The 72,089-nt window shown below is 35.8% G+C and overlaps 1 pseudogene; it reads left to right on the plus strand.

Annotated features, from left to right (window-relative positions):
* Positions 1–2,093: 2,093 nt before the first annotated feature.
* Positions 2,094–40,341, plus strand: LOC116754549 (annotated as a pseudogene).
* Positions 40,342–72,089: the final 31,748 nt, after the last annotated feature.

Here is a 72,089-nt window from a genome sequence, read left to right on the forward strand (position 1 = left end):
GAGAACAGTATGGAGGTTCCTTAAAAAACTAAAAATAGAATTACCATATGATCCAGCAATCCCACTACTGGGCATATACCCAGAGAAAACCATAATTCAAAAAGAGTCATGTACCACAATGTTCATTGCGGTACTGTTTACAATAGCCAGGACATGGAAGCAACCTAAATGTCCATCGACAGATAAATGGATAAAGAAGATGTGGCACATATATACAATGGTAAATTACTCAGCCATAAAAAGAGACAAAATTGAGCTATTTGTAGTGAGGTGGATGCACCTAGAGTCTGTCATACAGAGTGAAGTAAGTCAGAAAGAGAAAAACAAATACCATATGCTAACACATGTATATGGAATCTAAAAAAAATGGTTCTGATGAACCTAGTTGCAGGACAGGAATAAAGATGCAGATGTAGAGAATGGACTTGAGGACATAGGAGTAGGGGGAAGGGGAAGCTGGGATGAAGTGAGAGGGTGGCATGGACATATATACACTACCAAATGTAAAATAGTTAGCTAGTGGGAAGCAGCTGCATAGCACATCTAGGTGCTTTGTGACCACCTAGAGGGGTGGGATAAGGAGGGTGGGAGGGAGGCTCAAGAGGGAGGGGATATGGGGATATATGTATACATTCACTTTAGTATACAGCAGAAACTAACACAACATTGTAAAGCAATTATACTCCAATAAAGATGTAAAAATCAATCAATAAATAAAATAAATTGCTCTAGGGCTTTCTAACCCATAAAAAAAATCAATGTTTGAATTTGTTCATAATTTCTTTCATTTTAATTTGAGTCTTTACAGGTTTCAAGTATATGCTTTTATTTTCCCATTTGAAAATATAATTTAAATTATTCTGCTTTAAAAATGTTAAAAACAATGTGTTAACATAAAAAATAAAATAATTAATACTATATAAATATAATCATGACAAATTTTGCAATTAAGTTTATTTATTTTTAATAATTTTGTGGAATTAATTTCTACCACTTTCACATACTTCAATTATGAAAAATGTATGTGTGAAATAAGGTTTTAAAAATATTCTATAATTTTCTTTTAAATCTAAAATTTTTGAACCTCTTCCAAATGAGGCCAAAAACTGACCTTCAGAAATAATGTAGAAAACAGTTATTTTAAATGAAAGATATGCCTACAAACTCACTCATTTCTGACCATTAAAAGGTTTTGATCACTTCTCTCCTTAGGTTTGATGATGAAGGTGAAATACAGTAATTAGGCTTTTAACTGTTACTTGCTTAATCTTTTTCTTATCTGGATTTCTAGGGAATGCGTTTGACCTAAAGATGTGATTTAGAATAAATTTCAGTGAGTACAAGATGGAATTTTAAAAAGGTAATGAATTTAACTTCTGATAAATTAGATATTTTATATAATTTCTTATAATATAAATTTGGGATATTCAAAGAATTATGTCAAGGTAATATACATATATATATATGAAATAGCAATTTCCATAAAATTTCCATATGAATTTCATAATTTAAATAGTCACTAATTCCAATAATGAAACGATACAAAATATTTAAAACATCTGAAATAAAAAACTATTTAGAAACATTTCATTTGAAGCATTTTTGCTCTGCAACGTTTAACTACGAACTATTAAAATTTATAAAATATTTCACAATTAGAGAAAATAAGAGAATCTCAATTTTCTTGAGCTTTATTTTAATAAATATTATGATAAAAGTTTGTATTTTCCACAAGGGGGATATGAAATATTTTTAAAAGCTTTTTGGACTTTTTTATTAAAAAGGTTCTAATAGATCTTTTATCCAATTGAAAAATTTCAAGTGTCTTAGATCCAAAAAAAAGAAGAGGAGGTGGGAGAAATGGGTGAAGCAGGTATTTTTTTAAAAATCTAATTCACTAGAGATTAACAACCCCATCAAATATTAATAAACATCAATAAATAATTCTAGGAACAATGAAAAAGTTTTAAATCACAGCAAAACACAATTGTAGGAGCTGGTATATTAGCCAGGGTTCTCCACAGAACAAAAAGGAGATACGTATATACAGAGAGACAGAGAGGAATTTATTATAGAAATTGACTCATGCAATTATGGAGGCTGAGACCTTCCATGATTTACCACCTGCAAACTGTAGAACCAGGAAAGCCAGTGCTGTAATTCAGCCCAAGTCAGAAGGCCTGAGAATCAGGAGTGCCAATGTTCAAGGTCAGGACAAGATGGATGCCCAGTTCAACCAGAGAGAAAATCTGCCCTTATTCCATCTTTTTGTTCTCTTCAGGCCCTAGAAAAAATGGATGATGTTAACCTGCATTGGTAAGGGTGTTATTGTTTACTCAGGCTACCAACTCAAATGCTAATCTCTTCTGGAAACATCTTCACAGACATACCCAGAAATAATGGGTTTTTTTCATTTTCTGGGTAGTATTCTACATATTGATTTCTCTTTTTTTTTTTCAGAAATAATGTTTTACCCACTACCTGGGCATCCCTTAGCCCAGTCAAGTTAACATGAAATTAACTATCATACCCAGTGCATAATCTCAACCCTTAAACTGCGTGTTTTAGAATTCACAGAGGCTGAGAGAAGAATGACTTTTAACCAATATGTAAGTATTACTTAAAAAATATAATTTGAAGAGAAATTCAAGACACCTAAAACATTATACCAATTTATTTGCCATAGTACACAATACTGGGCCTGACTTGCATCTCTATAATGCAAAAATGAAACTTTAAATTACTGAGAGTCTCATGAAAACAGCTCTTGAAACTTAATACTCCAGGGTCAATAAAAGAAAAACTGGGGGTTTCCCTAGTGGTGCAGTGGTTAAGAATCCGCCTGCCAATGTAGGGAACACAGGTTCGAGCCCTGGTCCGGGAAGATCCCACATGCCGTGGAGCAACTAAGCCCGTGCGCCACAACTACTGAGGCTGTGCTCTAGAGCCCGCGAGCCACAACTACTGAAGCGTGCACACCTAGAGCCCGTGCTCCGCAACAAAACCACAATGAGAAGCCCGCGCACCGCAACAAAGAGTAGCCCCTGCTTGTTGCAACTAAAGAAAGCCTGCAGCAACAAAGACCCAACACAGCCAAAAATAAATAAATTAATTAACTAATTAATTAATTTAAAAAAAAGAAAAGAAAAACTGGGTCTTTACTAGGGAAAGAAAGAATTTACTAACTAGTAATTTTTTTCATTTGATATTATTATTTATAATAAATTAATAATTTAGCATTCTAATTTTAATATGACTTTCACAAAAATTACTTTACCAAGGCAGCAGAATTATGGAAGTAGTACTAGATATGAATTTAAAAGAACTATTCTTAGAGTCTTTTCTTCCATTTTACAGGTCTGTGGCGTTGGGCAAGACACTTAAGCTCTCTGATCTTTAGTTTCTTCACATGTAAAATGGGGATAAGAAAATAACATATATTTCATAAGGTTAATTTAGGTAGATTTACTTAGGCCAGGAAATAGATATTTGTTAAGTGAGAATTCTGTAAACTCTGAATATATTAAAACTGAAAAACGTAAAAACCACTGGATTAACAAGATTCCACACATATAAAAGATAAAAGCAGGATGGTCTGCTGTTAGATATATTACTCTAATTCCTACTGAATTAATATGAAGTATACATAACATAGAAATATAATCATTTTATTTACTCAATCAATCTACATATGCCATAAATTAATTATTATATTATAGCTGATTCAACCTTTAAATCTAGTTGAGGACATGACCACAGTCATTACCACAGTGGCCATTAAGTACAGTTCTCTATCAAAATGGGAAAAAGTATTTTGGTTTAAATTGGTAAATATCTGAACACTTCTAGGACTGACTGAGCAAAATTTCATAATCATGCACTATATCACTTAAATGATGCACTAGAGTCCTTAATTTAACGCAGATATTTCTTTGTTTTTCACCCCAACCAGTGCATTCTATTGTCTGTATAATCTAGATATGAGAAGTGAAGAGAAGCTGAAATATTGATTCCTGAGCTAAGAAGCCCAATGTAAAACTAGTGAAAAATTTTAAAACATTTTTTTCATGTATAGTTTTGTGTATAGTGACCAATAAATTATACTGTATATCTAATTAAACTGCAAACTATGAACAAATTAAAATATACATGTTTGTGATGAAGAATTACTTTTGTTCTTCACACAGTTTATGACTTTAATGTTAATATACAAGACTTGTAAACTTTCATTCATGTTCATGGCCAAGATATTAAAATATATATAAAGTTATGGATTTCAATACTTTAGTCATATATTCGCAGCCCCAAAGACCTAGATGTATATGAAACAAAACAGCAGGAAACAGGTTGAAAGCATTTGTTTTTAAAATACTCTACACTAAAAGATATATATTTATGGAGACTCATTATGATACAATCTAATGATCTAATTTCCAAGGAAATTTCCTTTTAAGGAAGGCATATTTTGTTATGAATTTCTTTAGCAATTTAGTAAGCAAATTTCCTTGACTATTGCCCAATGATATTATTTTATATTAAATTTCTTTACATGTCAAAATAGTTTATTGAAAGTTTCTGATTTGTAAATATATTTAAATGTGCATATATTAACACAGATTTAGGCATATGATGGGCTTCTAAATTATTATGTGGGGTTATATAAAGATCAAATATTCAATATTTTATATTAAATATAACATAATTATGTTCAGTATTTTACATAGACTAGGCTAAAAGTAAATATGAAATTCAGCATTGCATTATGTATCTTAAAAACTATACTGGAACCATGTTTGCATTCTCAAGAAAAGTCCATTTTAAGTGTTGGGAATTTATAATATATTCTCTCTCTTCCCTGTTTCATAGTAATTTTAGTACTTCCATAGTTGATTCAGTAGTCAACATGAGCTTATCAAAAACAAGTTTCACCAAATTGCATTCACTTTGTTTTCAGATGGGGTTTCTAGTTTATAATCAGAAGGAAGTCTTTTCTATAGTAGATCTTGTTTTCTAGAAATAAAATACAAACTGGCTAGCTATTTGTCAGAATTCTGTAGGGATTCTGGGAGTAGATAGAAAAGTTGATTGATTCCTCTCTGTGGCCTCTTTCAACTCATAATATCTGATCACATTTTTTCTGCTCTATACACTAGTATTATTCGGTTCTAGGACAAGAGCTGCAGTGGCTGTGTCACTTGTTCAGTGATATGACTTCAACTTAAGTGCCTAGCACTATAGCTCTGTTTTTCCACTAATGTCCTAATATGGTTTTGTATCTCACTTGTTTACTTGACACAGATTAATAATATGCACTAAACTTTGAGCTTAACTCTAGAATCAAGCCAACATAAACTTGTCATATATAGAGAGTAACAAAATATGTGATAAAATCTTTACTGGGGGCACAGCTGACACTTCCTATCCTGTCTTGCCCTTGGTCCTCAGTATTCTGTATACTGTCTTCTCCAAACATACATAGGGTGTTCAATTATTGCCACGGTCTATAAAATATTTATCTTCTGTCTAAATCTTATTAAACATCTATTGTCATGTTCCCATGTACATTTATGGGTCACTTTACCTTCAAAACTTATGTTCCTTATGACAGCAGAAGTCACTGTTCATTAAGGTATAAACTTTGGGATTGTTGTCTCCACGCTCTTAACTCCTAACACAGTTATTAATTTCTATCAATTTTACCTCCCAAATTTCTCCCAATGATATTTAATTTTCTCAGTGTCTGTTGTTGCTGTCTTACTCTGGCCACCATCTCACCTATCTTACAGAAACAACCTCAAATTGGTCTCCCTAGACTTGGTAGTTATGTTAAACCCACCATTCAATCCATCCTTCACCCAGTCGCCAAACTTGTTTTACCAATCTCTTACTTAAACCCTTTAATTATTCTGATTTAACGCCAAACTTCTTGCTTTACAAGTTGCTTATAGTCAAGGACCAGTTTTGGATGGAATTAAGGAGGGATGAAGGGGCAGTAGGAAGCGAGGGAAGGAGGAAGGGGGGAAAAAAGAATGACTAAAGTAAAAAGAAAATAAGAAAGTAACATTTTAATCAAATAAGAAGTGCTTAGCTGAGTTATCAACCTATGCTTCATTTGTAAGAATTAGTTCACTTCTAGTAACAATAGTATTACATTTAATAAAAAAACATATTTTCATCTTCCTTAATATTACATGCTAGGAATGACCACCAGTGACATTTTTCAATATGTGAAAGTTATAGTCAGGTTTTTTTTTTGTTTGTTTGTTTGTTTTTTTGTTGTTGTTTTTTTTTTTTTTTTTTTTTTTATGCTGTACGCGGGCCTCTCACTGCTGCGGCCTCTCCCGCTGCGGAGCACAGGCTCCGGACGCGCAGGCCCAGCGGCCATGGCTCACGGGCCCAGCCGCTCCGCGGCATATGGGATCCTCCCCGACCGGGGCACGAACCCGCGTCCCCTGCATCGGCAGGCGGACTCGCAACCACTGCGCCACCAGGGAAGCCCTATAGTCAGGTTTTTACTTTTTCTTCTTTTCTATTTTTAGTTCTTAAAATCATGATGTGCTACTCATTGGGAGAAAAAAAATACCCCAGGTGACAAAATTACAATTGTAATAAAAAACAGAAAAACAAGCTACTTGATATTTTTTTCTTAGTAACACTACAACTTTTAACATTTTTTACTAACTCAATGAGATTCATATGCAGGCTACAAATTTACTGCATGATTCATTATTTCAGAACACTATTTAATTTGAAAATCAGAGATAAGGTGTTGATAGTCTGTATAAACACATAAGTCAAATTATGTTGCTAATATGAAATTCAGAAGTTAGACTCAGAACATAAGACACAAAGTATGGAAAAGCTAGTTAGAAAATATTCAGAAAGGCTGTGATTTACAAAAGGAGAGAGAGAAAAATTCCTGCAATATCCTTATTTCAACTTGTTTTCAAATGCAGATCCCAGGTCAGTATTTGAGGTGAATAATCTTTTATTCACACGATAAATATTGAATCAGTATTTGATATCAGAGCTTAGTAATTCTTTGTGACAAAACTGTGAATTTAATTTGAAAAAAAATAGTATATCAATCGCTTAGCAATAAAGATGTTAGCTAAATGGTCATTTAAAAGTCATCATGGGCACTGTAGGAATATCAATATAAATTCCAGAAAGATGAGATGCAATTGTGAAAACTTTTTTATTGAACTACAAGTGGGATAACACTAATTTGATATGTTCTTAAGCAAAAAGGGAATTTCACAAAACCGTCTCCCCCCTTCTTCTCTCCTTTTCTCCCCCCGACTTCTTCCATCATTCGGTTCACCTTTCTCTCCTGCATCCCTCGCCCCCTTCCCCATCCCCTTTTACTCTTACTACTCTCCTTTGTCTGTCATTTCTAGACGTTCCTTCTTTTTATGCAGACTAGCTTCATCAACATGGCACAAAACAGGACTATCAAAAACTAGCTCCTCATATCACTGCTACCAGGAAGGGAGTACAGGTCACTATCCTGGGAAACGGTGTTGATTTGCCCAGTTTGAGTCAGATGTCCAGGCCTGGGCTAAGCAACTGTGCTTGGGGGTGGGAATAATGACTACCTTAGCTTCCAAGCTTTACTTAAGTCCAAGACAGCAGAGAATTCTATGGTAAAATCTGCCATCTAAATGACATGTTTGAGAGAATTTTCCAGATTCAGAGGGTGATATTTTTGTCACAAAAACTATAGATGAACTTTTACAAGCTGTTCTGGATTATATGGGAACTGAAGGAGGTGAAGATAGACTGATGACATTTTTTCTGAGGGATATTTTCTAAAGGTATACAACAATGTCAATATATCAAGGGAAGAACCAAGGCTATTTCTCTGTGAAGGGATTGAAAATCAACTAGAATTAGTCAATACATCCATTTAAAGCTTTTTATAAAAGCTACTTCCTTCTTGTTCTCTTTGTACTGTCCTGACAGCAAACTATTATACTTTGGCAAATTTACTTTCTGGCATTCATAGGGGAGTTACACACAATCGAAGAGCAGAAGGCCATGTTCATCCCTGTTCTAGGGAGAGTGAAAGCAAATAAACAGGCTTTCCAGGGCATAATGCCTCACAAACCCATTTCTGGTCTGGGAGTAAGCCCAGAGTAGAGGAATGGATAGCTGGGCTGCCGTTTTGTCCACTTCCATCTCAAAAGTTTGCTTACTCTTCATGATTCATGATATCAATATTCTCATGGTGCCTTAATTTTAGATCCAAAGACTCACTTCCTTTTTTTATTTCCATTGAATTATCTAGTATTATCAATACCGAAAACATCCTGAGCTTCTATAATTTTCTAGATATTATGCTTAAATTTTCTCATTAAAGTTTTCTTAATCATGACAATGGATCTGTTAGTCAGCTCTTTTTATTCTCATTTTTGAAGTAAGAAAACAAGGAAGACAGGTTGAAGAAACTCTCCAGGGTCACATAACCAGGAAACGTGTGTGAGTTTCAGCCACAGCTATGACTGACACTGCTGTCCATCATTCTTTTTTATTTTTTTAATAGATCTTTATTGGAGTATAATTGCTTCACAATACTGTGTTAGTTTCTGTTGTACAAGGTGAATCAGTCATATGCATACATGTATCCCCATATCTACTCCCCCTTGAGCCTCCCTCCCACCCTCCCTATCCCACCCCTCTAGGTGGTCACAAAGCACCGAGCTGATCTCCCTGTGCTATGCAGCTGCTTCCCACTAGCTATCTATTTTACATTCGGTAGTGTATATATGTCCATGCTACTCGCACTTCGCCCCAGCTTCCCCCTCCCCGCCATGTCCTCAAGTCCATTCTCTATGTCTACGTCTTTATTCCTGCCTTGCCACTAGGTTCATCAGTACCATCATTTTTTTTTTTAGATTCCATATGTATGTGTTAGCATATGGTATTTGTTTTTCTTTTTCTGACTTCATTCTGTATGACAGCCTCTAGGTGCATCCACCTCACTACAAATAACTTAGTTTCGTTTCTTTTTATAGCTGAGTAATATTCCATTGTATATACGTGCCACATCTTCCTTATCCATTCATCTGTCGATGGACACTTAGGTTGCTTCCATGTCCTGGCTATTGCAAATAGAGCTGCAATGAACACTGTGGTATTGACTCTTTCTGAATTATGGTTTTCTCAGGGTATATGCACAGTAGTGGCATTGCTGGGTTGCATGGTAGTTCTATTCTTAGTTTTTTAAGGAACCTCCATACTGCTCTCCATAGTGGTTGTATCAGTTTACATTCCCACCAACAGTGCAGGAGCATTCACACCCTCTCCAGCATTTATTGTTCCTAGATTTTTTGATGATGGCCATTCTGACCAGTGTGAAGTGATACCTCATTATAGATATGATCTGCATTTCTCTAATAATTAGTGATGTTGAGTATCTTTTCATGTGCCTCTTGGCCATCTGTATGTCTTCCTTGGTGAAATGTCTATTTAGGTCTTCCACCCATTTTTTGATTGAATTATTTTTTTGGATATTGAGCTCCATGAGGTGTTCGTATATTTTGGAGATTAATCCTTTGTCAGTTGTTTCATTTGCAAATACCTTCTCCCATTCTGAGGGTTGTCTTTTTGTCCTGTTTATGGTTTCCCTTGCTGGGCAAAAGCTTTGAAGTTTAATTAGGTCCCATTTGTTTATTTTTGTTTTTATTTCCATTATTCTAGAAGGTGGGTCAAAAAAGATCTTGCTGTGGTTTATGTCAAAGAGTGTTTTTCCTATGTTTTCCTCTAAGAGTTTTATAGTGTCTGATCTTACATTTAGGTCTTTAATCCATTTGGAGTTTATTTTTGTGTATGGTGTTAGGGAGTGTTCTAATTTCATTCTTTTACATGCAGCTGTCCAGTTTTCCCAGCACCACTTATTGTCATCTACTACAGCATTCAAATACTTCTCAAATACATTGCTATTGTCCACTGTACTAATTCCAGTTTTATTACCTGATGCTTAGATATTCCCAGTAGTCTTCCCCAGGTCTCTCCTTACTTCAGTCTTTCCTTTAGATCCCTGCCATATCAGTGTTCTTCCACATCATTGCAAAATGGCACTCATCCTCAAAAACCTTCAGGACCAAATGATATAACTTACATACCATTTTCTTACACATTCCTGATGAAAGCTAAGTATCCAATGTAATCTTTAATAGAATGAATACTGGTTATCAACTGCAACACAATCTAATCCAAATAACCCCCAATTCTACTCTATCTTTAGCTAAATGAGCACTTATTTATGGCCCCCATTGAATATCAATCAACATCTTGTGCTGCCTGATCTGTGTCAGTCAGAAATCATTGGCTGTACTTTTCAGCTCATATCAACTCACTTGACACTCCAGGTGCCATCTAAGAGTTTTATATTTATCCTTTCTATGACTGTTTGGCCATGTACTTGAGACTTGAGGTTAGGTACTGTCTTCAACTTTTTGTATACCAAAGAACATCTAACAATTGCCTTGGCTATAGATTGTCAAAAACAAAAAACTTACTTTCTCTTAGTTGCTTGTGATCTTATTTAATTAATTATAGGTAATGTCATAGTGGGATTAAAATATTCTCAAGTAATCATTTTAGTTTCTAGCTAAGGTTTTACCACCTACCTGCTGATTTTTTTTTAATTGTAAGGAATGTGAGAGATGAATTCAACTTGGGGAAGGAGAAGGCTATGATGACATAGAGGTTGTCTCCACCAGATGTAAAGGAAAAGTAAAATAGAGCATGACTGTCCCTAGAAGGACAGAAAGAGAATGGGGGGATAGTTGTAGGGAATTCATATTATCAGGCAAATATGTTCCTGTTCCTATCCTCCATGACAAAATCCTAGAAAGTGAGATGTTACATAATTTGGAATAGAAAGCTAAGAGACTGTACCCTTATTAACTTCTGGAATTTTGTATGAGTTGTCCACTAAGCAAGCATTCCCAAATTAAGCAAGAAGGTCTAAAACAAACTAAAAATGATGGCATGACATGGCAGGCTGAGAGAGAACCATAGTACTCCAGAAGTTTTTACAAGTTCTATTCATCAGGAAAATGAACCACAAATTTCCAGCATACCTCAAGGCTGAGTTGAGATCCATAGGTGTGTCATGAAAGGAAGAGATGTCCTTACCCTAAAGGGTGATAATCAATGGACATCCTAACACAGGTCCCAGGTGGGGGACCTGGCTGAAACTCAAGAAGAGTCTGCCAAATCTGTGTGATTAAAACTGGGTTTGGCAGGGAAAAGCACTGGGCACTCACCCAACAAGAGAATGGAAAATTTCATCAGTGGTCATCTTGACAGATACAAGTACAAGCAATTTGGAGACCACTCAAGCCAACAATCTTGCAGCTGAGTCCAACTAAAGGTCAAAGAAAAAAGTTCTATATCATGTTACGGAGTCTCCTCCTCCATCCAGGGGTTACAGAAATTTTCACACTCAAATGCCTTCTGGAATAGGGAGAAGGAGGTGGCTATAGAGAGTGGTTAAAATAGAGAAAAACTGCTTCAAATAATAACAGATCAGGATACCTTAACCAGAAAGTTTAAGAATCCCTTCACTCCAACAATGAAGGAGAGGGATTCTTGAGAGGTTTAGAAAATAACAAATAATAAGTAATTTTTTCCTTCCCATTTAAGTAAAGAGTATCAAATTTTGGATCTTGATGCAGTTTAAATCATGCCTATAAGGGATAAGTATTTAAGCATTTTTGTCAAATTTTCTAAGCCACAATTGGAGGAAAAAATGTGAATAGACTCTTTGGCAGAGACTGGTGAATTCTACCCCAATATCTACTCTCTCCTACTTCTTTAGAAATAAAAACCTGTAAGTATTTTAGCTAAGCACATAGTCATTCAAAATGAATACTGTAATTCTTGGTAACCACCTTACCAGCAGATATGATTAAATTCTGGACAGTGAAATATGTGAATTGTTGAGTGACATCTTCTGGAAAATAATCCTTTACCCTCAGTGAAAACCCCTAACCCTCAGTATACCAGGAAACACATAACCAGTTACCACCTGACTCCAAAGGTCCTTTTGAATTTTAAAAAAATTTTATCAACAATGTAGATTAATAATGAAGGGATAGTAAAAGAAGAAGTAAAGCTGTCACTATTTGCAGATGACATGATACTATACATAGAGAATCCTAAAGATGCTACCAGAAAACTACTAGAGCTAATCAATGAATTTGGTAAAGTAGCAGGATACAAAATTAATGCACAGAAATCTCTGGCATTCCTATATACTAATGATGAAAAATCTGAAAGTGAAATCAAGAAAACACTCCCATTTACCATTGCAACAAAAATAATAAAATATCTAGGAATAAACCTACCTAAGGAGACAAAAGACCTGTATGCAGAAAATTATAAAACACTGATGAAAGAAATTAAAGATGATACAAATAGATGGAGAGATATACCATGCTTTTGGATTGGAAGAATCAACATTATGAAAATGACTCTACTACCCAAAGCACTCTATAGATTCAATGCAATCCCTATCAAACTACCACTGGCATTTTTTACAGAACTAGAACAAAAAATTTCACAATTTGTATGGAAACACAAAAGACCCCGAATAGCGAAAGCACTCTTGAGAATGAAAAACGGAGCTGGAGGACTCAGACTCCCTGACTTCAGACTATACTACAAAGCTACAGTAATCAAGACAGTATGGTACTGGCACAAAAACAGAAAGATAGATCAATGGAACAGGATAGAAAGCCCAGAGATAAACCCAGGCACATATGGACACCTTATCTTTGATAAAGGTGGCAGGAATGTACAGTGGAGAAAGGACAGCCTCTTCAATAAGTGGTGCTGGGAAAACTGGACAGATACATGTAAAAGTATGAGATTAGATCACTCCCTAACACCATACACAAAAATAAGCTCAAAATGGATTAAAGACCTAAATGTAAGGCCAGAAACTATCAAACTCTTAGAGGAAAACATAGGCAGAATATTCTATGACATAAATCACAGCAAGATCCTTTCTGATCCACCTCCTAGAGAAATGGAAATAAAAACAAAAATAAACAAATGGGACCTAATGAAACTTCAAAGCTTTTGCACAGCAAAGGAAACCATAAACAAGATGAAAAGACAACCCTCAGAATGGGAGAAAATATTTGCAAATGAAGCAACTGACAAAGGATTAATCTCCAAAATTTACAAGCAGCTCAATAACAAAAAAAACAAACAACCCAATCCAAAAATGGGCAGAAGACCTAAATAGACATTTCTCCAAAGAAGATATACAGACTGCCAACAAACACATGAAGGAATGCTCAACATCATTAATCATTAGAGAAATGCAAATCAAAACTACAATGAGATATCATCTCACACCAGTCAGAATGGCCATCATCAAAAAATCTAGAAACAATAAATGCTGGAGAGGGTGTGGAGAAAAGGGAACCCTCTTGCACTGCTGGTGGGAATGTGAATTGGTTCAGCCACTATGGAGAACAGTAGGGAGGTTCCTTAAAAAACTACAAATAGAACTACCATATGACCCAGCAATCCCACTACTGGGCATATAACCTGAGCAAAGCAAAATTCAAAAAGAGTCATGTACCAAAATGTTCATTGCAGCTCTATTTACAATAGCCCAGAGATGGAAACAACCTAAGTGCCCATCATCGGATGAATGGATAAAGAAGATGTGGCACATATATACAATGGAATATTACTCAGCCATAAAAAGAAATGAAATTGAGCTATTTGTAATGAGGTGGAGAGACCTAGAGTCTGTCATACATAGTGAAATAAGTCAGAAAGAAAAAGACAAATACCATATGCTAACACATATATATGGAATTTAAGGAAAAAAATGTTATGAAGAACCTAGGGGTAAGACAGGAATAAAGACACAGACCTACTGGAGAACGGACTTGAGGATATGGGGAGGGGGAAGGGTGAGGTGTGACAGGGCGAGAGAGAGTCATGGACATATATAGACTAACAAACATAAGGTAGATAGCTAGTGGGAAGCAGCCGCATGGCACAGGGATATTGGCTCGGTGCTTTGTGACCGCCTGGAGGGGTGGGATAGGGAGGGTGGGAGGGAGGGAGACATAAGAGGGAAGAGATATGGGAACATATGTATATGTATAACTGATTCACTTTGTTATAAAGCAGAAACTAGCACACCATTGTAAAGCAATTATACCCCAATAAAGATGTTAAAAAAATTCTTTATTAGAAATTTTAATAAAAAAATAAGTATAATACACAACACTGTAAATCAACTATACTTGAATAAAATAAATTTTTTAAAACTTAAAAAAAATAAGTATAGTAAACCTCTTTGTATCAGGTATATTTTGGAGCACAAATGTCATAAAAGCTGAAAGGACACTGCCATTATTCCTTGCAGCAAAAGAGGATGGTCCAATTCTTTTAGAAATGTATGATGAAGTCCTTTCTGCTGAATGACTACCTAGATGAGGCTATCATACATATTTTATTTACTAAGAAATATATATTTTATGAATTGATTTTTGAGTTTGAGGAAATTTAACTAGGACATTGTAGTCTGAAAACTCATAGTCTGAGACTGCATTTATAGGGTCAATTTCACTGTCATTGTTAGAGTCTAGGACAGTGCTGTCTAATAAAATCATGTGAGCCAAATGTCTGATTTTAAAATTTCTTAGAGTCACATTGAAAATGTAAAAAAAAATGGGTGAAACTTATTTTTAAATTAATTTTTATTGGAGTATAGTTGGTTTCCAATGTTGTGTTAGTTTCTGCTGTACAGCAAAGTGAATCAGTTATACATATACATATATCCACTCTTTTTAGAGTCTTTTCCTATATAGGTCATTACAGAGTATTGAGTAGAGTTCCCTGTGCTTATTAGTTATCTATTTTATACATAGTAGTGTGTATATGTCAATCCCAATCTTCCAATTTATCCCTCCCCCCAAAGCTATTTTTAATAACATATTTTATTTAATACATCCAAAATATTATTATCATTCCAACATGAAATAAATATAAAGTATGAGATATTTTGCTTTCTGTTTTCTCATACAAAGTTTTCAAAACATAGTGTGTAGTTTATGCTTAATAAACATTCTAATTTGAGCACGTTTCAGGGGCTCACTAGCTACATGTGGCTATTAGTGGCTACCATACTGGACAGTATAGTTCTAGACAATTTATATGTCTTCTTGTATTTATATTCTAATAGTTACAAAACATCTAACCTCACCAGTTTTCTTCTCTTTGCCATTATGGGCGGAAAATGAGAAACTCTGAATTCTCAGTTGTGCTCAATGAAAGCTAAAAGCAGACTATCAATTAGTTTCCTTTGCACCGTCTTGAAATAATAATGCAATATCTGGAGCAACTGAATAACCTGGTGACATTAGCATCTCCTCATATGAGTATTTTTTTAGCATGGTTTAGAATAACTGATGAGTGATGAAATAATTTCTAAGATGATAACAGAAAAAGGTTTCAAGACATCAAAAAATAATTTAAGAACCCATAATGTATTTGAGATTTATAAGAGGATCCAATCAACCCATAAAGTAATTGTAAGATACAATGAATTTTATTTTAATACTAAAAAGAAAAGAAAATTTTAAGATATTTTTCTCTGGTCTTCAGAAGACTCCTGAGAAAATCATAACATATTAAACATGAAAAATAATTAGACATGTTCAAAAATAGAAACAAAACCTAAAATTGAGTACACTACTGAGGGTTAGAGACATATGGTGGACCAACTTGCCACTTTGTCTTCGTCCATCCCTCTATTCAGCTTCCTAGAATGTGATGTAATTTCAGACAATACAGCAGTCATCTTGGCCCAGAAGCACAAAGTACTCACACTCAGAAATATCACAGTTGTTAGATGAAAGAATCTGGTTACTAAACCAGGAGCTACCTCCTGACTTTTTAACATGAGAGATGTATTTGGCAGTTGCCCTCAATATGGCCTTCTCACAGCACTGTGTACCAATAGGATTACACCCGTGTTAATACTATCCCACCACTCAAAGAGACTTTCGCATAGCATAATAATAAAGTCAATCCTGAATCAGACTGAAAAAAACCTCTTATTTATTAAAAATATCCTTCACCCAAGTTCAATTTTCTTCTCCTTTCCTCCCCTCCTCCCCGTGTTTGTTTAATGAATCCAGATGATTCAAACACCAATCAAGGTTTTGTTCATTTTTAAGGCTACACTGCTGTTGAAATGATGAGAACTGGTGAATAATAATTATCATATAAAGCACAATTTATTGTAAAAATATGGACGGATTTTTGAATAGGTGAAATTTCTGACAGTATGTTCACTGCCATCTCCAAAATAGTGCTAGCTTATTCAAATAGGACTATTGTTGTTACAATATGATGTTTACCCTTTGATTTTTTTATGCTTTCTTAAGTCTGGGCACTGTACGATCTATATTTGTTTCACAGTTGAGTATGAATAAAACATCAGAAACTAAGTTATACGTTTAGGTAATATAAAATTGGCTTGACATCTTTGTACATATCATCAAATCTAGCAGAAAAATACATTTTCTTCATTTCCAAACTAGAAGGTGGTTTCTTTTGAAATGAATAGGTCAAGAAGCAAATTGTATGCATTTTAAAATATGGATATAGGAAACTACAAAGAAGAAAGAGAGCATGTAGGTCAGGTTAATGATCCTTTGCTTATCACAACCTGACCAAAATCTATAAATGTTAAAATATTTTTATGTTATTTCCTAAAGTATTTCAAGTATTTGAAAGCTTGGCACAGAAATGCTATTTTATACTACTTTTTTCTAAACACTCTGCCTTATTTTCCTTTTGGTGTTAACACACCTAAGGAAATATGTAAACATTGGGTTTAAGACTGCAGGGGCTTATAGGAAAAGAATTATGAACACTAAGTCCAGAAAAAAAAAAGATTTTTGGGGTGAAATGAAAGATGAAATGAATTTTTCTTAAAGATAAACAATAACCAGAAGGATCGTGCTTTTTTTTTAATCAAACACATTTTGTCTTAGTAACTTTTTAGCACTAAATGAGATTAAAGGTGAAATTCATAAATAAGTTAGGATTTTGAGTTTTCATGTTGTGATTATTCATTTCTAGTACCTGAAAAATATGTGAACCAATACCTTTCATCTTAAAACTAGATCTACTTCTGAACAGATTCTACATTTTGAATTAATTTATTGGAAATTAAGAGGCATAGCAACAAACACAGGAGACAACAACTGCATCCTGAGTTCTACTCTGACCTTTATCTTTCAAAACAGTAACTCTCCAAAATGTCTGAAAGGTTAACTAATCTCTTAAAAGGTCACCTGTCTTTAAACTAGCTACAGTATATAAATGCTTTTCTGCTATCCTGGAGCAATTCATCAATAACTCATTAAAATAGCACTGCTTCTTTCTTGAAGTTTTTACTTTCTTGCAAGGCTATTTCCTCTTGGCCAATATAACATTTAATGTATGTCACAATTTATGAAAATATGATTATATAAGACTATTACAGTGCTGTTCAATTAATTAAAACTATTTATTGAGTACCTAGTATATGCCAGGCAGAGATCTAGGTGCTAAGGAAAGAAAAAGTCATAAATCAAAAGAAGCGTTTGTTATAATGTGTGTTTATGTATAGTAAGTATGGTTATATCAGCATGTGGTATTTAAGGCAATATGGTGGCTCAAAAACCCTTTGAAAGATAATATACTTACTTTAACACTGATAAAACTGATGTAAACATTTGCAAAACTATTTTTTCTAACTCATTTGGGAGTCTATCCTTAATGTTAAATATCAATTTATGCAAAATTTTGCCCTTGGAGGTACAATTGGGTATTTTAATGTGATCAAAAGGCATTAAAAGTATAATAGGTTGTATAAGGTACCTATGATGGATAAAAAGGGTTCCTATTTGCAGACAAGGATAGGATTCCAAAGTAATGACACAGAATTTCCTTCTATATTCTGCAAATTGATCCAAAAGATATTTTGTTGTTGTTGATATTCTGAAGAGAAAAATAAATAGTTTTTGTAGAATCTTTGTTTATTGTTTAAAAATGAATCTCACTAAATCCCACTAATATGTATTACCCACTCATTAATTAAGGCCCCAAATGTCATTCTACTCAAAAGGGCAATGATACGCTTTATGAAGAAAGATTTTTCTTCCAAAGAAACAGCAATTAGCCCATCCTTTGGATGAACAATTGTAGTTGATAATAAAAGTGCAAAAGCAATTTAATACCCATCTTGCTTAACAGTATTCTGGTTTCTGGCATTTATTAAATTCATGTTTTTCAAACTGTGGATTTGACATATATTACCTAGCTTTTCCTAAGCATAAAAGGTTATAAAACAGAAAATGCATCAATAAATACCAGATGTATAAATCACATGTAGTGCAGCCAAGAAGTGCTATATGAAACTTGTGTTTTGATTATGTTTCTTTATGTGTCTCTATGTAGTCATAGGCACTAGGCTGCAATGTAAATTTCATTTCTTATAAAGTTTTTGTTTCGAAAGACACTAAATTAGAACATTATGTGAAACAGTCTGAAAGTATCAATAAGAAATAATGGCTGATTTTCATAAATGTATTTTAATTTCACGTCTCTTACTTTTCCTGAAAATAAGCTGAAAGCTTTAGCATTCACTAAATTGGATATATAAGAGTTCATGTTGATTTGAAAAGAGAACTCAGAGTTGTGATTGAAGTTGTAGGAATAAGAGAAAGACAAATGAAAGTTATTTAAAGTCACTTACCTGTATGGGATTCAAAACGTAAAAGTTCATTCATTCCAACACACAACTTAGATACATTACTATGAGATTAACTTAAGTAAACAGTATACTCAGAATATCATTTACAATTACAGCTATGTTAGCTATCTAACAAGAATGTTTTAAATGAAATTTTACATATCAAATCTATGCTTTTAAAATATTATATGCACTTGGACTTCCAATTCAGTGCGGGAAATTGAGGCAATAGTCTTTTTGCTATTATTGCCTTTTAACTACCTAAATGAAATCCTGTGATGTTTACTTAATTCCTTAAATTTGAATCCTCATTCTTGCTGAGTGTACCCTTGTGTCTCTATTGAAAGTTAAACGGGTTCTACTCTACTCGTACCTTAGTGCACATTTGTTGAAAAGTCAGAGTCCATTCGTTTCTCCCAACACCTGCCACATGCTGAATTGCAGTCCGAGAGCAAGGATGTACTTATGTATATAAAGTATTCAGACAGGTTAAAGGACTGTAATAAAATAAATATCTTTGTTTCCCCCATAGAGGTTAAGTGAAGATTTTTTCAGAATTGCCCTCCCTTACCAGCAACAAACGAGAGGTAATAACTAATGTGAATGTTGGGTTAATTAGCTTCTCCCTTTACAGAAAAATGAGTCATGTATGCTCTCCAATCCAGATGAGGTTCCATTATGATTATATTTAGCTTTACATAAATGGAAACATTCTGCGTAAAGTCTAGTATTGTCAATCACAATATATATATACACTATTGTGTATACAGTAGATGATATGATTTCCTGTCCAAATATCTACTTTGTTTTTCTGTGTTTTTGTTTGTTTGTTCTGTTTTGTTTTGCGGTACGCGGGCCTCTCACTGTTGTGGCCTCTCCCGTTGCAGAGCACAGGCTCCGGATGCACAGGCTCAGTGGCCATGGCTCACGGGCCCAGCCGCTCCGCGGCATGTGGGATCTTCCCGGACCGGAGCACAAACCCGTGTCCCCTGCATCGGCAGGCGGGCTCTCAACCACTGCGCCACCAGGGAAGCCCTGTTTTTCTGTTTTTATTAATTAATTTATTTTATTTATTTATTTTTGGCTGCATTGGGTCTTTGTTGCTGCGCACGGGCTTTCTCTAGTTGCGGCGAGCAGGGGCTACTCTTCGTTGCCGTGCGCGGGCTTCGCATTGAGGTGGCTTCTCTTGCTGTGGAGCATGGGCTCTACGCATGCAGGCTTCAGTAGTTGTGGCACACGGACTTAGCTGCTCCGCAGCATGTGGGATCTTCCCAGACTAGGGATCGAATCTGTGTCCCCTGCATTGGCACATGGATTCTTAACCACTGTGCCACCAGGGAAGCCCCCAAATACTCTACTTTGATGGCACATTTATTTCTCTGTTGCTATTAGTTTTGACTACTAACAGTCAACAGCCCCTCCCATCCTTTCCCACTTCTCTAAAGAATCTTTCTTGTCGTGATAACAAAATCAGTGACTGGAAGGACATGCTCCCCTCCCTTTGCAGTGACCGCAGATTATGACTGACAGAAAGGACACAAAGCTGGCCTACTTATATGTAAATAGGAGGAAACACTGCAATGTGATTTATGCTCCAGAGCCCTAACCCTGTAGATCAGGCCAAGATTATGCCTCATCTAAGACTACAACTTTGTTCAACATTTCACTGCTACATTTATTCCCTTAAAGTCGATTTTTTTCCCAGATACATAGTCCATGAAAAAGTCACTTTTACCCAAATCCGTGTCTCACATTCCACTTCATGGGAACCTAACCAAAAGCAGTTAGGATCAGAAAGATCCCAGGAGACTTGTCCTCCAGCCAAGATGGAGTAACAAGAAATAGATCTACTCTCCTACCTGAAATGGCTAAAAACTTGACAAAATATATGAAACATCAGTGTGACATTAGATATTAGGCAATGAATGACATTAATCCCTGAGAGATGAGAAACAAGACGAACTCTACAATTGTCCTTGCAATTGTATTTTGAAGGCCATGGTAGGAGAGGTATCCAGGTGAAGCCCCGTAGTCTTCCTGAGAAAAGTAGATGAAGCTGGGAATCCAGACAGACCAAGGAGGCTAAAGTCCACAGGAAGAAAGAGTATCAGAGAAGAGAGAATGAGGAGCTTTTATATCTGCAGAGGGAAGCTCTTAAGTCTACAGATGAGTCCTCTTTAGCACATGCCTTTGAGGAAAATCCCCAAGGTGGGGTCAAAGATTAATGGAAACATTACCTGTGTATTACATAGGGCTGAGAATAGTTCCTATTCTTACCAGCCTCTTGAAGACATAGCAACAGAAATTACCAAAAATGAAAAACAAAGGAAAAACAAAGAAACAAATGAACAGATAATCAATAAGGGTCAGGATATCTTCAAGTGACCTAATATCCATATAATGGCATTCCCCAGTGGGGAGGAGAAAGAGGTGGGAGAGAAAAATGTTTGAAGAAATCATGGCCAAAATTTTCCAAATTAGACTAAAACTAGACAGCTACAGATCCAAGGAACTCAGTACACTCCAAAATGAAACACAAAGGAACCTACACCAAGGCACATCAAAATCAAACTGCTTAAAAACGGTTATAAAGAGCAAATCTTCAAATCAACCAAAGGGAAAAAAAGCTACATTTCTCTCAGAGAAAACTATAAGAATGATAGCATATTTTTTGTCAGAAACAAGGCATGCTAGAAGATAGGGAGTTGTAAGTTTAAAAGTCAAAAGGGCAAAAAGTATTTATCAAACATTCAAAGGCTGAAAGAATAGATCGGCAAAGACCACCATAACTTCTTCAAGAAATGTTAATAGAAGTCCTCTGGGTAGAAGATAAATCAGACCATAGATTTCTCACATTTCTGTCCCTCCTGTGAATGAGGTGCTGGCACTGTCTGCCCAGTGTCCTTAATCATCTTTTCAAAGATGTTATATAGTGAACAACTTTGGAAGATAGAGTTCGTATTTCTTTTTTGAGTGAAACCCTAGAAGATAAAGATGATGTCTCCCTCTGGAGCAAATGACAGGCATGTTTGCTGCCCAATATAATAAAAACTGGATCCCTCTGGAGCAAAGGGAAGCATGCTTACTGCCTATTGTAAATGATTCACGTACCTAAGCTCAGGCTTCCTTCTGCTATAATGCAACTCAGTTTTTGGATGGCCCTCTTCACATTAACCTGTAGGAATGAGGGCCTGAGGAACTCATACAAACAGCTATTGCTGTTAGTAATCAACTGTCTTCTGTCTCTGACCCAAGACTCTGTCAGCAACCCTGAAACTGGCAGGCTAACATCTTAGCTTGAAAATAGGGCAAAATCAGACTCTTCACAGTTCTTGATGATTATACACATGCATTGGTCATTTTTTAGTTCCTTAATATATAATGAGAATGTGTATACTTAGCAGTTGACCAAACATTCTCATTGGTTCCTTGACCTGTAGAGTAAGAGCTATTGTAGTGGAAATGACCAATTGGAGGTCCATAAACAGAGCATCTCCCACCCTGGCCACAATGATAAACCCCGGCCTTCTAAATACATCCCATATATGATCATCTGTCAATATTTCCACTAATAATATCGTGATCCAGCCATGCTCACAAGCCTAGATTCCTATAACAGAATCCTAATGCTGGTGTCACTGATTCTACTCTTGTCCCCCAAATCCGGTAAGAGTAAGTTCAGAAAACAAAACTACTGTAATCATTTTAAGGAGGAAAGAATTTAATATGATGAACTGTTTGGTTACATATTATTATTGGAAAGGCAGAAGGGGCAGGTTATGCCTCTCATATACACTCACAAAATGGTACAAAACCTTCCCGTGACTGGAGCTACTATCGTTGAGGTCATGAGTGTAGCTATGCTTTTCAAGGTCTGAAATTATTACTGCCTTGTGGAAATCTCTGACACCAGCGAACTGGGGAACAGGAGCTGAAGCTTGGATTCAGGGATTTGGTGTCAGATCAAGAAATTTTCTCTCTTGCTATTTTTCTTTAAACCCAGAGGACCTCAGGATTAGAGCTCTTTTCAAAAATCCCACAACTTTGTTGGATCTACCAAATCCAGTAACCATAGGAACTGGTGTCCACAACACTTCCTCCTTCCACATAAAGTGTTTAATTGACAGAACCTTCTTTATATCCAGAACCTTACTTAAAAAAGAGTCTGTAAAAAATAAACTTAGCTTTCCAACCCTGGCACATAGACAGCAGATATAGCACAGTTTTGAGAGAGTCCTTTCCAATTCCTACTACAATGCCCCTACAATACTCCTTCTACCCAGCCACCTGAGTGATATCATTCCACCAAATAATACCCAAAGCCTTACCATTGCTTGCAAATTAAAACCCAAAATTCTTATTGTGGTTTAAAGTTTGCTTCATGATCTGGTCCCATTCTTCCCTCTTCTCCTACTTCCTCCCTTTTCTACATTACACTTCACCCATACTGACCTTCTTTCTTCTCTGTCCACTCTAGATTCTTTCTCCTTATGCTTGAATCTCCTTGGAATTTTCCACTCCATTTTTTGTGTACTGAATGAATTAAATTGGGTTTTAGCTCCAATGACACCCCCTATAAGAAGCTTTTCTTTTACACTCCAATCTAAAGTACTATCCCCTTTTGCCATCCAGTCACTATTCAGAATGTCATTCTGTATTATTTTCATGATAGCAATTTTGTCATAGGAATGACAGCACTTGATTGTAGAAAACTAACAAAAACAATGAAAGAAGTTACCTTAATATAAAGACTTTTAAAAAACTTTCTGTACAAAAGAAGCTATTCAGGCAGAGCAGAGAACAGATCAGTACATTCCATCTGGATAACCTTCCTAAACGCTTAATCTCCAGCACATTCTATGAGTGTTTACCTTCACTCACTTGGAAATGAAGGCAATTTAACTGGAGGAGAAGAAATAAGCTTCAGGCATGCTTGAAGTTCTTTCCTGCAATCCACATCACCATCACCTTTGAGTCAATATTTTTACAGTACCACCTTGCCAGTTTTATCATTGTTTATCTTTCTAAAATGTTACTTATATTTTGTATACCTATCTCTTCTACTAGGATAAATTATGTGTGCTACTCAGGAAGGAGCAGGTATTATATTTAATTAAACAAATCTAAATATTCCACATTTCTTTGGGAATTGAAGGATCTATCTCTCTCCTTTTTCCTACAGTCAATTGACTCACACAGGTTGGTGTGTGTTTATTGTAGCCATCCTCATAGTACTTGTACTGCTTCAGCATTATTATGGCCCTAAGGCCAATCACAAACTCATCTCTGTTTATTGTGCTGTTCTTCTGTCCCTACTTTCAGTGCCAGTGGTAACCCTTTCAGCTAGACCTGTTTCACCAACTTCTGATACACACACGTAAGAAATTTGCAATTTCTTGTGAAAATAAAGCAATCCAGATATGTTTGGTTCTCTTGGCCAAAAATAGAATTAGCTAATAACCAAGAACATATATATGTATATATATATATATATATATATATATATATATATATAAAATAGTTTTTATATATACATATATACATGTGTATATATACATATACGCATATATATTAATATAGTATGTTATATATATGTTCAGGATTTAGGGCTATAAACAAAGAGTTCTTTAACTTAACACAAAAAGCACTAGCCATAACAGCAAAAATTGCAAAATTTGACCTCAAGAAAACTAGGAAAAAAAGTGAGTTAAAGATTGGGAGAAAATATTTGCAAACCACATATTTGACAAAAGACTTGTATCTAGACCGTAGAAAGGACTCTCAAAACTCAACAGTAAAAGCAAACAAAAAAAAGTCAATTAGAAAATGGGCAGAAGACATGAGGAGAAATTTCACTGAAGAGGATATACGGATGCCAAAAAGTGCATGAAAAAAATATTCGCTTTCATTAGGTGTTAAGAAAATGGAAATTACAACCACAAGGATGTATCACTACACATCTATTAGAATGGCTAAAATTTTTAATATATGATAATAACGACTGCCAGCATGGATACAATGAAACTGTGTCAATCATACTTTGCTGCTTGGAATATAAAATGACATAGACATTCTGAAAAAGAGTTTGCCAGTTTCTTTAAAAAACTTAAAATACAACTACCATACAGCCCAGAAATTATACTCTTGGGAATTTTAGCCTAGAAAAAAAATAAAAATTTGTGCTCACATAAAAACCTGTACATGAATGTTTATAGCAACTGTATTCACATTGTCAGAAAACAGACAACCCAGATGCTCTCCAATGGGTGAATAGCTAAACAAACTGTGGTACTTCCATACCATAGAACAGCACTCAGAAATAATCAAAAAAGGAACTATTGATACATACAACTATTGATACATCTCCAGAGAATGATTCTGGGTGAAAAAAAGCCAGGCCCCAAAGGCTGCATACTGTATGAATCTGTTTGTATAACACTCTTGAAATGACAAAACTATAGAAATGGAGAACATTTCCTATAAATAAGTAAGAAAATATCAGTCACATCCAAAAAGGAGGTACAGACTTGAAGAAAATTAAAATCAGACAGTTTGCAAACGAAAGATCTTTAAAAATCTCTAACTTTGTGTTAGGTAAAACAAAGCATAAAGCATTTTGTTGGTATACAGCAATTATGAACAATTTGTGTCAATCAGTATAATTTGGATTGATAGTAATAATAATCAAAGTATTAGTATTAAGAGATAAGATTTTCCCCCTGTTGTATAATACATAAAAATGTTGATTACATAAAATGTTATACAATAAAGGAAGCACATTTTTCCTGCAGTATTAGTGAAGCAGTATCTGAAAATTTATTTTCCCACTGAAGTACTTTCTAAGCAAATAGAATATTATCAAAATGAAATTATCTTAACACCATGTTATATTAGAAAACCTAAGATATGCTAGTAAATTAGTTTCATAAAGTAGTCTGTTCATTCGGAAACTTAGATCACTGCCTAGTAAAAATAGTTACTTCAGAAGGCACATTTACTTATGCAAGTTACTACCACATGTAATGAAGCTCACTGTAACAGTAATATGCTAAATGGCACCCATTAATGTCTCATTATGTAGAAGCTTATTTTAGAAGAGCTTCTAATCTCTTTTAGCACTCAGGAATAGGACACAGAAAATTTCATTTTCAGTACTGACCTAAAGTTGCCCAACTTAAGATAAGTCCTCATTATCAGCACAATCAATTTTTTAAAAGAAATGAACTAATTGTCAGCTTTGGGACCAAATTTAACAAACTATTAAATATTTTTACATACTCAGCAGTAACCTATAGACCCTCAAATAGAATTCATTCCTCACTACTGCCATTAATTACTCCAAAATTTAAAAAATTTACATAAAATACATTTGAAGAGTGCTATAAATCAAATATTGAATTAAATGACAGCATTTATATTCACTTTTCAAAAGAAAAGGCACAGGTAATGACTATTATGAAAAGGCACAGGTAATGACCTATTATGAAGGACATTAGATAGTCTTTTTTTTTTCCAAGTCAAGGATTGAATTGGAACATGGAATCATCTTCCATTATCTCCATCATATAATATTTCTTGAATACTCAACTTCAATACAGTAGAAGAAGTAACAATTTCCCAGAGGTAATTTAAAAAATGGATTTATTTAGTATATTCAGTATTCATTTGAAGGAAAGTTATTAAGTATCTCTGTATTAATCAGGATTCATTTGGTTGAAAATAATAGAACATCATCACAAATTAATCATTATGAAAAGATTATTTACCTCACCTGGACTCTAAAATTCAAATAAATAAAATCAAATTTCTTTCTCTCTCATTTGTTTACCTTTGCTTGTCTTTGGTTTTCTTCAACTCTTGGTTTAATTTTTTTCTTCTGCAAATAGGCTGCTTCGATTTTCTGTTAGACTTTCAGCAGCTCCAGTCTTAACACCCTTATGATATGAAATCCAAAAAGAAGAGAAAAATATTACCTACTAACAGTTCAGAAAATTCTGAGCAATGGGACACTTTTCCTACTTTTGGACCAAAAGCCTGTATCCCAGGTTTAGGTTCAATGAATGATAATCTGACCAGAACCACAGGTAGTGGGAGAGAAGTTCTCTAAAGGAGATGCGGTAGTGTTTTTTAGAAGAAAAGGTATGGAAAAACATGCTAAGCAGAAAAAACAAACAAACAAATAAATAACAAAGTTAACTGCTCATTATCAGCACAATCAATTCTTTTAAAAGAAATGAACTAATTGTCAGCCTTGGGACCAAATCTTAACAGAGACAAACTATTAAATACTTTTATGTACTCGGAAGTGACCTTTTATAAACGCTCAAACAGAAATTCGTTCCTCACTACTGCCATTAATTATTCTAAAAATTTTTAAATTTACATAAAATACATTTGAAGAGTGCTATAAATCAAATATTGAATCAAATGACAGAGTTTATATTCACTCTTCAAAAGAAACAACAATTTTGTCACTCCGTAAAATTAGTTCGGTTGTCTATGTAGAGTTGCATTTGGTTAGATACATCATTTATATTTGTGTATTTGTTTGCATATAGCAGAGGTTTTCAAGCAAAATTGTTGTCAGCATGAGCTGAGCACTTTCAATAGGAGAGGCACTCCAGATCCGGAAATCAAGAATATCAAAAGGATACCATATATTTTAGAGTATGAACATCAAAGTGTCTTCTCTAGGATTTATGGAAACCTTTTCCAAAATTTAAATTTCACGAGAGTGTTCTGCACACTAAAAACAGCATGAATAAGACTGAGAATTTCTGCTCACACAGTGCTTATCTATACTGTTGGTTGGATACAGAGACCAAGCAGGTAAACAAAATAAATAAGATGGGTTTTGGCTGTGATGTATTATGAACAAAAATTTTTAAAGAAATGATCTAGAAAGGAACTTGTGAATAGTATGTTAGAATTTTAGTGAAGTAAAGACAGGCCTCCCAGAGGTGAATTTTTAACTAAGACTTGATTGAGAAAAAGAAGTCAGTCATGGAAGGACTCGTGGAAAGAGCAGAGGGGGCAGCAAGGGAAACCTTGAGGTTTTAAAAGCTACTGTAGTTGGTGCTCTGTGAATGAGAGGAGAGTGTTAGAAAATGCAGTCAGAGAGGAGGTAAACAAAGGCTATATTATATAGACACTTTATACTATTTAACAAACTGATTTTAATTTGGATGCAAGGAGAAACCAATGGAAGTTTTAAGTGGGGCTAGAAAAAAGGAGGTTTGGAAGGTAGTGATATGGTTCTAATTAAATTTCTAGAAGGTTAGTCTAGTGGCTGTATGAGGGTTATATTTAGTGAACAACAATGGAAGTAGGAGAAAAGTTAGTAGACTACTGTAGAAGTCTAGGAGTGAGTTAGGGTGGCAAAGAAGTGAACCAAAAGAATATACTTTGAATATAGAGCTGATAGATTGACTGTTGTATTGGATTTGAGATATGAAGAAAAATTAATAAGGAATGACTTACAGGTATTTAACCTGGGAAACTGTGTGGACAATCGTTTCATTAACTGAGATGAGAAAGACTAAGATAGCAATAGGGGTTGGGAAAAATTTTCAAGACCTTGGTTTTGGACATATAAATTTGACCTGCATATTAAACAACTGAGTGCAAATTCTGAGTAGGAAGCTTGATAGACAAATCTGTAGGGAAACTTGGAGGGGTGTATTATCTCTGCTGTGCATCTACAACCTAACAGTGCCCGACCTGTTGTATATACTCAATGAATATTTGCTGCGTAAATAAATGAATGAAGAATCTACTGCCCTTACTCTTACTTTTTACTCTTCATGTAGTCTTCTAATTAGTTCATCATTTTTTCAGTATCTCCCAAGCTTATTCCACATGAGGAGGAATGATGACATAAATAGGAAATCTGAACATTTCGCATACTGAAAAGAAAACTCCTTAAATAGATTCTTAAATTGAAATATTTCATATAATTTGAAATAGCACTAATTCTTACCTACAATATGAAAATCTCTGGAATGACTAAGAAAATTTAAGTTCCTAATACTACACCTGATACATCTTTGATAGCTATTTATCATGATAGGCTCTGCCTATGAAGAACATATGTATTCTTTTTGTGTTCATTCATTTATTCATTGATTTTTGAAAAATACTTATTGCATCTTTACCCTGCTGCATGCACTTTACTAGGCATTCAAGGGATTCCATGGGAGGATAATGCCTCTGCCTGTGCTGGGGTCTAGCCATACTACAGAAATCACAACCAGCGCTTCACCTTCAATGAAGTCGCAATCATACAAAGTTTAATGGAAACATGAGGTAGGATGTTCTAGAGCCTTCCTGGTTTGTTATATTTTACATGAAAGTAGTAACAGAGACTGAAAAAGCATAGTCCAGGCAAAAGAAACAGTGTACTATCTAATTGGCATATTATAGAAAAAACTGTGGCAATACTTAAAGATATACTGAAAAGGTCAGCAGCAAGGATAAGAGAAGAGGGTAAGAAATTAAGACAGAGAAAAGGATAAAGAAGTCATTTGAATAATCTAAGTGAACTCCCTGATCTAAGGCAGTGACACTTTGAATAAAGAGGGGCTTCCAAATTTCAGACTTTGACATTTGGGGACAGATAACACCATTCACCTGGATGTGCTGAGGGAAAAATGGAAGAGAGATTGGGACATCCACACGGGATATCTAGTAGGATGGGCAGATCTGGAGAAAGGTTGAAATTTAACCCATAGAGCACAGCTATATCAATGATAGTTTAAGATATGAATGTAGCTATGAAAAGCCAGCAAGAGTAAAGAGAGACTAACAGCAGAGGCAGAACCCAAGAAAAGAAAGTATACAGATAGAAGAGGAAGAGTATATATAAGAAACTGAGTGGTCATAGATGGGGATACACATATGGAAGTAACGGGATGCAGTGTCATGAAAGCCAAGAGAGAAGAGTATTTTGAGGAGACGCAGATCAATAATGCCAGATGACACAACTGTAAGTTAAAAAGCATAACATTTAAATACATTTTGATATAGTGATGCAAGATGAAGGAAAAGAATCCAGCAATTCTTCTGCCATCATGAACAATGGTCAGGATTTTGCCAGGAGAGTGTGCAGATTTTTGAACAATGTAATTCGAGAGAAAGCTCTTTGGGGAAGGTTTTAACGATAGTCAAAATAATTGAAAATTTGACACAGCAACAGAAGATTAGATAAATTAGAGATCTTCAGTCTATAGAAAAGATGATTTAATACAGTTCTCCATGCCATCCTTACTTATATGAAGGACGCTGACATGTCTCCTCTGAAACACACCACTGGGAGGTAAGACCAGAATAATATTTCACTGGGAAATGCTGTATTCTAATTTGGAAGAATAGAACAAGTCTGTGACTAATGAAGAGAAACACATATTTGAATTTATTTGAAATGGGAAGGGGTAGGGAGAAGTTATAAAGATACACATTATGGTACTGAAGGGAATGGCAATGTCTAACTGAGGAAAATAATGCCTTACTGAAGTATTCTGGAGGTTTCATAGTCAGAAAAATAAATATGCATGATTTTGTTTGCAGACTACCTGACTATATCTTTTTATGGAGACTAAACAGGTCTTGCTTCTAGTTAAAAGAGAGTAATACTATGTTACTGTTATATTTCCTCTAAATTTCAATTGTTGATGCAGTTTTGTGCTTCTAGAATGAGATGGTAAGCACAGTAAAACCTTGCTTTTCATCTTCCATTGCTTCTGAACCTGGAACTAAGCATTAGAATAATTATTTAATATTTATTAGGTACTTTGACTTATATACTCTGGGAACATATGAAGATTGAAACTATAGCTGAGTAACAAAAGGAAGTATAAGCCTGCTGAATTACTTTTTTTAATCCAGGAAAATAACATAAATCTAAATTATCCTCATAATTCCAAGCTTTATTATGCAATTTTGGGGGGGACCCCATTAGTATGAAAATGGCAAAAAATAGTCTGCTTGGCTGTGTATAAAAACTATCTAGACCTTAAGTGGTAGAATAGAATATTTTAGGAATATGATTGACCTTTCATGACTAATGGTTTGTGATTTATTATTTTACCTCCCTTCCATAAAAATGGAATTTAGGAGAGTGACAGATAGTTAAAAGGAATTGAGGGTCTTTTTCCTGGCCAGATTTATGATGGACTTTACTATGCTTCCAAGGAGGAAAAGGATATCTTCAAGGATGGTCATCTTAGGCATAAATTTAGCCATTATTGATTATATTGTCCTCTAGTCGAAGTAACTAATCTTTCAGCTGATGGCAAATGGAAGTCAAATGTTCTGATTACTTCACTTTGAATTTTAAAAGGCACAGAGTCAAATTTAAACTTAGCCAGCTAAAATAAAATAATGGAAAAAGGTGTTGCCAGCTAATGAAACAAAAATAGAAATGTTTTCATTACTTCAAAAATAATGAAAATATATTTTAGTAAAGAAGAAATCAACACTCCATTTCCCAGCATTATTTTGGAAATAGATCATAGAATGATAATGTAAGACCAGATGGGAAACACAACAAGCAAAAATTAAACTTTCAAAATAATTCAGTATAAGGTACATGGGAACCTCGGAAATAACCGTGCTTTATAAACATTTATTAATTACACAAAAATTTACCACTTTTCATTAGTGTTAGATGGAAAAAAATTAAACCTAAAACCATATATATATACTTTTTAAAAAAAATATTTTGGTCTTAAAGAAGTGAAACAGAAAATAGAAACCATTGAGTGGTTTTGTAGATCTTGTAAAGATAAATAAATCACAAAAAACTTTCTGAATGTTATAACACATAGTATGTAACTGAATATAAATCAACTGTAGCATATTATCAACTTTTCCACAAATAGCTTTTTATTATGACTATAAGAAAAATTACTGCTAGTATTTTCCTCACTGGGGCTTGTGCTTTGTATTTAAAAAGAATTCAAAAGAACAATTACAAAGAAAAACTTTGCCTTACTTGATGTGAAGTGTAACACTAGTTGCAACTTAGCATATCACTTTAGAAAATAATAGAGTCAATCATTTCTTTTCGGGTCATATGATAAAAACTGCACACCACCTAAAATAGGGCTAATATATCATATACTCAATGTAACATTTGGTTAAATAGACCACTTACTCAAATCTCAGCACCCAATTTAAAAAATCAGAATCTATAATTTCTTAATCAAATACTACTAAACAAAGTTATTTGTGAATTTTTCACAGCTGTGAAATATCAAATATGATCACAGCTCCACAGTTAAAAATAAACAGAATTTATGAAATTATTTTGATAATTGAGACCAACATACCAATATATTTTTCTTATGACTTCTTTTGCAAAAACAAAACAAAACAACATATGTAAGAAGGAATTACGAAATTGAGGCAGTTGACAATTAAAATAGGCCTTTGTGTTTTCAAATAATATGATTAACCTTAGAGAAATCTACACTAGAAATGAAGACTACCAGTCATAAGATTTTGACCTATTACCATATGTTCCTGTGAATACAGTTTATGCTATTTATAAAAAAGGAAATCACTGAGCTCTTCAGGATATTTATATAGAGCTTTACCCTAAATTCACTCATGAAAAAAAAAACTTACTATTAGTCTAGAACTCTGCAAGGTGCTTAGAATAAAGAAATGCATAAAAAGTAGGTCCTCAACTTGAGTAACTGAGGATCCCATGCAGGAGATAGATGTTATAATCTTAGACTTTGTATGTCTGAATCCATCATCTACCATACCCCATCTTTCTCACTCCTATCAGGCTTCAGTAACCTACTTTTATTCCTCAGATACAAATACACAAAAGGCTTTCCCACTGGAGTTTCCCTGTGCCTGGGATGCCTGACATGACCAACTATTTCTGAACCTTAAGGTCTGCGGCATATACTAATAGTTGCCTACTCAGCATGCCCGTTTCCTATCTTTTTGCTTAATATTTTGTATAGAGGAAGAGATCATGTTTATTTCAAGCTAAGTATAACAGTAACAGTCTACAGTTTCTTAAACTCCTTTACTATTAGTGCATACATATTTCCCAGTTGTTGGCAATAAAATGTAAGCAAAAATTTGTTGTACACTTTTCTGGGAAACACATTGCTTCCCCCAAAATAAACAACAGATGTAACTACTCCTTACCTCTTTCTGCTTTGTACAGAGGTAGGATGAATGGAGAGGCGTCGGGTGACCATGAGGCAACAAGCTTAAAGGAGAAAGCTAAGAAGCTAAGGATAACTAAGTCATGGTAGCAACAGCCTACTTCTAGAATTCTTGAATAAGAAAAAAAACTATATTTAAATGCCATTACTGACTGGTACAAAGCCCCAGCTAAAGTTCTATGCTCAAACATAAGACTTATTCTTTAAAATTCCTTCTGCAACTAGTTATGTTAGGGTGCCTAAACCTTTTTTGTTTATTTCCAAGCATGTATATTAACATGTGATTTTCTTACTTATTTATTCGTTCACTTGTTTATTGTCTGGCTCCAATTCTGGGTGGAATGCCATCTCCACGAGGACAGAGAGTCTGTCCTTTTGTATACCTTGCACCTTTTGTACACTTAAACCTATCAGGGAGAACACAGAGCAAGTGATAAGTGCCTGAATACAGGAGATAGAGGAGAAATTTTCAAAGTGTGTATGGAGGAAAAGATTCCAGGCAAGAAAAATGAATATGGGATAAGACAAGGAGACATGAAGTGATGGCAAACAATCCTCCCTGAGTAAAGCACAGCATCCGGTGGGAAGTAGTATAAGATGAGGCTGAAAGGAGTGTTTTCACATGGGAGTTTATACTTCACCTGCTATACCATGCGGAACCTCTGATTAAATTAATAAAGCAAATAATGTGATGGTTATGTACTTTTGAAAGATAAGTTTCAGGCCTGGTATATTAGAAGGCAAAGAGATGAGTCTGGTAACCAGTTAAAAAAAATTATTGCAGTGAGTTATGCAAAAAAGTGAAGGAAACTTCAATCAGGTTAAATTGATTGGGATGGAAGAGGATAGACATATTAAAGAGATTTGGGTCTAGAATCTGTTTTAGTCATAAATTATAAGAAAAAGTTAATTTTATATAGGTATTTCAGAACAAGGAAAACTTTTGGTATAACAGTAAAATTGATTTTATTCATCTTGATTAAAGGGCCTACAGAAGAGTAAGGTACCACAGGTAATAATGATTACCAGGCAATAGTTAATCCTGGATTAGGAACTAAGATAAAGTGTCAGAAGAAGATACAAAAATTGAAGATACAAAAATATAGTTATTAGTTAAAAATTTATTAGTTATTAGTTAAAAATCTATCCACCTTCATATAACTTCATAGTTATATGAAGGTAGATAGATACCTTTCAGACAGAGAATGTAGAGGAAGATAAAAAGAAGATCTAGGAGGGAACTTTGGGAAAACCCAATACTGAATAAAACAGGATTAAAAAAACATGAGATGTAGAAGTTATAAAGACCTAAGAAAATCAGAAAAGAAAAATTCTTCAGAATACAATTAAAAGAACGTGTAAGCATCTGGTGAGAAAATATTTTAAATGCCACCAAAATATCAAGTTAGAAAACAAAATCAAAGTGCATGCTGGATTTAGTAATTAAGATGTATGTATTCTTAGAGCAACAGAAAAATTTCTGTTAAGTATAAATGTTTTTCTACTGATCTGAGTACCCATAAACAATTTACTGCTTTTTAGAAGAGCAGCAGGAAAAGAGGAAGGGTCCACATTAGTTGGACATCTATCCACTCTGGTAAATGTGAGAGTAGAGCCAAATGCAATTTAATTTAGGAGATCAGAAAATGTACTGTTTCTGGCACACACAGCTTCCAGAGTATATTATATCAACGCTTACAACACAAACTTAAATCAACAGCAGAACTGAATATGACTACCTAGTGCAAAATAAATAGAAGACAACTTGTCAGTCATATTGCTCCATCAGGAACAATCCCCCTATTCTTTACATTTTCAGTCATTTAAAAAATCAAAAATGACAACTAATGGTGAATGTTACTGAGTTGGGAGCAGTGGCGTGCATCATTCTTTTAATATGAGAGAAAACATCCCTCTATTTAATGAGGGGTATTTCTAATTTAGAGTAACATGGTAGCAGCTGTTTTTGTACCTCCATATTCTATGCTCTTTTGTGCACAAATGATTTGACTCTGTCATGGGCATTTCTGACTTCTCTTGACTACTACCTATTTGGGCATCAGATGCAGTTCATCTCCACAACAAAATTCTCCAACATTCTGAGAAGAGCCTTCTTATTGTGTGTATCTATTGAATAATTGTGTTCTTTCAAGTTTCTTTAACTTTTGGCTATAATTTAAACTGCATATAGAAAATTGCACCTGTCATAATCATAGAGTTGCTGACAAATAAAGCACACCTGAATAACCAGCACCCAGATCAAGAAATGGAATTACCCTAGCACTCCAGAATCCCTCCTGGTCCCCTTTCAGGTATTACAGAACAAAAGATAACCATGAACCTGAACTCTAACACAATATATTACTTGGCCTCTTTCGTTACTCTATAAATTGATGACCAATGTACTTGGCACTTTTTCATATGTTTACTGATTGGTCATTCGGATTTCTTCTTCTATTAAGTGTCTGCTGAAACCTTTTGCCCATATTTCCAGTGGATTTATGTCTTTTTACTATTAGTTTGTAAGAGTTCTTTATTTATTTTGGATAAAAATCCTTTATTTGGATCCATGTACTGTGAAATCATCTTCCTTCTGTAGGTTGCTTTTTCACCCTATGCTCAGTGTCTTGTGAAGGCAGAAGTTATTATTTTTATTTTATTTTTTTGCGGTACGTGGGCCTCTCACTGTTGTGGCTTCTTCCGTGGCAGAGCACAGGCTCCAGACACGCAGGCTCAGCAGCCATGGCTCACGGGCCCAGCCGCTCCGCGGCATGTGGGATCTTCCTGGACTGGGGCACGAAACCGCATCCCCTGCATCGGCAGGCGGACTCTCAACCACTGTGCCACCAGGGAAGCCCAGAAGTTATTATTTTTAATGCAGCACAAATTATTATTTTCACTTATCATTAGCTATGTCTAAGAAATCCTATCTACTCCAAAGTCACAAAGATACTGCATGATATTTTCTTTTAAATTATGCAATCTACAATTGACTTTTGTGTGTGATGTGAGGCAGGAGTGTATCAAGTTGACTCTACTTGTTTCAGTTTTTCCTTATGCAACATAAATGGATAGGTTTTTAAAGCTGTGTATTATAAAACTCATTATTTTAAAGTACCAAGCTTAAATCCTTGGAACTTTCTTACAATTTTAACAAGCAAAATAATGTTGCTATAAAAGAAGACCCCTGCCATACTGAAACCTACTACAGAGAGTTAATTACAATAGAACACAGAAGATCACAAATTAAATCTGCACCCTCATTGTAAAGATCTAGGAAAGGGATACTTACACAGAAAACACTGAGCTTTGAAGGAAAGGAGTGAACAGAGACACACAGGCTGGAAGGCAGAGTAGAGAGACTTATATAAGAGATGTATTTAGTGGAGGTTTTCAAAAGAAATCAGTCACATTATGTAATATTAAACATTCTGCTCTGTTTCCCCACCTAAACATCTTTAGTATATTTCTAACAATGTCCACTAAATAAAGAATATTAATTTGAAAATACATCAAGTTATTAATCAATGTGGCAGCTCTGTTTCTCTTTCAAATCCTTGTACATATTAGAAGTGATGTCACTTAAGACCTTGTAATATATATCCCATCATGTTGTTTGCCAAGGATGTGTAGTCTGATACAATGTCTGAAAACTTAAAGAAATTTGGTGAATATGAAATAACAAATATAATATGAGGAGCAGATCTGCATAAGAATTTTAGCAGGCTCTCTCGTTGAACACATAATTTGGACTACAACTCATTAGATGCCCCAGGATATTTTTATAGTAAATAATAAAAGATATCAAGTTGTACTGTTTCATGTGTATGAGTGAAATAATGTTGATGGTTTAAATTATTTGTAATACACAAACACATGAAAGAGAATTACATTCTCAAAAAAAAAAAAGTCTCTGAACAACCACAGTTAACTATTAAAGGAATCAACAAATTTATCATTATTAGAGGTTTCTTTTAGATTTTAAGCATGTAGATCAATTACCACTGATGCTTAACTTGCTTTGATGGGAAAATGAGGTCAGCATTTGTTACCTATATAATTTAATAATAAACTTCATTATGCTACTCATATTTTGCTCCATTTTAGACTTGATTTCAAACTCAAAGGATGGTTTGTCTACTATGGAGCTCACAGCAAAACTCAAACCAGAGAATATGCTCAAGAAACATATATTCCCAGCTTTTAGGAAATAATAGGTAATAAGCACACTATCCCTCTCTATACAGAGGAGAGGTTCTTCTTTAGTGGCCTTATGCTAACTAACCTTATGCTAGGTATCTTGTAAACACAAAAAGATGTGCTTGTTGATATAGAAGTCAATAGTTTAGAGAGGTTTTTGCTTACTGAAGTTTTTCCTATCCAAAGTAACAGTGGCTTCCTCATCATGGCTGTTTCCTGACTACGGCTGATATACCTACTGAACATAGACAAGACAATAGTTCCCTTAGAAAGTTGGTCCTGCCGCATAGCTTTGAAAAGGGTTCCGAGATCTCTCTTTTCTTAACCCTGTCCAGGATTGTGTGAGAGATTTAATAATCTGTAATAAATTCCTTTCTGCTTAACATAGCTGGAGGGAAATTTTTTCTTTGTAATGGTAATTTGACCAATAGTGTGTGTTGTAAGAATGAAATATAATGGAAATTGTTTAATACAGTGATTGGGAGATAATCAGTGTTCAACAAATGTTAGTGAGTATCACAGTTATTGAGAATTCCTCAAATATGTATGAGGTATGAGAACTAAATTACTGCCTGTCATATCAGGAAACAAAGGATGTCAGAGCCATCAGCCATCACATTGCAGATGCCCTGATAGTGAGCCCTGAGGGAACTCAGGAAGGAAACAAGGAATGCCCACCGTCTAGCAGTCATCAGACTACAGTCACCCCTGGTGGTGCAGCCTGAGGAAACTCAGGATGAGAAAACACAGGATACTGGCCCCAGAGAGCTGAGGTGCACATCAAAAGAATGATTTCAGTGAGCCCAGACTCTTGCATCTTCCCATACCTAGAAAAGTGCTAACTTCCTTAACTTGAGGTATCTGGTTTTCTTTTATTAATAGTAATCTTTTAATGTTCTGACTACCTGATTCTGTTGCAAATACTCCTCTATATCCTGGCCTCCTCCTTTCCTGTTTGTAGCAGTCTCTCAGAGTTAAGATATTGTCTCCAAGGCTTGAAGTCCTAAGAATGTCTGTCGACTAAAACACAACTGTCAACTTTTAGGCTGTGCTTTTTTTTTCAGTCAACGGGTATAAACTAAGCAATTATATGAAGAACCTAGGGGCAGGACAGGAATAAAGATGCAGACCTAGAGAACGGACTTGAGGACACGGGGAGGGGGAAGGATAAGCTGGGACGAAGTGAGAGAGTGGCATGGACGTACATACACTACCAAATGTAAAACGGATAGCTACGGGAAGCAGCCACATAGCACAGGGATAAGCTCAGTGCTTTGTGACCACCTAGAGGGGTGGGAGGGAGACGCAAGAGGGAGGAGATATGGGGATATATGTATATGTATAGCTGATTCACTTTGTTATAAAGCAGAAACTAACACACCATTGTAAAGCAATTACACTCCAATAAAGATGTTAAAAAAAAAAGGCAACTATAGATGAAACACTTCTGAGCAAAGTTAAACGGCAAGTAAATTCCTAGGAATTTTAGATTACCTCTGCCTATCTTTCACAATTTCTCCTTAAGATATACTGCAATTTACTTTAATCTGGGGACGGGGACCTCACCCTTACCTTCCTAGCTGAAGATTCTGACGCCCTTCTTCCTCAGTTACAGTTCAGGGACTGTATCAAACTCCTCTGTGCGGTATCGCTTCCGGTGTAGAACAACATGGTGGCTGCGCATGCCCGGCCTGGGGGGCGGAGCTCTGCTGCGGGTGGGTGCTCAGAAGCTGCTGCGGAAGTCCCGAGAGCCTGCAGGCGCAACTTGAAAGGGGCGTACCCGGCTTGGAGCTTGACCTCAGCCTCTCTCACAATCGGAGCTCGGTCATCGGGTTGCTCCGGTGGAAAGCACAGCTAGCTCAAGAGGGCCGGAAGCCCGCGCCTGCACCGGCAACACCACGTCCACAAGCTGGTAGAGGACACGAAACACCAGCCCAGAGATAACTTGCAGCTCATCCTCACGCAGCCATTGGAGGAACTTGGAGTCCGGCGGTGACCTGGTCTCAGTGAAAAGAATCTGTGGGCGGTAATTGACTACTTCCTCAAGGACTCGCTGTATATGCATCTCCTGAAAACGAGAAGCCGTTTCAAGAGGAGAACTTGCTGAGACAAGAAGGAAGACTAGAGAAGATCCAGACCAAGGCAAGTGAGGCGACAGTGAGATTTCTGAGACACTGTCACCTGGACGAGGGAATGAAGAACAGTGTCAAAATGGGAGCTAGGGCTTCCCTGGTGGTGCAGTGGTTGGGAGTCCGCCTGCTTATGCAGGGGACGCGGGTTCGTGCCCCGTTCCGGGAGGATCCCACATGCCGTGGAGCGGCTGGGCCCGTGAGCCATGGCCACTGAGCCTGCGCATCCAGAGCCTGTGCTCCGCGACGGGAGAGGCCACGGCAGTGAGAGGCCCGCGTATCGCAAAAAAAAAAAAAAAAAAATGGGAGCTAAACCCTGAAATAGTTGCTGGCCACTTCCTCAGAAATCTTGGTGTTGTGGTCACTCCACATGCGTTAAAGTTACCAGGAAAGCCCATCGCACAGAGGGGCGATTCACTGATGTGAGGTGACGGTTGTGGACAAAAAGTTAATCAGTTGATCTAAGAAAGAATTGGAAAATTTCATTCAAGCCAAAATTGAGGATTATAACCTGGGAAGAGCATCTCAGAAAGTTCTGAGAACTATTCTGGCAGTTAGAAATCAAGGCACAGTTACATAAGTTTTTTGAGACGGAGGGCTGAACATCAAATGATGTATTGACAGTTTACATAATCCAGATCTAAGTGGCCTCTTGGTGGGTCATGTGACCCTTTATAAGATCAAGAAGGAATGTTATCTTTTAAGGAGTTGTCTTGTTGGTGCTAGAAGAATGTTTCTCTCTTTGATTGAGCAAGTATTCGTGACCATGGGGGAGGTTTGGTCAATTCATAATACAGATACAGGATGCACAGTGGAGGGTGAAGGGAGGCCAAAGGGCAGAGAAGAAATTTTATATTTATAATTTTCTTGTCACCATAAAATATAAATTTTATTTCACACTGTAAATGGGCTTGGCACTGTGAGGGTACTTGTGTCTGTGGTGAACTTTGAGAGGCCCAAGACCAAAATATATAAGTACTGGTTAGCCCCGTAAGCTGCCAAGGGAATGGCCCGCACCAGCTTGCAGACTATCTGAACCTATTCTCCCTTCAAAATAGCAAAGCAGAATTCGAGGAGCAGTGGAGCAAAGGTGGTCCAGCACCATAGTATCACTCCCAGCTCTGACCCAGTACAGAATTTTAGAGACCATCGGAAGACAGCAGAGTAGACTGTATATACATATTGAATTGTCCATATTTTCCATCTTCATCTTCAACAGTTATCACATCTGGCCTTGTTGGGGCAGTGCTGCTCCAGAAATACCAGGCTGTAATTTTGATAAATTGAGTATTAATAGACCAAAAGAGTCTACATCCTATTTAGCCTCTTCCTCCATTAGAATTCATTGGAGTAAATGGTAGAGCTAGCTCATTCTTATCATCCAAACTGAATGTTTGTACCTCAAGAAAAAATGAAGAGGTGTGGGGCTTCCCTAATGGCACAGTGGTTGAGAGTCCGCCTGCCGATGCAGTGGACATGGGTTCGTGCCCCGGTTCGGGAAGATCCCACATGCTGTGGAGCGGCTAGGCCCGTGAGCCGTGGCCGCCGAGCCTGCACGTCCAGAGCCTGTGCTCTGCAGCGGGAGAGGCCACAACAGTGAGAGGCCCGCGTACCGCAAAAAAAAAAAAAAAAATGAAGAGGTGTGTTCTTTAAAAACAAAAAAGTTTATTTATGATCACTAGCTTTTAAACAGAGTATTGAACATATGATACACTTGATAATTGAATGAAGGATAAAACTTCTCTTTGGATGTACTCCAAGCTTACTTATCTAAGTATTGATTTCAAGGCAAAGGATGTTATTCTGCTCCGTCTGATATAAAGAGAGAGTAAAATCTTCAGACCAGATGAAGACAATTCAGTCTTAGTCGGTTTACATCATAGTATTTTTCAAAATTATGGAAAACTTGTGTGCAATAGAAACATAGAATATGAGGTTCTGAGCCCTCAGAACTGTCTTACTCACCATTGCATCCAATGATCTTAGCTTAGAGCCTGGTATGGTGACTCGCTTAAAAATCACCATCCTTGTCATCAACATCCTAGAAACAATAAAAACTCTACCAGTTATTGTCACTTTATAGTTTGTGTATTTAACAAGGCTTGGAGAAAGGTATAAAAAACCCAGATTTACCCATGGGGCCTCTGAGGCTGAGAGATTATCCAAGGTTACAAAGTTAGAAAGTGGCAAAGCCAAAGCCAAACATTAAACACAGGTTTGTTTAAGAAATCTCAAGTTATGAATAACAGGAAGCCCCTTTAGTGTGAAATATTGTTTTTACTATGGCATTCTAGAGATGTTGCTACTATTTGCCTTTCCCAACTATCATTTTAATCAACAACACAATGGGGATTTACTGATCCTTATGCTTCTACAACTAAAGCTATTGTGTCTGTTCAAGTTTCTCCTCTGTTTTACAGAAAAAAGACATCCCATAGGAATTTCCTACTTGAAGCCAATTTTCTCTCTGTGATTTAAATTAAATAATTAAATAATTGGATTTAGAAAAAAAAAAAAAGACACTGTAGTAAGAAGTGGAGGAATGCCAGGAAAAAAAACCCACACAAATATTTAATATATTTTTATTTTAAAATATAACAGAAATAGTGAACTTTTTTGATAACTATTACATGTATGTACAATTTTCTCTATAGGATATGTGAATTATTCAAAGAATTCACAACATTTCATTAAGGGCAATTAAGTCACACTATGAAGACTTAACTTGAAAAGTTATCCAGATATCCCTTCTGTTCTCAAATCAATTTGTCTCTGCTTCTATAAAATTCCAGGAGAAAGATTACTTCTCTGATTAATGCAGAATATCAATCTAAATTGAGTAGCTTCATTCATAAAACCTTTCGATTTATATTTATTTATACTAAGTACACTAATTTATCAAACTATACTAAATGCTGGGCATGTTGCTAAACTCCTGGGATGAAAAAAAGTGAGTTATTTATAGTTTCTGATATTGATAACACTGCTGTCAGACTAAACCCTGAAAATAGAAAAATCCTTCCCAAGTAATTTAGCTGAACTTGGATGAAGAACTCAAAATGCCTTCTATTTCAATATTCTGAAAAGTTTAGGCTTTAATTTGATGACAATATATAGATAAGATGGGAACTGGTATATTCAGCAAAAAAAAAAAAAAAACAACTATCCTATAGCAATTTAAAATTCCTCTATGGTTGTTACATTAAATTGTTCATTTGTCAACCTATTGCTTTAATATGTAGGCATTATTACATCAACAAAATAAAGTGAAGTGGTCTCCACCACAACATTTATAAAGAGCATACAGATTATTACCGACAAATTATAATAGAGATAATCTACTTATACATAACTTAGTTTCATTTGTCTTCTCTAATCTCTACTTAAACTCATCTCTATGAATAAGTCTTCTCGAATAAACTACACAGACTTCACTGCATAAGCTCTTACCTCGTAAGCATACCTTAGACAATGCTTGCAATCCTGTCCTCCTCATTGCTAAGCATTTTGTATACGATTCTCAGATATCTCTGGGTTATAAACGCCAGGGAGGCAAAAGTCATTCTGTGATTCATTTTCAAATCGCTTCTAGAAGAAATGGAGGGTCAAGTAAGATCCCGCATGGCACGCATGGCACTGCCAAAAGAAAGAAAGAAAGAAAGAAGTGTAGACATCCATGTATAGAAGTCAAAGATGTCAGAGAAAAATCAGCAGTTTGTGTCATTGAGGAGTAAAGGATGAACAGGTGCTCTCCAAACAAAAAAGTGACTGAGGAGGTTCCACACAAAATGAATACCAAGTACAAGGTGCAAAGGGGTTGAGAGAGGGTTGTTCAAGGGGAAATACAATTCAGGGTTCCTAGACTGAAAAAATATGAGGCAGACTTGGGAAGAAGGAAGGTTACATTCATTGATCAGAGTATGAACGGAAGTTGTTTGTATTTTATCCAGGAAAACAGTGGTGTTTAAATATTCTTTAGCTGTGAAAGTATTTTAAAATATCATTTGGCATCTTAGCTATAAAACAGATACACGTGGAACACCAGTGGTTGCAATGGTGAGCCAAATATCCAAAAAGCTTGTTGTCTATCCTTCTATCACAACCCCCTCGCCCAATGCACATGGCTGTATCCTCTAAGTTTAAGGAAATGATGTTGAGATAGTGGCTTTATGTTCATGCAAATAAGGCCTTCAGTAAGAGGAGGCCTTGGCTCATAATGAGTTGGAAGTGAAGCCTGAAAGCCTCTTAAAGAGCGAGCAGAAGAGCTAGAAGCCAAGGATACTCAGAGATTGAATTATGCATGGTGCTAGCTTTAGAAAATACCTGTGGCAGAAAGCACCTGTAGCACCCAGGACAAGTTCTGTAGGGTCCGAGGTGAGACTTTAATTTCAGATATATTGAGTTTTAGGGTTTGTCCTTAGAACCATGAGGATTTGAGGTAAAGGTACACCTTGGTGGTTGAGTTGAGGTATACTGAGACAAAGTGAGAGACTACACATATAAATGAATCTAGATGTGGAAGGATATAGTTTTAAGTTAGGAAAGTTTGAACATGTATATATACTGAGGGAAAAAACACTGGAGAGGAAGGCAAAGAGATGATTGATGGAGCAAGATGTCCAAGGAAGCAGACAGAAAAAAACAGGGTTAAAAACATTGGTGACTAGATCAGTCTTGGAATTAAAGAATTTGTTTTCTCATTTGGATCTTTGACCAGACCAATGCATAGACCTGTCTGTTACTGCCATCGCGGTCCTTTTCTCTTAAAGCAGCATGGGTTGACATGCTATGGCTTGTAATCACAACGGTCCTGATTAATACAAACGGTGACGTAAATTTTCCTTTTAAGATGAAAGGATGGGTGCCAATAACGTTGAGATTATGAGGCTCTTAGAGAAGTTATAAGGTCTTTTCTGATGCCTAAACTATTTCTCTGAACTTGGAAGCAAGATCATACACTAAAAGGTGTGAGTGGAGCAGGCCTGGATTTCAGGCTTGAGGACAGTAGTTATAATTTAACATTTGAAAAGGAAAGGAATGGAAAATAGAATGTAATAAGATTGCAGAGCAATATTTAGTCTATGTGATAAATGATTTGATGAAATTTAACGAACTATGGAAGACAATGTCAGTCAGATTTTTTGAATTTACTGAAAAACATTTCTCAGAAAAAACATCTCTTCTTAAATCTAGTTTTATGTTCACTTTTTTATCCCTTGTCTCTTGAATTGGGAATGTATGCATACTTAATCTGCATGAACTATTCGAACTTGAAAAAATAGTTACATGATCTGTTATTACTGATAATTGTATACATCAAATATTAATCACGTAAGTCATGTTAGAAACGCTTCTTATTAGAAAGGGAAAAATAATCATTCCCTCTAATGCTTACATTAATTCCCCTCTCTCCCTCAAGGTGTGTTTTCAGTCCCTTTTTAATTAAGAATAAATAATGAATATAATTTATCTGTATCTTAAAGAGACCCTATTGGCCTTGATTGAATGCAAATCAATTACTAATAATCTGTTTTGAACAAAGAGCATTGTTTTTCACATCATTTCTGAAGGATAATAGATATACTTTTAGATCATTAGGTGAAATGTCTATAGATTATATGTGTGTGTGTGTGTATATATGTATATATATATATATATATATACCATGTAAAGATACTTAAATATAGGTGTCTCCATATTTATATATTTGTGTATGTATACGTACACACATCCACTCAACATATTTTCTGTGTAAATATAGTATGTGGATGTCTATATTCTAAACACAACTTTGTAAAAACATGGTTTTTTTTAAATTTTACTTTCTGATCTCATAAATCAGGAAAGTTCAAACATGTTAATGTGTGAAACAAAAATAAATTCTATACCTGTATTCATTGTACTTCTGTGTAAAAGAAAGTATACCCCTAAACAATTTTCTAGAACAGTCATATCAACAGTCATATCAATTAAAAGTGTTTTATCCATATATGAAGAAAGAGAAATAAAAAGCACTTAGTTTTATTTTCATTGGTGCTATTCAAAAGATATGGTTGAAGAAACTTACTGTTCAACAGCCACCAACTTACAAATAATTCCTTTACTTAAGATGAACTTTTAAAACATGGCACTTTTTTTATAGATATAATGTCATAAATGCGTTCCCAGTTTCCCTGTATACCACATAAAGACAATTTATTCTACAAGTGGTTGAAATGGTGTATGTTGATAATAGAAAATAATTTTATGAAAGTCAATATTGTTACAAATAGAACACTCAGCTAAAGCTTCCCCATATGAATATTCAAGGCATAGTTGGACAAACTTCAAATATGGCATTCATCCATTGACATAACTAATACAAATCTGCACTATCATTTGATGTGAGGAGGAGATAGGTACACCAGTGAAGATAAGCAGTATTTTTCTGAAAAAGTAAAACGTGTGTGAAAAATGGGTTTTTAAATGTGCTTCACCATTGTCATAATTATCGTCATTTTGGATTCTCTTCTACTGTTAAATACTCTTCAGCTGATAAACCACTTGTATTATCTTCGTGTAGACTTAACAATCCATCTCCTTCTTTTCAATAGTCTTCTCTAAAAAGTCTTCCAATAGAAAAATTCAAAAATCCCTGACATCATTGAGTCCATGATAAGTGGTCTGATTAACTTTAACTTCTAGAAGATAAATCATTGCTACAAGTATGGCAATGAGAACCAAGAAATATGTTCTTCAAATGTTATTGAAAGTTACTATTTAGAGGGACTTATTTAATGCTCCAACAGTCGGTGTTTGCCCCATCACCAATGACCTAGTGAGTGATTTGGCCAAAAGTAGAACCCATGTACATGGATTTCAAAGCCCATGTCACCATTTTAATTATTACTCATCTGTCAGGCATGCAATTCTTTTAAGGTATTGCCCAAGGGTTTGCTTTTCTTAAGGTAAAGATTCAATAGGACAGTCTCTTTATTCCTAGCAGTATACAAATGAGATCTTAGAGCTCTGTTGGCAAACTTCCGGAACAAGAAGTATATAGAATCCGGAACAAGAAGTAGCACAAGATGCCTTGTAATGATTCTTCTCACTTCTTCTATAATCCATCTAAACATATATAACATACTACAATAAAAAGTAATATGGATCTTATACTTATTGTATGTTATGTTCAATAATATAAATTTCATATGAATTAAAGCATGGAATGTGCCAACAATCCAGTGTGGAAAGTTAAATCATTAGCTGCATATTGCAAAGGATAAAGTCATAGTACAGATTAGTTAAGTGATTTTTCAAAAAATCACACAGATTTACAGTATTATAAAATGGATTTTACCCCAGACCATCTAATTTCATAACCTGATTTGACATGTGTATAAAAGGCACTGCCTGTGGATTTCTGCTACTAGTTTGCTATACGACTTTAATTCACACTCCTCAGGGCTTAATTTTCCTCATCTGCAAAATATGTAACATGATAAATCAACATTTCCCAAAGTACGTGCCTCTAAACTCTCCTTTTGAAATGCTAATTTTGTGGAAAAAAAAGATATTCATAGTCAATGATTAGGAATACTAGGTTGAATGTCCATTTGAAAATGAAGATTCCTATACTTCTCCCTTTTCCCCCACCCTCAATCTAAGTGAGGGTTCATGGAACGTAATTTAGTAATTTTAGATAAGGGGATCTCAAATCCTATTTTACTCCAATGTACTCTACTGTACGCTATTCTATATTATTTTATTTATTTTCAATATTGTGACCATCCAGTCCCTATCTCGTTTTACACACGCACACATATACACCCACACATACTTAATGTAGTGTGAGGTATACTATTACAGCTTGAAGATGTAAGAAAAAGCATACAACCTATAAGTTAAATCTTAAAGTCTTTTTATCATTTCTGATGCTCGGACCATAAGCTTTGTTTAAACCACAAGGCTTTGTGGTTTAAATGTGAGAGGAATTTATATTTTCTCTTTAAAATTCAGTATGTAATAGATCTATTTTGTACATTTCTAATGAAACATTATTTGCTTAATTGCTTCATTTTATTTTATCTTTTCCCCATACTATTTAAGGTAGTTAACAGCAGGGGTCCTTCAGGCAGCCATTATCTCCCAGCTCCAACACTCCGTAGCCTTATAATTAAAAAATAGTCAAGTACATAAGCTTTTCATAGTTTCATCATCTGTAAATGGGTTAAAAATGTCATCTTTTTTCATGTAAGTGTTGTGATAACAAGCACAGTACTTGTCACGGATGGAACACTCAGTAAGCATTAGCTTTGACTGTAACTTCAGAACTATCTTAGTTTTGATTTTAAGGAGAGTCCTCTATGCTTATCTTGGTTTGTGCTACAGTTGGGAATTGTATAAAAATTCATGGTAGAGACATTTTTTATCATCTTTGTCAAGAAAAGTTTTCTTGCAACACCTGCCAGTTTAACTTAGAAGCTACCATTCCCCATCCCTAGTAGCTAGAAACATTTTAGTAGACTGTTCAGAATGTTGTTGGCAGGGTGTTGTTTGTTTTTTATTTCTACCCAGAACTTCCACTGAACAGGAAAATTCATGTGAATGTATGGGATGAGTATGTCTCCGTCCCCAGATCATAAAAGATTCTCCTTATAAAATGGAGGCTGTTTTGTCTGACATCATTTCCAACTATACTTCAATTCGTGACCCTCTTTAGCTATGAGAACTGATTTGAGTCTCCAAATTAACTGCAAAACTTTACCAAGGTCACATCATTTTAAGTAGTAGAACTAGAATAAAATCCATTTTGGAATAATTTCAGAGACGTCATGCTGTCCTTTTTGCATTGTCTATATATTTCCTACAGCATCAAAGTTAACGGAGAGCAATACTCACCTAATGAATACATTGAGTTATTTGTTTAAAGCCTTTGATTTTTTTCAAATCCATGCTGCTTATTTCAGAAAAGAAGCATTTTAGATTTTTTTAATTGCAGTGTCAGAGCTAATTAACAATTATGTTTTTCTCAACTACTACTTGTTTTATCATCGTTTCCTTTCATATATACTTTGCAAATTAATAAGTGGTTCGCTTTGCAAAGTGCCAAACATGGCAAAATTTCCTAGACTAGGCTGAATATGTAAGTATTACATGCATCACCTACTCAATTTGGCTTGAATCAGTATTAGTTTCAAAGTGTATATTTTGTTAAAAAAAGTTTTATCCCCCTCTTGTTCTGATTTCAATTATACTTAATATCTGCACATTCAAAAACACCAGAATTTTAGGGCATTTTTATCTTCAATTTTAAGACATATTCCTTTCTACTTGACAAACCCAGATGAGGTGGACATTCCATTCTTTTGTTTGCATTATAATTTTAGGAGACGATATACACTTTAAGCAGGAAAAAAAATCTTTATTCATGGTGGATACAAAGGGACAATTCTAAGAGTTACTTTTACTTAACTCATAGCAGTCAGGATATTAAATCTTCACAGGACATACTCTTTCAGCATAAAGTTAGGTTTTTTCTTAGAATCTGTTTTTAAATAAAGGCAGTGTTGGTTTCAAGATTTTAAACATTCAAACATCTACTGTGTTTCTTTTATCTTCTTGCTGGTGATAAGTAAGAATGTGGGTGCTTTAAATCCTTTTGACGCGTCTGTCACTAGCACAATAAACTCTCCTCCTGTGCTGAAGAGGCCCTTGTCTGTCGCTGGGATCCCTCTAGAGGTGAAGATTGCCATGTGGGCTTTCTAACGACTTCCTAAAATGTAACCTCCTCATCTAGGCTGCCATCTCTAGCGTGACAGATTGCGTAGATGATTCCATCATCGGATCACACTGTGTTTTACCATTTGCGGCCAGGTGTCATCTTTGGAGAAGAGAGTTAAGCTTTTGTCAGAGAGTATTTCTCTTGTTTCACTTAACTTCGACTCACCTTTTGGTATTGAAAGAATAAAAAATACAAACTGATAAGGCTATCCCCAGGCAGAGTTTTCATCCTACTCAAGGCAGTCGCAGCAGTTATAAAGATCCTTCAATAATCTGTCAAAAACTGACATCACTGTGTAAAGAGCTGTTCATTTCTATCTCTCATTTTGGATTGATGTACGTGCAGTTTTATATCCTTCGGTTCGATATAACATTTGGCCTTTCATGTTCTCAGTTTCAGCTACAGGGAATTCAAAGCTATTTCAAAGCATAATTATATCAATCTGCATATAAAAGGCTATATGTCCTACAGAGGGTCGGATGGAAAAGTAAACTCTTTCAAAGAAGAAAATTAGAAGTATTTCCCACAACTAAAATTCACTACAGTTAATACATTTTTTATCTGATAAGAAGTTTTTTTAAGCCAATAGAAGATTAATCCAGAAAATGATGGGGACATTTTTGTAAGGTAGGGAGGAGAAGAGGAATGGAGACCTGAAAATTGAGGAGGAAAGCAAAGGAATGGTACAAGTACATTATACAAATCATTTGTGAAAATGGTCACATCGCGCAAGAAAAATCAGTGCTTACAATCCTGTAACAGACAACAGGATTCTCACTTATATATTGTATTAGTTATCTATTGCTGCATAACAATATACCCCAAAACATATTATTATACCATAATTGGTGTGGTTCAAAATCCTTGGTGCAGCTTACCTGGATGGCTCTGGCTGTGGTCTCTCTTGAGATACACAGACTCTTGGCAGGAGACATGGTCGGTTGCCTTTGAAGATGCAACTTAGGCAGAGGGTCTGCATCCAAGCTCACTCACATGATGGTTGATAGGCCTCATTCTCTTGCCACCTGTGTCTTACCTCAGAGCTGCCTCTATGACATCTCCACAAGCAATCCAAAAGAGAATGAGAAAGGAAACAAGAAGGTCCCCAAGATGGAAACCATCGCCTTTTTATAACTAATGTCAGAAGTGACATCTCCTCACTCTACCACATTCTATTTCTTAGAAGTGGGTTACTCTATCCCACCCACCTTCAAGGGAAGAGGGCTACTCAAGCATGTGAATACCAGGAGGTAGAAATCATTATGGACCATCCCAGAGGCTACCTACCCCACATAGATATACTCATATTAAGTTGCTTCGGGTACTTTTTGACACTACAAAAGACTTTTCAAACTACAAGCCCTGTAAATGAAACTGAAAGTAATTGCTATCACACAACTTTTGCAGTTTTATTTTGTTCCAATTATTTGCTCTACAATTATAATCTTGCTAGTTATAGAAAGTTTCATAACTTGAAAATGATGAGTACAGTTACTTAAATCTTTAAAATAATTGTTTTTATCTTTTTTTACCATGAAAAAATTGAGATTAAAAAAACCTCACAGGGCTTCCCTGGTGGTGCAGTGGTTGAGAATCTGCCTGCTAATGCAGGGAACACGGGTTTGGGCCCTGGTCTGGGAAGATCCCACATGCCGCGGAGCAACTAGGCCCGTGAGCCACAACTACTGAGCCTGTGCGTCTGGAGCATGTGCTCTGCAACAAGAGAGGCTGCGATAGTGAGAGGCCTGCGCACCACGAAGAAGAGTGGCCCCCGCTTGCCACAACTAGAGAAAGCCCTCGCACAGAAACAAAGACCCAACACAGCCAAAAGTAAAAAATAAAATTAATTTAAAAACTGCAAAAAAAACACAAACCTCACAAACATAATTGTGTAAATTCTGGAGCTAACAAGATACTTAGCACTGAAGTTATGTAGCATATGGTTATCCTAGTCCCAAACAGTAAAATGTGTCTGTATGTGCCAGCTCTTAATTACCAGCTCCTTAACACTCAGGTGTCAATTGCTGGTGGCAAAGGCAATACCCAAATGGCCTAGTTTCTGTCATGCACAGTGTAATTAAATTGACCTCAAGTACTGAAGCTTGCAAGTTGCCTGATACTATTTGGACACTAATTTCAGGCACTATTCAAAGTAGAGTAATATGGTGAATAAACCAATGTAATGAAAGAAAAGCTCTGTTGGGGTTTAAAGTGTATTTTCATATGTAATTAATCTTTTAGACAATTGTATAAATAATCACCATTCTAATCTATGTCAAATATAACAATGCATATCACATATTTGATATTAACCTTATTGAACTAAAACTCCACTCAATCTCAAGATAAGGATAAATTTGTTACCCATCAAAGTGAAAAATAAATTACTATAATAGTTGCATTTGGGGAAAATGGAATTACATATGATATTTTGTGATCTCATTTATTGATTTGTAATGAGAGAAATGAATTATTTATATTTGTATTTAGATTATCAATTTCCAAATATGATCCAACATGACACATATTAGTGATATAGCCTTAACAACAACAAAAATATGCTAACAATATTATATATTATAGTATAGTATATTATATATACTATACAAACTCCCACAGATCTAATGAATCTTCATGACATTCTCTGTCATACTTTGCTCATGAGCCCAAAGCTCATTTTCAAGCTTCCAGTTAAAGATAGAAAGAAAGTGAATCCATGCACTAACATTCACTCTTCCCAAAACTTCACTAACTCAAAAGAAAAATTTAAAGGTAAAACCTACAAAAACAAATAAAAGACAAATAAAAAAGTGAAGAAAACAACTGTGACAATATTTTGGAAGTTCGGAAGTAGATCAATAAATTATAATTGACTCTGTGGTTTTGAAAATATTTAATCTTTAGCTGGAAGTTTAGAGTATGAAGAAGAAATCTGATTTATCCCACAGAAAATTCCAAAGGCTCAGGAATTGAGAGAACAAATTATTTATGAAGTGAAAGTGAATATAAAAATAAAAAGAACGATAAAAAATGTCATTAGACCTCCAAGTTGCCTTCATGGACAGTGCACATATAGGTGATCAATTATCCCCTCTGGTTAGAAGACAGGAGATTTATTCTTTAAGGAGGTTAAAAGAGAGATTCCTGGATTGGAAGGCAGCAGGCACTGTTTAATGTGAGACCATCATACCAAGAAAACTTTGGATCTTGCATCTTTTCTCAATTAGCTTTCAGAATGCAAATGCCCAAGCTTTTACCTCCATGCAGAAGCCACCAAGACATTTATCTTGGTGCTTAAACCAAGAAAAAATATACCTAACATATTGATATTGGCGATTCCTTAATTATATGGTCCAGCCAGATCACCCTACAAAGAAAGATATGCCACAAGCCCTCCAAAGAAGCACAGAGCTGTCAGCATTTTCTGAGTACTGTTCTTAATTCTGAGAAGACAGCCAAGTATCACAGGACATTTGCAAAAAATCTCTACCATATTCCTGGAAACACTATTCAGGGAAAATAAAATGTAATACGAACCATCATCAACAGCTTGAGATGAATAAGAGAAAATATTTCATACCTGAAAAAGTTCAAAATAGCTTAAAAGAGAAATATTCAGAAAACAAAAGGAACTCTTAGATTTAAAATAATAATAAAATAATTAAATAACAAGCTTAATAGAATGTTGGAAGAGAAACCTGAGAAAATCTCCCAGAAAGTAGATTTTAAAAATACAGAAAATATGGAAGAAAAAGTGACGAAAATTTGTAGGTCAGTAGAGGAGTTTCAACTTACAAATAAGGAATTGAAAGAGATGCAGAAAATAGGAAATGAAAGGAATAATTCAGAAAAATTCCCCAAAACTGAAAGTCTTCAGTTTAAAGATCAAGCTACTAAGTACCTGCAATGTGGTTGAAAATGATGTCTTGATTACTATAGCTTTGTAGTATAGTCTGAAGTCAAGGAGCCTGATTCCTCCAGCTCCATTTTTCTTTCTCAAGATTGCTTTGGCTGTTTGAGGTCTTTTGTGTTTCCATATAAATTGTGAAATTTTTTGTTCTAGTTCTGTGAAAAATGCCATTGGTAGTTTGATACAGATTGCATTGAATCTGTAGACTGCATTGGGTGGTATAGTCATTTTCACAATGTTGATTCTTCCAATTCAAGAACATGATATATCTCTCCATCTGTTTGTATCATCTTTAATTTCTTTCATCAGTGTCTTATAGTTTCTTGCATACAGGGCTTTTGTCTCCTTAGGTAGGTTTATTCCTAGGTATTTTATTCCTTTTGTTGCAGTGGTAAATGGGAGTGTTTCCTTAATTTCACTTTCAGAATTTTCAACATTAGTGTATAGGAATGCAAGAGATTTCTGTGCATTAATTTTGTATCTGTAATCCTACCAAATTCATTGATTAGATCTAGTAGTTTTCTGGTAACATCTTTAGGATTCTCTATGTATAGTATCATGTCATCTGCAAACAGTGACAGTTTTACTTCTTCTTTTACTTCTTCTTTTCTGATTTGGATTCCTTTTATTTCTTTTTCTTCTCTGATTGTTGTGGCTAAGACTTCCAAAGCTATGTTGAATAATAGTGGTGGCAGTGGGCAACCTTGTCTTGTACCTGATCTTAGAGGAAATGGTTTCAGTTTTTCACCATTGAGAACGATGTTGGCTGTGGGTTTGTCACATATGGCCTTTATTATGTTAAGGTATGTTAAGGTAAGTTCCCTCTATGCCTACTTTCTGGAGAGTTTTTATCATAAATGGGTGTTGAATTTTGTTGAAAGCTTTATCTGAATCTATTGAGTTGATTATATGGTTTTTATCCTTCAATTTGTTAATATGGTGTATCACATTTTGTGATATTGTATGCACATATTGAAGAATCCTTGCATTCCTGGGATAAACCCCACTTATAGTGTACGATCCCATTAATGTGCTGTTGGATTCTGTTTACTAGTATTTTGTTGACGACTTTTGCATCTGTGTTCATCAGTGATATTGGCCTGTAGTTTTCTTTTTTTGCCTGGTTTTGGTATCAGGGTGATGGTGGCCTCATAGAATGAGTTTGGGAGTGTTCCTCCCTCTGCTATATTTTGGAAGAGTTTGAGAAGGATAAGTGTTAGTGCTTCTCTAAATGTGTGATAGATTTCGCCTATGAAGCCATCTGGTCCTCAGCGTTATTTTGTTGGAAGATTTTTAATCACAGTTTCAATTTCAGTGCCTGTGATTGGTCTGTTTATATTTTCTATTTCTTCCTGGTTCAGTCTTGGAAGGTTGTGCTTTTCTAATAATTTGTCCACTTCTTCCAGGTTGTCCATTTTATTGGCATATAGTTGCTTGTAGTAATCTCTCATGATCCTTTGTGTTTCCGCAGTATCAGTTGTTACTTCTCCTTTTTCATTTCTATTTCTGTTGACTTGAGACTTCTCCATTTTTTTCTTGATGAGTCTGGTTAATGGTTTATCAATTTTGTTTATCTTCTCAAAGAAATAGCTTTTCGTTTTATTGATCTTTGCTATCATTTCCTTTTTTTTTTTTTTTTTTGCGGTATACGGGCCTCACTGCTGTGGCCTCTCCCGTTGTGGAGCACAGGCTCTGGATGCACAGGCTCAGTGGCCATGGCTCATGGGCCCAGCCACTCTGCAGCACGCGAGATCCTCCTGGACCGGGGCACGAACCCATGTCCCCTGCATTGGCAGGTGGACTCTCAACCACTGTGCCACCAGGGGAGCCCCCTTCATTTTTTTTCATTTATTTCTGATCTGATCTTTATGATTTCTTTCCTTCTGCTAACTTTGGGGGTTGTTTTGTTCTACTTTCTCTAATTGCTTTAGGTGTAACGTTAGGTTGTTTATTTTAGATTTTTCTTGTTTCTTGAGGTAGGATTGTATTGCTATAAACTTCCCTCTTACAACTGCTTTTGCTGCATCCCATAGGTTTTGGGTTGTCGTGTTTTCATTGTCAATTTTTTCTAGGTATTTTTTGATTTCTTCAGTGATCTCTTGGTTATTTAGTAGCATATTGTTTAGCTGCCATGTGTTTGTATATTTTATAGTTTTTTTCCTGTAATTGATATCTAGTCTCATAGCGTTGTGGTCAGAAAAGATACTTGATACAATTTCAATTTTCTTAAATTTACCAAGGCTTGATTTGTGACCCAAGATATGATCTATCCTGGAGAATGTTCCATAAGCACTTGAGAAGAAAATGCATTCTGTTGTTTTTGGATGGAATGTCCTATAAGTGTCAATTAAGTCCATCTTGTTTAATGTATCATTTAAAGCTTGTGTTTCCTTATTTATTTTCATTTTGGATGATCTATCCATTGGTGAAAGTGGGGTGTTAAAGTCCCCTACTATGATTGTGTTACTGTTGATTTCCCCTTTTATGGCTGTTAGTATTTGCCTTATGTATTGAGATGCTCCTATGTGGGATGCATAAATATTTACAATTGTGATACCTTCTTCTTGGATTGATCCTAGCATCTTTCTTTGTTCTTGTAATAGTCTTTATTTTAAAGTCTATTCTGTCTGATATGAGAATTGCTACTCCAGCTTTCTTTGATTTCCATTTGCCTGGAATATCTTTTTCCATCCCCTCACTTTCAGTCTGTATGTGTCCCTCGGTCTGAAGTGGGTGTCTGGTAGACAGCATATATATGGGTCTTGTTTTTGTATCCATTCAGCCAGTCTATGTCTTTCGGTTGGAGCATTTAATCCATTTACATTTAAGGTAATTATGGATATGTATGTTCCTATTACCATTTTCTTAATTGTTTTGAGTTTGTTTCTGTAGGTCTTTTCCTTCTCTTGTGTTTCCTGCCTAGAGAAGTTCCTTTAGCATTTGTTGTAAAGCTGGTTTGGTGGTGCTGAATTCTTTTAGTTTTTGCTTGTCTATAAAGGTTTTAATTTCTCCATCGAATCTGAATGAGATCCTTGCTGGGTAGAGTAATCTTGGCTGTAGGTTTTTCCCTTTCATCACTTTAAATATGTCCTGCCACTCCCTTCTGGCTTGCAGACTTTCTGCTGAAAGATCAGCTGTTAACCTTATGGGGATTCCCTTGTATGTTTGTTATTTTTCCCTTGCTGCCTTTAATATGTTTTCTTTGTATATAATTTTTGATAGTTTGATTAATATGTGTCTTGGCATGTTTCTCCTTGAATTTATCCTTTATGGGACTCTCTGTGCTTCCTGGACTTGATTGACTATTTGCTTTCCCATGTTAGGGAAGTTTTCAACTATAATCTCTTCAAATATTTTCTCAGACACTTTCTTTTTCTGTTCTTCTTCTGGAACGTCTATAATTCGAATGTTGGTGCATTTAATGTTGTCCCAGGGGTCTCTGAGACTGTCCTCAATTCTTTTCATTCTTTTTTCTTTATTCTGCTCTGTGGTAGTTATTTCCACTATTTTATCTTCCAGGTCACTTATCCGTTCTTCTGCCTCAGTTATTCTGCTGTTGGTTCCCTTTAGAGAATTTTTAATTTCATTTATTGTGTTGTTCATCACTGTTTGTTTCATCTTTAGTTCCTCTAGGTCCTTTTTAAACATTTCTTGTGTTTTCTCCATTCTATTTCCAAGATTTTGTATCATCTTTATTATCATTACTCTGAATTCTTCTTCAGGTAGACTGCCTATTTCCTCTTCATTCGTTTGGTCTGGTGGGTTTTTACCTTGCTCCTTCATCTGCTGTGTGCTTCTCTGTCTTCTCATTTTGTTTAACTTACTGTTTGGGGTCTCCTTTTCACAGGCTGCAGGTTTGTAGCTCCTGTTGCTTTTGGTGTCTGCTCCCAGTGGGTAAGGTTGGTTCAGTGGCTTGTGTAGGCTTCCTGGTGGAAGGGTCTGGTGCCTGTGTTCTGATGGGCAGAGCTGGATCTTGTCTTTCTGGTAGGCAGGGCCACGTCCAGTGGTGGGCTTGAGGGTGTCTGTGAACATAGTATGAATTTAGGCAGCCTCTCTGCTAATGGGTGGGGTTGTGTTCCTGTCTTGCTAGTTGTTTGGCATTGGCTGTCCAGCACTGGAATCACTGGCCGTTGGGTGGAGCTGGGTCTTAGCGTTGAGATGGAGATCTCTGGGAGAGCTCTTGCCAATTGATATTACTTGGGGCTGGGAGGTCTCTGATGGTCCAATGTCCTGATCTTGGCTCTCCCACCTCAGAGGCTCTGGCCTGACACCAGGCCGGAGCACCAAGACCCTTTCTGCCACATTTCTCAGAAGAAAAGGGAGGAAAAAAAGAAAGAAAATAAATTAATTAATAAAGAAAAAAATTATCAAAAATAATAATAAAAAGAAGAGAACAATAAACAAATCCACCAATGTTAAGAAGAGCTAAACACTAAACTAAGATAAATATGAATATCAGAAACAAATCAGTCTCAGACAGCAAACTCCAAGTCTACAGTTGCTCCCAAAGTCCACCACCATAATTTTGGGATGATTTGTTGTCTATTCAGGTATTCCACAGATGCAGAGTACATCAATTGACTGTGGGGATTTAATCCGCTGCTCCTGTGGCTGCTGGGAGAGGTTTCCCTTTCTCGTCTTTGTTTGCACAGCTCCCGGGGATCAGCTTTGGATTTGGCCCCGCCTCTGCATGTGCGTCACCCTCAGGCATCTGTTCCTGCCCAGACAGGGTGTTAAAGCAGCTGCTGATTAGGGGGCTCTTGCTTATTCAGGCCAGGGTAGGGAGGGGTACAGTAGTTATTATTGGAATGCAGGTTGAGCCTGCGGTGACAGAGGCCTGTGTGACGTTGCACCAGCCTGAGATGCGCTGTGCGTTCTCCCAGGGTAGTTGTCCCTGGATCACAGGACCCTGGCTGTGCCGGGCTGCACAGTCTCTCAGGGGGGTGGTATGGATAGTCACCTGTGCTTGCACACAGGATTTTGGTGGCTGCCGGAGCAGCCTTAGCATCTCATGCCCATCTCTGTGGTCTGAGCTGATAGCCGTGGCTCAAGCCCATCCTGTGAACCTCGTTTAGGTGGTGCTCTGAATCCCCCCTCCTCGCGCACCCTGAAACAATGGTCTCTTGCCTTTTTGGCAGGTCCAGACCTTTTCCCGGACTCCCTCCCGGCTAGCTGTGGCGCACTAGCCCCCTTCAGGCTGTGTTCACGCAGCCAACCCCAGTCCTCACCCTGGGATCTGATCTCTGAAGCCCGAACCTCAGCTCCCAGCCCCCGCCCGCCCCAGCGGGTGAGCAGACAAGCCTCTCGGGCTGGTGAGTGCTGGTCGGCACCGATCCTCTCTGCGGGAATCTCTCTGCTTTGCCCTCCGCACCCCTGTTGCTGTGCTCTCCTCCGTGGCTCCGAAGCTACACCCCATTCCCGCCAGTGAGGGGTCTTCCTAGTGTGTGGAAACCTTTCCTCCTTCACAGCTCCCTCCCAGAGGTACAGGTCCCGTTCTCTATTCTTTTGTCTGTCGTTTCTTTTTACTTTTGCCCTACCCAGGTACGTGGGGAGTTTCTTGCCTTTTGGGAAGTCTGAGGTCTTCTGCCAGCATTCAGTAGGTGTTCTGTAGGAGTTATTCCACATGTAGGTGTATTTTTGATGTATTTGTGGGGAGGAAGGTGATCTCCATGTCTTACTCCTCCACCATCTTGAAGGTCCGCCCCCCAACTTGGAAGTATTTTTGATACCAGTTTTTTTTTGTTTTTTTTTAATAGTTAGTTAGTTGCACCAGGTCTTAGTTGTGGCAGGCAGGCTCCTTAGTTGCGGCTCACCAGCTCCTTAGTTGTGGCATGCAAACTCTTAGTTGCAGCATGCATGTGGGATCTATTTCCTTGACCAGGGATCGATCCCGGGCCCCTACATTGGGCGTGTGGAATTTTATCCACTGTGCCACCAGGGAAGTCCCCTGAAAATGCTTTTGTTCTCAAGAGAACAACAATTGTTGTTAGCTGACTATACCTACGCACAATGTTCTGTGACATTCAGTCTGTCTTTGGCAGATGGTCTCTGGGACTTCTGCCTTTAAAAAAAGAGGCAACATAGCCCCTTAACTGGTCATTTGGTGCTTGAGTCCCCCTTACCATGGATAAGCTAGAGCTTTCTGACCACTGAGTTTAACTTGGTAACCATCACTAACTGGTTGGGGCCAGCATATAGACATTATTTGTGATTGTACACCCTTAGGAGGAACCCAGGGATGGCTCATTGTAAATTTTGTGGAAAAGGAGATCACCACCGAAGGGAGATTTAAGCATGACACCCAAATCACCTAACAAGAATTATTTAGGCAAGGTAGCTACCTGTGCTACTGTTTCCCTTGCTGCTGTCCTGTGTATTTTCCTGACCCCCAGGGGTATCCAGGTACATATCTGTGGCAACCTGTGGCCCAGGCACTGATAAAAAACAATAATAATAATGAGAAGTGGAAAGAGCATTGGGTACCAGCCCCTTCCAAAACAATGGAGGCAATGACAGAACTGTTCTTCCAATCAAAGGCCTCTCCTGGTCAATGTGCCTGGTCTCAGTGTTGCTGGTTATCAGTAGGCCAAAGGGCTAATCTGATCCCAGCGTTTGATTACCCAGCGAACACCTCAGACAAAATGACCTTCCTGGAGGTGGACCCTGACTGTGGACTTTGCCTGACACTCCCTGGAGGAGGAGATAGCTGTCTACAAGTGGGCAGCTTAGCCTCCAAACTCTTTCCTTTCAACAGCCCGTGAGGTCTGCTGCAAGGGTGATCTGATGTAGACAGAAACTGAAAGCCATGAGTACTTTACATGACTATAAATCCAAAATATTATGAGAAAATTGTACAGAGAGAAAAAAAAAAAAAAAAAAGGAAAAGGAGGAAGCCCATAGGTATATAACAGAGGCTGATTTTGAGCAATTGACCCCTGGGTTTTGGGCCCAGAAGCCTTCTGCTATGCCACTGTTTTAGCTGCTCCTCAGTTTCAACAAAGATCTTAATTCTCAGGATTATAGGGAAAAACACCCGTGACATCCCTATGGCAGAGGAAGGGGATCCTTAAATTCTATAATACAATCGTTGCCTTGGGTGAGGCTACAATACTGATGATACTGATTGGAGACTTTCTAGAATAAAGAAATTATAAATATGAGCAGGATAGAAAGAACGCCTCCCCCCCAGCACAATCACCACCACCAAATGAATCCAGTGGTGAGGGAAAAAAATAAAAGGGAAAGGAAGGAAGTAGGAAGGAAGGAAAAAGGAAGGAAGGAAGGAAGAGACAGAGGGCCTTCAAGTATTAAAACTTTATATAAGACCTAATAAGTAAAGGGGTGATTATCTCCCCTGCTTCTCCATTTAACAGTGCAAATTGGCCTGTTCTTAAACCTGGCAAGAATGAATGGCATCTCATGGTGGATTACCAAACCTTAATGCTGTGGTTCATTTCAAGAAGACTCCCACACTCAATGCCCAATATTTTTTTAAATTACTGATTCAATCCAATCAGCAACCAGTACCGTATTTGCTATTATAGATTTGACTACTATGTTCAATGCCTATTTCAACAACCTCTAAGCCACAGTTCGCCCTCACCTCCAAAGTAACACAATACACCTTTATCAGGCTACCCATGGGACCTCAGCAGCCTTGCTATCACACACAGTCTTTGCTGCTAAGATAAGAATTACATGCACCCTTCTCCAGGAACACAGGTATTATATTACCTTGATGACATCTTCTGAGGAGATTTGTTAGACACATATGTTTAGGGCATACAAATTCTCACAAAGTCTCACAAAATGGGTATGGGCCATTGCCCTCTACATAGTGGTAGGCACTGTAACTTCTGTTAAATTCCTGAAAATCCTCTGGTAAACTGAGGACTGCCCCATCCTGACACTGAAAGAAACAGCAATTGATCCTTCTCAGCACATACAATGTTTATACAACCCAACATCTTTTAGATCTTTGGGAGATCTGGAGGCAACATATTACTTATTTACAAATTTTACTTAAGCCCATTTATGCAGTTACTTGCAAATCGCCCACCTTTATTGGGGAGCCCTCAAACAAAATGGTCAAGAGTCTGTCCAATTTGAAATCCGCAGTTACTCCCTTAAGTGTACTCAGGGATTCCCAGGGATTCCTTCACTGTAGAGACTGTAGCAACCTCTTCTCATGGCTCCTAGAGTCTCTGGACCACCTATGAAGGCCATAAATTTCCTATGAATTCTCATACAGGAGGCTGCCCTCCTTGGCCTTGCGCTATATACCATTAGAGTGGTGACTGTTGGCTACGTGCTAAGCTCTTTTGAAAACAGTCTCTCACAAACCCTGGACATCTATGCTTCCACTCCAAGCTGGCCCTTATGCCTCAGGTTATGGAAGCAACTAGGAGTCTACCAGCTCTGCACAGTGACCATGGCCTCCTTTCTATAGGCTGGACCCAAACTCGGACCCTCTGACATATCCACCTGCAGGATGGGATAGCCTCACTTCTCCTCAGTCCCTTGTCAGATGTCACGGTGCTAGAGGAGGTCAACGAACTCCCAGACCCCTTGGCAACCTGGAGAGTCCCTTGGGAGCAACTGAGTGACCATTAATGGGACTTTATACACTTTACAGACCATATTGTTACCGTTACATATGATGGAGCTCAGTGGAATGTTGCTGCTTTCCATTCCTAATCCAGGATGTCCCTGATAAATGACAGGATCTAAGAGCCAGCACAGTTAGCCACACATCAGACAATCATCTTAACACCAGAGACCCAGGCCAGTAAATGACCCCATTTACTATACAGTACATTTTTATTAACTCTTACTTAAGAGTTGCCCTCTTTTTTTTTTTTTTTTTTTTTTTCCTTTGCAGTACGCGGGCCTCTCACTGTTGTGGCCTCTCCCGTTGCGGAGCACAGGCTCTGGACGCGCAGGCTCAGCGGCCATGGCTCAAGGTCCGAGCCGCTCCGCGGCATTTGGGATCTTCCCAGACCAGGGCACGAACCCGTGTCCCCTGCATCGGCAGGCGGACTCTCAACCACTGCGCCACCAGGGAAGCCCATGAGTTGCCCTCTTGTAAAAAATTTTATTTATTTTTTAATTTCTTGGCCACAACACATAGTTTGCACGATCTCAATTCTCCAACCAGAGACTGAACCTGGGCCATGGTAGTGAAAGCACAGAGTCCTAACCACTGGACCACCAGAGAACTTCCCTTTGAGATAAAGGACTCTGGGAATCTCTTGCCTCACAGAAACCTAAACGATAAATAAAGTTAGAGATGTCACCACCTGTACTAAGTCCCCAATTCAAGTCGTCATCAGAACACTCCTTATCCCCTTCAGAATTCCAATGATCATAATAGATAGCGGCCAAGGCATTCATTTCAATTCTCAAAATTGACAAGTTGGGCTCTTGAAGAAGTTATTCAATGCACCTCCCATGTCCCCACTAAACTGCAGACAGTCAGTTTAATTGAGAGATATAATGCCCCCTTCCATGAGAGCAAATGGACCCCCTGCTGTTGCCACAGGCATGGATTAGTCTGAAGCCACAAGCACTCCCTCTACAATGCCACAAAGATTCCTCAATTTCCCTTATTGGCTATAAAACGAACACCTCTAAAATTCATGTTTTTAAAAACCACCTCACTATGTGGCCCTCTTCCTCCTCAAGTGCCTATTTCACATCCTAAAGAGGCATTTCTACTCCCTAGAAATCTCAATTCATCACCAACATAAAAATCGATGGCAAGGCGTCAAGGAGTCAATCATGGTCTAAGGGCTAAAATTAAGGCCAAATGTTACGCGCTGCCTTGACATCTGACATAACAAGGAGTAGCATTTCCTTGCCAGTCCCATTGAATTCAAACAGACCAAGCACATCCTTCAGTAGGAACCAAGGAGAAACCCTCCCTTTTGATACCAGAAAAGCCTGCTTCTCGTAGCCCCTGGTTTTCATTCTGTCCCTGACTGTAACCCCACTGTGGCCCTGTGTTTTGTGTGGTGTCCTTCCCCCTCAAGCTGTGAGAATATGTGACTAATAGGTTGTTTTCAATTTCACCCTGTCTGTCCAGCTTCAGATGCCGTGTGTTCTCCATCCTATAACCCTAGGGTGGAAATCTCTCCCTCATCAATAGGGTGGATAGTTGATAATTAAAACTACCCTTTTCCTACCTTATTTATTTTTCAGTATTTGACGAAATTAGTTGAAGTAAGTTGAGCTACATTGGGTGAACTTATTGGGTGGGATGATGTGAATTTTGTAAAACTAGGTTATGCAGATGTACCCTTGGTGAAGCAGCAGTTTGTTAAATATGATTTCTCTGGGAGATGAACTCATGTTTGTTTGACTCCAGTTTTGCTTATTCGCTGCCCACATAACATGTTGTTAAGGTGAATAGAAATGCATATATTAAAACAGCATTCTAAAACTAAATCACAAAAGGACAGTCAGAACTGACTTCAGTTTCTTAGTCCAAATTTCCTGGTGTCTTATACACGAGAATCATCCTTACCAATGACCATGTGACAGGGAGAACATTGAAATTTTAAAACATAAATGAAGTTCTAGATGCTATAACTTATTTGTTTATTTTTAAGTATAGTTACTCCTAGGATTTCAAGTTAAAATAAAACACAGAGACTGGAAGCATATCCTGCCCTAGACCCAGAACTCAGAGTTAAGAGAAAGGGTCTGGATAAGAAGAGTTAGGTTTATGGTTAGGTTCTTACATCAGTTGGTCTGTATTTGTCTCATCTTCATAGGTAGGATAAGGGCCAGAATATTTTCAAGGTTCTGTTCTGCACTAAAATTCTATTATTCTTCAGGGCCCACTTATAAACAAAGCAAAACAGAAAATAAGGTTAATTGCTAAGTGAGGTCAGATAATAGTTTATGAATGTGGGCCAAAAACATGAAAGTGTTATGACTTTTTCAAAAATAGCTGCTAAAGGAAGATGCAAAAGGAAGATTAAAAAATAAGTTTTATACACTTATTATGTCTTTTATTTATTTTTATTTACATGGCTTCCTCTTCATTATGTGTCATGTATGTGTCACAAAAAAGAGCTAGAGGGTTTGGTTTAATCTGTATCCTCTTTAAATTGGTCAAGCCCATTTTTGGCATATACAGTAGCCAAAGTTACACAAGAAAAAAAAACTTTAAAAATATTTATAATTTACATACTATGTATTTTTAGAATGATTTCCAAATAAACATAATTAATGAAAAAATTAACTTAAGAAGTATAATTTAAATAGTAATAATAATCAATTATCACACAAAGAATAAAGTAGAATACAGTAGAGAGACTTCCATGTGACATAAGGATAAAAGTCTAGAATTCTCTGGGAATGTTAATACATAAGGCAGATCAGGTCCCATTTGGATAACAAGCTTAATAAAGCTTGAATGGTAAGGAGAAAGTTAACAAGCTCTTCTACAAATAAGATTACCTTCTCCCCAGACCTTTTTTGTTCTTTTGTATTGTCTTGCTTAAAGGCAGCAAGATCCACTGAGGCAAAAAAAATCTCATTGATAACTTCTCCCTCTCCCTCATCAGTCAGCTGACCATCTAATCCGAGAGGAAGTTCAATCCATCTACTATTTGACATGTCTGTCAATTCTGTCCTTCCCCCTCCATTTTTACTAGTCCAATCTGAAGTTAGTTGTGCTCATTTGTTGTCTAGCTAGATATTTACAACTTTCGGTCTGTCCTTATGAGTTATCTTACTAAATCTGAATTGGGTAATGCTTAGTAATTTGCAGCACTTATTTTTATCTTTCAATTGTTATATCTCATGTTGGAATACACTCTTCTATTAAGAGTGTTAAAAGAAATGTTACATCTTAAACTAAAACTCTGTGCTAATATCTAAAATGCTAATATCTAAAGGCTAATATTTTAAAATGCCTACTATGTACACCTTGTTCACTCCACGTAACTGATTTGCAGTTGAAAACTTGCTTCCCACCTCAGCAGCAATACCCTGAAATGATAATCACAGTGGTACAGCCTTGTCGTATAGATTTATGAAATGTTATGACAGTGTCACATGATTCCACATGATTTGCTAATGGTATCGCCAATTCTTCCCTTGTTCTGGTTCCTATAATTACAAGTACATTATTTTAGGATCATTGAGACATCTTTGAACTGAGTAATATTTGCAAACACTGGGCACATGAATCCATACATCTTTGTCAAAGAAACAATGGAAACAAAGGAAGCATCTCTTCAGGCATCTCAATGAAAGAGTTTGGTATTACTATATTTTGAAATACAATTTATGTATTTCTTCTCTTTTTTACTACTTCGTAGGGCATACTGCATCACTTTATTTCATTCTTTGTCATATTTTAACAAGAATTACTCAACAATCATTTATTTTTATTACTTTTCTCCATGTTTTAAGTTACATATGTATATGACTACACAGACTTCAGAAATCAAACCTGCTTCTCAGTCTCTTAAAACCACAGAATGAAGGAAGATGATCATAGTCTCTTTCTTTCTCCCTCTCTCATTTCTCATTTTCTCTCTCTAATTCATCCTTACTCAGTGTATTTTATTGTAACCACTGTGCTGTCTCTTTGTGGTCTATGTAGCCCAGTAATAAATAAGGGTGGTTTTCACAAAATGTCAAAAAAAGTTGATCACTGATTGCCCAAGTGTGGAAAAGCCCAAGCCAGCTTGTTGCAATCAAATATTATTCCCTTTCAACTAGGCATTTTGATATTCTAAACATTAATTAATGGAAGGGCACAGAATTTGTTTACCTATAATACAATTCTTTCTCTTCGTGTATTCACCCATATGAGTTTCTTTTGTTGTTGATTAATACCTACCCATCACACACATACACACACATGGATATCAATTTTGAGAGAAAGAATTGACAGAAAACTTTGAAAGTTGCCACTCACTCCATTGTTAATTAGGAAACACAACTGAGAATGACAGTCTCACACTTTTAGAATAAAATTCAGAATTTCAGGTTAATGCAATTCACCCTGTCAACAATCATATTCTTCCCATTGTCATGATTAAGAGAAGAGTCACTCACACTGATAAGGGAAGGGGAGGGAATGGGAGTTGTGCTCCAGACTAGGTGATGGCAATGTTAATTAAATGGTCCTTACTCCTAAGTGGATTCCTTTAGGTGTTGCCCAATGATTATCAACTGCTCTCAAAAGTACATAAGTTAAAAGGAAATAAGACAAAAAGTATCTTCATCTACACAATATTCTCAATAGAAATTTTCACATGGATTAATAAATTTCCTTTAAAATATAAATGTTCCCTTAGAAACATTAACTTAGTCATAGTTGAATATGAACTGCCTTATTTTAACTGATAAATTTAAATCCCGTTTTTATGACAAGGACATAAAACTTCCAATTGATTAAAGAGAAAAAAGAAAAATGTTTAAACTTTTTGCACAGCCAAAGCACAGCTCTGGAGAACAGAGTCTGCCAGGCTAAGAAAGGACAAATTCAAGAAGTCTACAATCAGAACCATTAAAAAAGAAATGCAATTTCCACTGAGCAGATAGTAAATACTGCCCAAATTCATTTTATAATATTTATAATGTCATATGCAAAAAGTGTGATTCTGTCAGATATGCAGTTAATTCCAACCCACATTTCTTTGCATGGAAATAGAATGATATTCAGAAAGCACATTGGGGTCAGGTCAAAAAATCAGGTAAATATGGCCTAGTGCAAACATACATATATATTTTTCTTTAGTAGGGATAGAGGGCAACTTGAGATTTGCAAAAAAGAGTTGAGGGAGATGACTAGAACTCAACAGCTGTGATTTTGACTTCCTGGACTCTGTACCACCAATAAATAAAGAGGCACACGTGGGCTGAGCTGATGAGTGGATATCAAAATCAGGTCTCTTTTCATCTCGAGGTTTTGAAATTAGCACTGCTTAAATACAACTCTAAAGCAGTCTGGAATTTTGAGAAACGAATTATTTCCATTCTCAGACTGTATTCCATACTTTAGGTAACCAAGAATAAAGTAATGGAAAACAATATTAATAATAAAATATGCCACTTAATGGTGCGTTAACATTGTGCTATGCATTTCGCATGCATCAATTCACCTAATTCTCACAAAAATTCTACAACTAAGTGTACTTCTCCATATTTTGCAAAGGTAAAGATTAAGATTCAGATGCGAAGTGACTTTTCAAAAAGATCTTGCCTGTCTTTTCACAGCGTTCAAAAAGTTTAAATTTGAAATAGAGATCATATGGTGCAGTGCTTTTCTAACATTTAGGACAATGTTCACAGCAAGAAATACAGTTCACATGGTGACCTATTTCACACATGTATCTGAAAAATGTTTTACAAAGAATTATTGGCTTTTACCATGAGTAATGAGTTTTGGTACTTTTCTATGCTATTTTTTCCTATTCCATTTACTTATTTTTGATTTAATGCTGTCGTCTTAAAATATTGAATTGCTCTCATGACCCACTGTTGGGTTTTGACCACAAATGTAATCACTTAATTATTTGCTTATTTTATTATTTAATATTCTCCTCTTATTTCTTTCATTCCCAAAGCAAACTAGAATTTTCTTGAAGGCAGATATTACCATGTTACATCCCCTCATTGGCGAAACTTAATTTGTGTTTGTAATATAATAAATTTAATTTTAGCTCTGAAAATTCATAATCTGGGTTAAATAGAAGAGTCCATGATATGATTCCCAGAAAGTATAATAATAAGGGGTAGGAGATACAGGTCTATAGGGGAACCAAAGCAACTTGTGGTTATAGCTGTTAACATTTCATTGAGAACTATCATTCCTGTATATTTTATTCAGTTCTTTCCCACCATAACGTTGGCATTATTAGTTGTTCAAATACCTAGTCTTCTCCTTCTTTGCTTCATAAAATGAACCTCTGTCCAGATATGTGTGGTTTGAACTCAAGAAAATAATTTATACAATCCACACATGGGATTAAGAAGCATACATCTCTTCTATTACATTTTAGCTATTTCAGAATGTAAATTTCTATAAGATTCATTCAGATGTTTTCACATTACAGAAAAGTCTATTCCTTAATTCATATTTTTGTCTTGGGAAATGATACCCATATGATTTTTTTATGTTTCTATCAACTTTAAATATGAAATAGTTTGTTTCTAAATTTTAGATAAAGTGTTTTTTCTTTTATTGCTTGAAGGCACTCATATCCTATATAAAACCTTTGTATTAATCTTTGTGGACCTTTGTATTACTACCACTTAAAAAATTAAAAAGAAATATAACATCAGGTGGAAATATATATATATATAAAATATTCATTGCGGGTATCATGAGAATCATATGGAACTAAATGCCTACTTTCAAAGCTATAAATATAGTGAAATCCTTTAAACCTAGCATATGTTGCTTCAAATGAAACAGTTTTGAACAGATGTCCCCTTAGACCTGATATATTAAGACTAAAATTACTAAATCAGCATTAGTTGTTTTTAAACTTAGAGCCATATTTTGCCACTGATTTTTATCCAAAGCTCCCACGGGCGTAAGTGGAAGATCCATGCATGGAAAAATGGCATAATATGTATCCTAGTTTTATTTATTTCATATGTATACAGCAGTATAAAATAATATATTACATTTACACTCATTTTACTTAGGTATCATTATAGCATTCACAGTAACAAACACTATAGTTAAGATTTAAACTCATCTTTTGTTATAATACCCTGTTTTCACTCACAGATAACTGTCTCAAAAATGTGTTTAGAGCTGAAATTCCCTGCTTACTTTCGGCTCAAGGATGTATGGATGTATTGGAAGTCTGAGTTCTCTCATTCAGAAATTTTTGAGTCTCATGTGAAAATTCAATATTTTTGCATCATTAATGCATTATTTTCATGCAACTCAAAAACATCTGGAGTGTAAAAGTTCAAACTGAGCATGTGACAAGTTTTCAAGAAATAAAAGCCATTTTTCTAATTTTACAAATACTTAAAAAATAGCAGTGGTTAGAAATACATGCATGCACACTAAAGGTATTAGAATTTTAGTCATATTATTGCCTGCAATACTCTGGCGGCACCCATCTACCAGCATTCTCAAAGAATGCTATAATCTAAAACCTATGCCAAGTTTTAGAAGAAAACAAAAATACTCTACCGAACAGTAGTTTCACAAATTACTGTCTAAGGATTTTTGCTTGACCTAGCAGAGGGATATTCCTTGAAATGCTAACAATATATAAAATAATTTTACTACTCCATGGCATAAAAAATATGGAATTTTGTCATTTTCTGTTTTTCCTTGTTAAAAAGGAACATAAAAATGATGTTAAGTGCAAAGCCTTTACCACTACAAAATTAGAGTTGAAAAAGATAAATAACCCAAGAAATTGCAATATGAAAAATATAAGATTTTCAGAAAAATTATCAAGTATATCAATGTTTTCAGTATTTTTGAACTCCTTGGGTATTAAACACACACACAGAAGTATAAAGGGGAGAAAAAAACTACATGCAATGACAAATAACAGTGCTATTATCAGTCAGTAACTTGAGTAATTTTCTTTATCCTACTTAACACTTGCAACATTCTGACTGAGTAACTATATTAAAGATGAACTTTATGCCAGTAAATAACTTTTGGAAGGTAAAATGGTACAATTAATGCACAGTTATTAAAGTTTATGTCAAAAATTGTGAGGATTTTTTTTCCACCTCTTACAGAAGATGCAGGAGGGTTTCTACATTACAAACGACCCAACAGCAAATTATAGCACTATTAAGAAATGAAACAGGAGAAAAAGTAATTAAAATCTTTAAATCTTCTACCATAGCACTTAATTTGCAATGTTTGATAAAGGCATTGCATTTAATATCTTCATAAAATAAAATATGCATATTTCCTTAGTATTTACCAAGAAAGATGATACACTTATAATGATGCAGACATCATTATATCTGTAAAGTAATTCTGATGTGATATTTAAATATTTGATTTAAAATGATGTCACAAACTTATGTTCACAAGTTAAAAATTAGAATTTTACATACAGATGGAATATTTCTAAAAATTGTCATTTGACATACCTCTGAAACATCAAGACACTGTTTCCACAGAAAAACATTGACTTTTACTACTCTAAAACTAGCCATGTTAACAAGAAGTAAATGTCATGATTATTTTCTGAAATAATTAATTGATGAAATACTGTCTAATAATTTGGGTATTATCTTCCTTTGATATGTATACAATTATGGAAGATTGGATATTAGGATGACTAGATTAATTATAAAACTTATTCTAAAATTCCTTTTCATACAAATCTCATAAATGTTTGTTTGAAAAACTTCATTATTGATTGGTTGCATCCTTCCATCTCAAGGTTCCCCTCACTGGGAGAAAACATTTTGATAAATGTTTAATAAAATCATATCTTTACTCTGTTGTAACTTCTGACTTATTCTGGATGCAATAGATACATTAATAGCTAATCTTTTGCTATTTTTTGTTTAAATAATTCTATTTATCCCACAGATTAGGTAAAAATTTTGTTTTTTTTTGTTTTTGTAGATTGATGATAAAATTTAAGAACTAAAATGCAAATTAGTATAACAGGTTACTATAATATATTAAAAAAACAAATAGACAAATATATGGTATGAGAAGTTGGTTCAAGGGAAATTATACACAACGATATAAAGGATTAAATAATTAAATAAAATTTCTTTAAGTCAAATGAATTAATATAGCTGTTACATAGGAAGTGAGTATAACCTTACTTTCAGTGCGTGTAATAAGGCAGATGGATATGAGTTTCCCCCATAACTGTAAAATGGTGAGTGAAAAGTTTTAATTAAAGCAGAGTGATTCAACAAGAAAATAATTTTCTTGTTTAAAAAGCAGTTACAACCAACAGAGTTTTTTCTAGTTAAATTATATAAAAATGTTTCCTTACTAAAATAGTCTATCATTCAAAATATTAATGTAGTAATGCCAAAATTTTAAGAAAAGTTTACTGCTGGATCTAGTGAGTGTGTGTGCTTTATGTGTCATATGTGACAAATTAGCTTCATTTATTTTTAAAGAGTCCCCAAAAGGCTGGAACATCACACACATTACTTTGATATATAAATTGGGATTATGACATATTAATGTCTAATCTGATAAGAAAAATGAGTGATACCAAGATATCACTCAAGTATACACATCAAGGACCTAGGAATATATGTATGCATTTTAATGTTAAATCTAGGAAAGTATTCCCATTTAGATGACATAAAATTAGGTGGAAAACATTTGTTACGTGCTAAGTTTAGTCTGTTCTTTAATAACATAGCATGATTCAAACTATCATCGAACATAAGATCTGTTAAAATTAAGGGAAATATTTCAAAATCAGTCTGCAATTTGGGTTTGGCAAACATTTAGATACAATGTTGAGGGAGTTTTTAGAGGGGAACTGTGACAGATCTGGTTTTTGCTTAGAAGATTATCACATCCTCTGATTTTTCTCTTTCTTAATTGTACTTCAACAAGCAACAAACAGTATAATAAAAGGAAAATATGTAAAAGAAAGGAAAATGCATCTTACTGAATTTAATAATTAACCTTGTTGACATAAACATAAAAAGCAAACTTCACTTTTCAAGGCCCACTCATGAAGAATTTTCTCATTAATAAAACACTGACTACATTTAAGCTATAAAATTTTCACATATAACACTAAAAGAGTAATGTACCATGTTTCTGTCTCCAAATTTATGTAATTTGTTTTAAATTTAGAGATCCTTTATATCTTATAGTTATTCTTTACCAGTTCAGATATTTATGTACCTCTATATATTCATATAGAGTTATAGATTTTATATGCATGTGTTATTAGAAGTCACGAAACTATGTAAAACTATGTAAAATAAAACTTTGTGTGAATTATATGATTGAAGAACTTCATTTAAAATAATAATTTTCAATAACATATTTTACACCACAGAATGTACAGACACACCCAGTGTTTTTTTTTTTTTTTTCCTAACAACAGATACAGGTGAATTTATAGATTCTTTATAAAATCTTTAAATGATTCTAAAT

This window comes from Phocoena sinus, chromosome 5 (genome assembly GCF_008692025.1).
Source record: "Phocoena sinus isolate mPhoSin1 chromosome 5, mPhoSin1.pri, whole genome shotgun sequence".
Taxonomy (NCBI): domain Eukaryota; kingdom Metazoa; phylum Chordata; class Mammalia; order Artiodactyla; family Phocoenidae; genus Phocoena; species Phocoena sinus.